The sequence below is a fragment of the Pipistrellus kuhlii genome, unplaced genomic scaffold, assembly GCF_014108245.1.
Source record: "Pipistrellus kuhlii isolate mPipKuh1 unplaced genomic scaffold, mPipKuh1.p scaffold_m20_p_15, whole genome shotgun sequence".
Lineage (NCBI taxonomy): Eukaryota > Metazoa > Chordata > Mammalia > Chiroptera > Vespertilionidae > Pipistrellus > Pipistrellus kuhlii.
In genome coordinates, this window is record NW_023425460.1 from 38,426,617 (window position 1) to 38,498,705 (window position 72,089).

At 41.8% G+C, this 72,089-nt stretch overlaps 2 long non-coding RNA genes across 3 annotated transcripts; one reads left to right on the forward strand and one right to left on the reverse strand.

The window, feature by feature from the left end:
* The first annotated feature begins 20,786 nt into the window (after nucleotides 1-20,786).
* LOC118719474 lies at nucleotides 20,787-33,160 on the forward strand. Its single transcript, XR_004988155.2, has 3 exons — nucleotides 20,787-20,898; nucleotides 23,792-23,890; nucleotides 32,812-33,160. It is a non-coding gene; the product is annotated as an uncharacterized LOC118719474 (long non-coding RNA).
* On the reverse strand, nucleotides 21,253-51,273 carry LOC118719473. 2 transcript variants are annotated; one of them, XR_004988151.2, is made up of 4 exons: nucleotides 51,077-51,273; nucleotides 26,894-27,018; nucleotides 26,383-26,509; nucleotides 21,253-21,360 (listed from the first exon to the last, which is right to left on the reverse strand). It is a non-coding gene; the product is annotated as an uncharacterized LOC118719473 (long non-coding RNA). The 2 variants fall into 2 exon arrangements; XR_006741753.1 differs by lacking the exon at nucleotides 21,253-21,360 and adding an exon at nucleotides 25,753-25,896.
* Between the last annotated feature and the right edge of the window lie 20,816 nt (nucleotides 51,274-72,089).

Below are 72,089 nucleotides of genomic sequence, written 5' to 3' on the forward strand. Positions count from 1 at the left end.
GTCACTTTTTCCCATGTCTCTGTAGTGGGGGCTTTGCTTAACCATGGATAGATGCCATGCTTTATGGATCAATATATTTCCACAACAGTAGCACCAGGCCAAGCCCTTACCTCAGAGATGATGGGTGGCTGCTGCCAAAGTGCATCAATGCCCCAGGCCACAGTCTCTATATACGTGGTCTCCTTTAATCCTTGTAACAATGCTCTCTAGTAGCAATTATTTTTTAAGCGAGTACATTGAGATCAGAGAGGTTGAGTCATCTACTCAAAGCTACACAACTGGTAACAGGGAGAACTAGGACTCTACCAGGATTCAGCCTGAGCCTTTTCTGTTGTATCTGGGTTGGAAAATGTGCTCCCAGCAGAAGGATACTCAAAGCCAAGGCTCAGTGGCCATTGATGGTAGACAAGGAATCCTGCTTCTGAAACTATTTTCATTCTCAGATCTATAAGCTTTAGACTGGCTTTTAAGTGCCAGCAACAGATGGCTTTCCATCTCAGGCCCATTAGGTCATGAGGTATGGAATTCTGGGTCCCCAAAAGTGTACCACAATTCACTGGCTAGGAACAGGACAAGAGTTGTTGTGCTCTGCTGAGTTCTGTCTTGGGACTCAGAGTAGCTGGGGGAGAAACAGGGAAAGGAAGCTGTCAACTAGTTTAAGTTTCTGCCAGCAATAGACTCAATATCTCTTCCCTTGAGTTTAGCATCTTGGAGGGAAAAAAAAAAGTCCTCCTAATTTTAGAAAGAACTCTTTATTTCTAGATATTTACAAGTTCCTTTTTGATCGGAAAGAACATCATGGTATTTGTTTTTAAGTTATTTATTTTTTTAAACACAGAATTGAAAAGAAGAAAATAAAAGTCACTTATATAGAAAGAGGCTAGATATAACAAATGTTACTAGTGGTTATCTTCATTAGAAAGATTATTACATTTTAAAAAACATCTGTTATCAGGCTTTATATATATTTTTTAATCCCGATTTATTCATTTAACATATCACAAGCATTATTCTCACATCCTTACATAGGCCTTGTGAGCATAATTTTCACTGACAGCATCATAAATACTTTATGGGCATACCATAATATGCTACCATTTTTCTAGCATAGGACATTGAAATTCTTTCCAGTGTTATGTTTCACTGCATTCCTAATAGCTGTGGTGGTGATTTTGTTTCCATGATGGCCACTGGGAAGTGACCAACTTTTAATTATCCTAATGGCCATCCTGAATAGCCATTCCAAATTTCCATGTGTTTGGCATGTCATGACACCATGTGGAACTCCCTCTGGAGGTCATTATGGCTGAACAATGGTTCATGAGGACTTTCAACACAGTCTTTGTCACATTTATGCTATCTAGGAAAGGATTGTTCTCCCCCCAACTAAGTTTTCTGAATGAATACAATTCCCTGTGGAAGCCTAGAGGAAGCAAGATCTTATTTAATGAGGAACCAATGGCTCAGTTAATGCTGATTTCCACATCACCCAACAGAGCTTTGGAAATAATATTCTTTTGCTTTTGTGTGCATCCTATGAAATAATGATGTTAACACCTCCAGGAGAGTTGACATCCAAGCCTGAGTGGAGACTGTCATTATTTAAAACATCATGATTATGTGAATTTAATCAAGCTTTTCTCTCTGGCAAAGTTTATTGCCATTCTTTTTAATTGGTCAATGCCTTGTTTTCCTCCCCTCCTCCCCAATAGAGTTGGCTGGTAAAGTTACTGAAGTTCATTTTAAAAAATGAAATTCAGACATGGCAAAGAGGTAAAAAGCAATTTTTTAAAAAAAGGAGACAGCATTGAAATGGACCAGATTCAGTTGAGGTGCCCATCAACCTGGTTCTCTGGCCTCCGTGGAATCATGCCTCTGTCCCCTCATGCTCCTTTGGTTTCTTGGGCTTGCCTTCTGTGGAGCAGTACCTCATTCTCTGGATTTTCTCTATACCTTAAAAATCACAAAGGGATATTATGGAGCACTTTGAGAACCAATGATGAAGCCAAGAGGTGACCTTGGCCCCTCCATCTCCAAAGTTACCCTCAATAACAATAATCCTATTGGTGAGAAAAATTACAAGAGACAAATAGCATTTTCTTAGTCTGATGGAAAGCATCTTTAGAAAATGTTTCCATTCCTATCGATCCGAATCACACGCTGTGGGGAAAATGAATGTGCTCGCTGTGCAAAGGCAGCTTCACAACAACCGTTTGCCAACTAGCGAGCTGCCATCAAGCCCTTCCTGCGGACACATCCTGGATCTGCATAAAGAAATGGCTTTTAATTGACTTTTGGATTATGGGTCTCTTTGAGGCTCTGATGGAAACTGTGGTTGCTCTGCCAAACTCAAGGTGTGTGCAAAATTAGTGCTGAAACTCAGTTCTGCTGCTCCAATCCCAATGTCATTTAAAACATTCCTTGCTTACTGGGCCTTTAAAACAAAGGGCATCTTTTAAAATGTATTAATTTGGATGTATGCAGACCTAGCAACTTTTTAAAAAATATATAATTTCAGAGAGAGGAAGGGAGAGGGAGAGAGATGGAAACATCAATGCTGAGAGAGAATCATCGATCAGCTACCTCCAGCAATCTGGGTATGTGCAATGATTAGGTTTTGAACAGTGACCTCCTGGTTCTTGGGTCAACATTCATCCACCAAATTACACTGCCGAGCACAAAATGCCATCTTTTATAACAATTGTTTTCTTTAGCAACCTCCTGAAAATATCTTCTCTTCTGTTCTTTATATTTTATGGCAAAACATATTCAAAATCCCAAGTCAGAGTAGATTCAATGGGGCAGTATCCTTGGAGAGAAGTCAAAACTACCCCCTGAAAACAAAGGTAAAGTGAGTGTTTCTGGACCTGCTGTGGGGAAAACTGGTGTTGGACACGAACAAAACCCCTGTGCTAATGGGGTCTCAGCAGTGCTCAGAGGACCATTCCATGGCCAGGAACACAGATTGTCCCGTGGGATTCCAAAGCATTGTGTTGTAGTGTTTCATTGCTCTAACCTTTCCAAAATGGCAAGAGAGACATTTCCTGCATCTCAGTATTTCTCAAGGCAAATATCATTCTCTTACCCTCCAAAGAAATCTACTATGGAGACTTTGGGAACAAAGATAAATGCATCCATTCTCTGTTTACTGCAATTCCCTTAATTGCTAAATTATTCCATGCTGTTTGTCTTTCTACAATATTTTTGTGAAGTTGAGGCCTGGAATAGGTAAGGTTCTCTGGGTTGTGTCAACAGGATTATCACAAATCCTCTTTCTAAGAGCTCTGCATGCCCTAGCATACATCAAAGTACCAGTTTCAGCTGCCAGACTCTCCATATTCATGACTTATCTGCATATAAAAACTAGGGCTTTATTTGCATATGGATTAAAATATAAAGTGATGTGAGTTTTCCTCCAGTTTATGTTCCTCAAAGTAGGGGTATAAGTGGGCTACGTTTTCTGTACAATTTTATTTTAACTTATATTTGAAGCATAGTTTACTTTTTCCTAATTATAAAAATAGTATGTGCTTATTGTGAAAATTTGAAATGCAAGATAAGAACAAAGACATCTTCCACAAATTTGCTACTCAGTTGCATCTTGATGTGTTTACATTATTATAAGGCTTTTCCCCCAGAGTTCTCAGGATTCTATATATACAATTTTATTTTTTTTCTTTAAGTTTAATATCATATTTGCATTTTATAATGTTTTAAGATATTGTTTCATTTTTAAGAGCTGCATAATATTCCATCACAAAGGTGCATCATAGTTACATAGGGACTATTTAGAATGTTTCCTTTTATTAATTTTATTATTATTATTATTACTATTATTTTGCCACTGTTGATAATACTGCACTGAAGATTTTTGTGCATTAAGTATTGGATAACTGCCCTTAAATACTTATAAGTAGTATGACTTGTTCAAAGTGTCCTTTTTTTAAAAAAAAAAATTATCTTATTGTTGAAAGTATTACAGATGTCCTCCCTGCCCTATTTATTCCCTCTTCCACACTCCTGCCCCCTTCCCAGGCCTTCACAGCACTACTGTCTGTGTCCATGGGTTACACATATATGTATCTAAGTTCTTTGGTTAGTCTCTTCCCACTCCACCCTCTCGCACACACCTTCCCTCTAAGAATCGTCAGTCTGTTGTATGACTCTGGATCTATTTTGTTTGTTAGTTTATTTTGTTCATTGGAGTCCACATATAATTGAGATAATGTGATATTTGTCTTTCTCTGATAGGCTTATTTTGCTTAATATAATACAATACTTTCTAGGTCCCTTCATTCTGTATTAAAGGGTAAGATCTATTTCTTTTTTATAGCTGCATAGTATTCCATTGTGTAAATGTACCACTGATGGGCACTTGGGCTGTTGCCAGATCTTACCTATTGTAAATTGCACTGCTATGAACATAGGGGTGCATACATTCTTTCTGATTGGTGTTTTGGGTTTAAGATATATTTCTAGAAGTGAATCTCTGAGTCAAATGGTAGTTTCATATTTAATTTTTTGAGGAAACTCCATACTGTTTTACATAATGGCTACACCAGTCTGTATTCTCACCAGCAGTGTACTAGGGTTCCTTTTTCTCCATATCTTTTGCCAGCACTTGTTGCTTGTTGGTTTATTAATGGTAGTCATTCTGGCAGTTGTGAGGTTGGTATAATTTGCATCTTTTTGACAATTAGTGATGTTCATGTGCTGCTTTGCCATTTGTATCTCCTCTTTGGAGAAGTAACTATTTAGGTCCTCTGCCCGCTTTTAATTGGATTGGTTGTCTTCCTTTTGTTGCATTGTATGAGTACTTTATTTGGAAATTAACCCCTTATTAGATGTATCATTGGCAACTATGTTCTGCAATACAGTAGATTCCTTCAAAGGATTCTTTTTAAGTTTTTTTTTTTTAATACAAATTATTGGTTTATAGTCTAAAATAGTCAAACCAATTCACATTCTCACTAGCACACTGTGGGGATATTTATTACACCCCAACTTTGTCAACCCTGATGTTTATATTTTCTCAAATCTTATAGACAAGGGTAGAAATCTGATTGTTACATAAACTTAAACATTTTTTATTACAAGCGAGATCAAACTTTTTCCATATGGTTTTTAACTAGCTATAGTTTTTTTTTTTCAATAAACCTTCAGTCATTTCATGGGTTGTAGTTTAAGACTGGAGCTGGGCACCATGAGATTGCCATTGTAGGAAGCTTGTCTGTAATAGGACATAACAGAGGTACAAAGCCACAGTGCTTTTCTTCATATCAAATGGTCTCTGCCAGTCTTCCTTAGATTTGCATGAGATTTTAAGCTGATACAAATTTTTCTGCTTATGACTGTGGGGAACCAATCTGAAATTAACCCCTACTGGTGGTGGGGTCTCATTTGGAATGACTGAAATAATGTTCTGTCATTCGCCTTGGGGTTGTCCTAAGAGGTTGAGCAATCGCTCAAGTGGAGGTGGTCCTGAGCAGTTCCCTCCCGACATATGCCAGTAATGAGATGTCTACGCCTGAGGGTTCAGTTTAATTGGTGTCTTCCTTCTTTTCTGCTCCCATGGAGAGGCATATCCACTTAGGACATTTAAATGGTGCCTTCTCTGAAGTCTTCTGTCCTGTGTTATCTCTGAGAAATAAAATCTCCATCTCTCAGGGCTTATGTAACTGGAAATATTTGACACTTGACAGTTCCAGATTCATGAAAAGAAATCAAAGAGGGATGAGGATGAGAAGTGCTGATTTTTACCACATCCATTGTCACCTTAGTGGAGCAGCACTCTTCCCAGTAGTGTCTGGTGTGTGTGTGTGTGTGTGTGTGTGTGTGTGTGTGTGTGTGTATGTGTGTGAATGGATTCAATTATTTTGTAAAGAAACCCCTCCTCCCCCCCAAAAAAACCCTACCAAAAGTGAAAAATGACTAAATATTAAAATCAAATCTAGCAAGTTGATGTGATCTTTCATCATCTCATTGCATTGTGACCCATTCTGAGGGAACAACAAATGTCCCCTCTTTGTTGTACTCATGCTGCCAAGACTTGACCCAGCCATTTGCTGTCTGTGTTCCTTAGAAAACTGAGGCCAGAAAGAAGTCATTTTTTGTGGCTCTACACAGAGTTCCTCTAAGTTCCTCTGAAATGCATTTTGAATATTCTTAGACTTCATGACCTGTTCTCAGAAGGAAACATCCTTTGAATTGCTTTGATTGTTGGCTCTCATCTGCTTCTAATTTGTTGCCTGGTCTCCTTATGACCTAGGACATTGCATATCTGAGATGGATGCCTGGGTCAGGGGTATAATCTATGCCTTAGGAGAAGTTTTCCTCTTTATGAACCCAAAAGGCCCCTACAGCTCCCACGAGCCCTTCCCCAGTTTCATATGCTGTTGTGCTATCTTATACACAGCCACCATATATTTTTGACCCCCACCCAGAAGTGTACATTCAGAGGTTCTCTGGAACTTCCCATCTGATTCTAGTTTAGATTGGTGTCCCACATAAAAAGCGGTTGAGTTGTCCATTTGCCATCAGGAAGTCCTGGGAACTGGAACTCCATAAAGAGCTCAGACTAAAGGGCTAAGACAAAACCAAGAAAAGGAAGTCATCTGTACTTATAGCTAGAAGCCACCTTGTGGATGGATGGTTTCTTATGGGAGAGAGGGTACCTTAGATTAAAGCAAACAGCATGACTAAATCCAAAAACCTCCACATCCTTTTAAACATAGAATAAATTTGGAAAACAAAATATTTTAATTCATTCAACAAATGCTTATTGAGTGTCCTCATCTGCCAGCCGACTAGAGAGGCAAGATAGTAGTGAGGGTTCTACTTGGGCTCAGCCCAGAAAACACAGATTTGAGACAGGAACTAAAATAGAAGAAAAGAATAAGCAGATGAAAAGACGCCTGAGTAGTGTGTGGTAGAGAAATAACATTCCTAGATGGAAGGTATGTGTATTAGTTTTCAATTTGTCACTAATTATCACAAACTTAGTGGCTTAAAAAAAAACACAGATTTATTTCCTTACAGTTCTGGAAATCGAAAATCCTAAAATAGATAAGCAGGGCTGCATTCCTTCTGGGTGCTTTGTAGGAGAATCAGTTTCCTTGCCTTCTCTAGCTTTTAGAGGCCATCTGTATTCCTTGGCTCCTGGCCCATCCTCCACCTCCAAAGCCAAAAAGCATAATGTCTTCCAGTCTCTTGTTGTCCCTCTACTTCCCTTGTTGCACTGTTATCTGTTTTGCGAGGCTCCTTGTGTTACATTGAGTCCATCTAGATAATCCAGGATAATCTTTCAAATCCCTTAACTTGATCACCTCTGCAAAATCCTTTTTGCTATACTGTATTCAGAACATATTCACAGGTTCAACATATTCACAGGACTGCTCAACTCTGGACCTATAGGAAAAAGATCAATTTATATATTTTTAAAGGTATTGTGAGATATTTTGGTCATAGCAGCTTTTCTTATATCCGATTAATACAACTTGCTCATTTCTTGCCTGTTCAGTCTTGCTCAACACTCCCTCACCTATCCCCACACCAGATTTAGAATGAGAATATTCACTTACTTATATAAACATGAGATTACATCTATTTTTAACCTCTACAGTTCATTTTCCAGATAGCCAGAGTGATATTTTATCAGATTATGTCATTCTCTCACTTAAAGCTTTCCAAAGGAATCAAACCCAGAATTTATACCATGATCTAGCCCCTTCCCACTCCATCAGTCTCCTCTTATATCTTCCTCGCTTATTTACCAGGTTCGAGTTAGTATGTCGGTCTGCCTTCTGCTCTGGGAACATGCCAACATCACATACTTATTAGGAATGATGGCTGACCCCTTTATCATTTAGTTTTCAGCTCTTGGAAGTCTTCTCTTCTCATCACTTTTTATTTCATTGCTGTTTTATTTCTCTATGGTGCATTATAGACTCTGTCACCACCTGAAAGGATCTTGTTTATTGATTAGGTTCGTTGTTTATAATCTGTCTTTTCCAGATAGATATATAAGATCCATGAAAGTAGGCATTCTTCTATTTTATTTACTTTTGGGTACCGAGGGAATGCTAGTAAACAACCACTGTGGATTTTCTAAATATTTATCAAATAAAAACATATTCATACAACAGAGCCTTGCCTCTGTCCTCAGAGAGCTTTCCATCAATCTGCTGGTGGCATTGAAGCCAGGATGCCAGCAAGATTAGAACAATTTCACATGACACATTCTGGGATACAGTCTTCAGGGACAAATTGAGAATTACAACACCAAAGCAACCCAATGTATTTATATATATAACTTAATTGAATTTAACTTAATTGCCTATAAGACTGTAGTCCTCTTCCTCCTTTTTCATTTGATAATTTCTACTTCATGAGAAGGTGAATTCGAAAAACTATTCAGATTTTCATCAAGAAGTTTGTTAAAAAAACAGAGGAGAGAGGAGGACAATGACTTTTCCAAGCCAGTGTTTAATCTCTGTTGAACTTTTCCAAATGTCCTTCTTGGTGATGCTGAACAGGTCTTCTCGCTTTCATCAGTTAGCAAGGGGAGCTGATCAGCCAGATGTGAAAGTGCTGGCCGCTGTTTCTCAGAAAACCCATTTTACATGCTTTACGTCTAAGACTTCCACTGAAACTCTTCAAGGCCGGCCTTTGAAAAGAGTGAAATGTCTTTAGAAATCTTTGCTTTGTCTCTATTCCACAGTGACTGTCAGTCTCTGGCACTCCAGTCTCAGAGGTGCAGGGAAACCTCCCTGTCTCTTGAATCATTGGTGCCCTTTCCATTAGACTGCAGAGCCCCACAAACTGTGCAAAGTTGTCTCTTGATGTGTCTGCGACTGCTCTCCAGAAAGGGAGAATTTCCCCAGCCCCCTCTCAAGCTGTCATTGGGAAAGATACTGCAGGGGAGGATTTGCCAAATGGCTGTCAGAGTTGACATGGGGGCAGCGTCAGCAGGGAGCCTTTGGTAATGGGATCTTTCCTTCTGTACTTGTCCTTGGGTTCCCTCCTACTGTTCTGCACCAATGACACAGATCTAAGCTCCAGGAAATAGGCTAGTTATTTCCCAGCTGATTCTCCTAGTAAATGGTGAGAATAAGCCAGATCTCTATTTTTATTTATGTATTGATTTTAATGATTATCTGCTAACACAGGCAATCAAACATTTATATAAGCATCCATCTTTTGTGTTCAAAATAGGATGCATTCCTCTCAGAAGTACATACTGACCATTGCCTTAAAGGAATGCCTAACTAATAACCAATGACCTGTTAGAATATTATTTCAGTGTAAAAGCCACCAATGCAATGAATGCCTTTGGTTATGAGAAGGCATTTGATAACCAGATCTCTCTTTTTAGGCCCTGTATGAACCCATTTATGGAAATAGCAGGTGGGTGATAGGGTTTGCTTCAAGGTGGTCTTACTCAGGAGGAGCTTGCCATGAGTGACTCTGGATTTAGATTTCTCTCCTCTATTATAAGACAGCTTCTCAGGAAAGACCTGTTTCTCTCACTGCCAAATTTGCCAAAAAGGCGCTCATGATAAAGAAACATGGAATAGGAGAGCCCGCTAATTAGAAACTTTGAAATAAGTACTCTAATTTGGGTATTCATATTTATGATTCATGTTGCTGTTTGCTGTGGGAAACAGTAATTGAAAATGATAATGCAATAGAGCTTTATAGATATTTCAACATTTCAAAGAAGGATCCACCCTGCCCCCATCATACTAAGTCAAGGATGGCAAGCTCTTGGTACATGGGTGCCACTTCCTCTATGTCTGCCACAGCTGACATTGCTGAATGATCCCAGCTTTCTTCCTTGCTAAGCTGAAATGCAGCTGGAGAATCCTTCTGAACACAGTGTTCTCAGCAGCCACTCTAATTTATCAGGAATGTCATGTAAAATGAAAGCCATTTGCCATTCCTGTTTCAAGTTAATGAGGTCTACTGTATGAGTGTGAGCCCAGGTGCCACCCCGGATGGCCTCAGCTGCAATGTCCTCATGTTTTTAATTTTGATTCCAGACTCACCTTTTTGGGGACACAGTTTCCTGCCCAAAGTGAATCAGCCCTCCTGTTTCCCACTTCACCAATGCTGCTTTCTGGGCTTACTTGAGTGTGGATATAAGGGCAGCTGTTAAGAGCACCTCTTCTCATGGCCTTTAAAAGTCAAGTCTTGATAAATTAGGACTAAGTGCATTCCCAAAAACAAGCACATTGGAGGTGGGGTCTTGCCCCATCTTCCTTAAGGAATCTGTGGTGCAGTCACAAATTTACTTTCTGAAATCTCATATTTTGGAACAGATCTTGTAGAATGAATTTAGGCGGATTCTCAGTAGACTAAGCTACTGGCCTTGAGCCATCATCCATGTTCCCACTGCAGTGTCCTGTGACCGATCTTCTTATTTTAGAGAATTGTACGAGTTTTGCAGTAAATAATCAGGAAGGTCTGGTTTCTGAAATCAGCCGAAGGCCAATTAAGGTTTCTTGGGGCCCTCTCCCTTGGCAGCAATGTCATCCTAACTGACTCTCCAGGGCAGTGCAGGGTTGACATTTTGTAAACCAACACCATATTTGGGAAGTGATTAAAATCTGTATCTGTCACCTGCCTGACCAACTGCCAGTAGCCATGAAACAAAAATATTACAGTCAATTCATGTGCTTTCAGAAAATTGTTTGAATATTATTGGTTTAAGCTCAGTGGGGCTTAATCTGATTTCAGGTAGAAAGAAGAGATGTGCAGTTAAAGGGGAGAGAAAAGGCAGAAAAGAAATTCAAATGAGGATTTTTCCCCCAAGGCCCAAAGCCTTCTTGATTTTTTAATTTCCAAAAGAATTTATTAAGTACTTGGTAAGTTCTCCTATTAGGATAGACCTTGAAAGGGTATAAAGGAAGGGGGAAATACAAGGAGTAGCTGGCTGTCCTTGGAATTTGCCATGTAGTGGGAGAGATGTACCATGTACTGAGGAAGTACCAGAGAATTAGTGGACTCATGTTGACAGTAATTTTGAAAATATCTTCTAGGCGCCTGACTACTGTTAAGAGAAAGAAGGAAAATGAAAAGTGATCATAGCTCTTACTTCACAGTTGTATTAAGTGTCTTGCACATATTAACTCAATATTCACAACAAACCTATGCTATACATACCATCATTATCCCCATTTTGCAGATCAGGAAACTGAAGTCTAAAGAAATTTCCCTGAGGTTTCACAGTCATTAAGTTGAGGGGTTGGAATTTGCACATAGATAGTGTGGCCCTAGAATCTGAGGATTTATCCATAGCTCTGTGTTGCCTCCCATGGTGATGGGTATTCCCAAACCTTGAGGATTTGTATTTTCCCTGGAGGGATCAGGCCTGGGTGTGTGGAACAGTTAAACTAGAGGTAGAGGAGGATGGAACAATGGAGGCAGAGACTAGAGAATGATGACTTCTAAGGGGGAGGGAGTGTAACTGAACTCTGGTCATGGATATGTATTTGCATGGAGAGCCTCTATACAGAGGGGTAGAGAAGGTTCTCGACCCGGAGAAGGGCAGGAGCAAAGCTGACAGAGAGCATGGCTGCAATTAGGGTCTCAAGGGTTTGGAGCTGCCCAAGGAAGATGACTCATTTCACACATGGATAGAGTTACAGGCCTGGGACAGAGCAAGGACTTGGAATCAGACAGACTAGGCTTACAGTTTAATTGTGCAACAGGCTGCTTAAGTCACCATGAGCAAGTTATCTAACCTCTATTCATCCATTTCTCCGCATGCAACTTAAGAAAAATGGCTATAGAAGAATCAGGGGAATCTTCCACTTTGTAAGGAATTAATTTATTCAGTTCTTGGAAAACATCCATTAAGTACCAATTGTTTGACTTGTGCTGTGCTAGATGTTGGAACAGTGAACAAGCAGAACGTGAGTGCTGCCCTCTGAGAGCCTGCATTCTAACTACTGAAGTAAAATTATAAATAAGTGGACAAAATAAGTTCAGATTACAAGAAGGTTTTGATGAAAACCCAGTGGAGTCAATGTCTGTTACAGTGCCAAGGAGAGCGTTTGTTATGTAGGCAGCAGTGAGTACACGTGGGCCTTCACTTTATATAGTATCAGGTACTTTGAATTCAATGTAAGGGAGAAAGCCATGGTACCATATGCTCCTTTCTCCTTTCTTCTTTGCTTATAGACCCCTATTCAATCCAAGATCCCCCCTCCAGCATAGAGAAACATACCAGCCAATGATGGCAATCCTGCTCATGTGGCCAGGGTCTGGTTTAAGATAAATTATATGCTTGGTTCTGGATGAGATGTGAGGGGACTTCTGGGTAAGGTTCATCACTCTAAAAAAAAAAAAAAAAATCCAACCAAACAAAAGGTACATAGAAAAACAAGCCATACTATCTCCTGACACTTGCATGAGACAGGTGAACATGCAGTAGCTTTGTTGGGGCCATGAAGGAGCTGACCTAGCACACAAGCCAGCATGCTAAGTGTGACAGAGAAGAAAGGGGGAACGGATGTGGGTCATGATACTCCTTGGACTCTGAATCAGTCACCTTGGAACCACTCCATCACACATTCCTTCTTAGGTGAGATAATGAATGTGGTACTCACTGTTCAAACGATTAGGGGCTGGATTTTCTGTTATTGGCAGCCAGAGCATCCTGACTGACAAGAGGTAGAATATGGAAAGAATGAGGATCCCGAGAGCAGCATTCTGGTTCTTCCTAAGGGCTGTTGATCATGGGAAAGGAAAGAGTTAGGCTCTGCTATTGACATGCAGCTTGTAAGATCCATCCCCATTTGGCAGAACAATCCCTAAAGTAAAGTAGGGAGGTCCTCCCTTGTCCTTGTTTGTCTGTTTCTCCTGAGAACACTGCTCCTCAAATGTGGGCATACAGACCCTAGGGAACCCCCATGGTCAAGGTATTGAGGGTACAGGGACTCCAGGGTGCATGATGCACTCTCCAAGAAACTACCACTTTCTGCCAAAATGTGGGAAGAAACTCTGGAATGCAGCTTCATGAGGACAAGAGCCTTAGTAATTATGTTTACTGCTCCCCACCCCACCCCCAGGGCCCAGAACAGTTCCCAACACAAAATGGGGGATCACAAATATTTGTAAAATTAATAAGTGCATTGAAACAAATATGGATATGTTTAACAGAATATACAAGCATAGCCTGATTTTTTAAAACCCAAGTAAATGTACTTGGAGAGTGTCTTTATTTTTTCTACCACTACTGATATTTGCTGAAAATGTTTAAGGAGCTGTCTCTTAGGGACATCCAACTTAACTTTAATGTGAACCTTACTGCATATCCTTAAAACCTTTTCTTAATCCTCTTTCCTGGAACACATTCCTACACAGACAGCCCTGTTTTCAGGCCAGCTGCAGCTCTGAAGGAGAGGAAATACCCCTGCATTTGCATCCTGGTTCCTTTTCCATGAGCCAAACCAGCATGGTTAGCCCAGGCTAGCTAGAAGGAAACAGCATCTTAGCACAGTGGGGTGGCCTTTGCTACTGCTATTTTCTCCATCTGCCCTGGTTTCTCCTGCTTAGAGCATTCCTCTCTGTCCTGCAAAGCCTGGTGGGAAGTGCATTCTGCTTTCCTCACTTCCCTAGGTCACAGTGAGCTGGCTCTCCTATTTCATGATCTGCACAGTATATTATCTATCCCAGGCATTAAAACAGAGAATGGCAGCACAGGACAAAACCAGCAGAGCCCAGCAGGATGTACATGCTAGAGCCAGAGGCCATGCCTTCTGCTTCTTCATATCTCCTACCCTAGTCATAGTATTTCTGGGTCAAGCCCTGGTGATGCCACTTAGCAGTGTATTATTATTATTTTTTAAATATATATATATATATATATATATATATATATATATATATATTTTATTGATTTTTTACAGAGAGAAGGAGAGAGGGATAGAGAGCTAGAAACGTCGATGAGAGAAACATCGACCAGCTGCCTCTTGCACACCCCCTACCAGGGATGTGCCCGCAACCAATGTATTGTACATGCCCTTGCCCGGAATCGAACCTGGGACCCTTCAGTCCACAGGCCAACGCTCTACCACTGAACCAAACCGGTTTCGGCAGCAGTGTATTCTTAAAGCTTTTTGAGACTCAGTTTCTCCAGTTATAAGTGTGTGCTGTACTCTTTCATAAAGATACTGTAAATATGAACAAGATAAAAAGTGTAAAGCTACTCCTGAAATATCTTGTACGAGTCTGCATTTAGAGATTGCTCTCTCATTATTAGTCTGTGGTCGGTGCTTGACTCATTTAAGGATTTATTGAATGATCCATCCTCAGAGAGCAGACCTGCCTCTCTCACCTTCTCTAGACAGTAGTGCTCCTGCTATATCAAACTCTGCTCTGCAACTGCTATCGGGGAAAAAGCCAATGGCTTTAGGGAATGGAAACCCAGGGGAGGCTGGGCTAGCCTCTGCTCTCTCAGGGGGGTCACCAGTCCCTGGACTGGCAAGAGCCACAGGTCAAGAAGACCAAGTGAAAAGTTGTCAGAGACTGTTGGGGGTGGCAAGGCCTGTAGCATGTGCCCACGCCCTCTAGGAAAAGGTCATGTGATGAAGAAGTTTGGCTCAGGGTTCAGGTTCTGAAGAAGGCCACATGAGGTTGGCAGACCTTCACATCTGATGCTCCCCTGTAGTATAGTTTTACAGGATGGTAGGCTAGCAAGAGGTTTGAATTACCACCACTAATAATAAGAATATGATAGTTATCAAGTCCTTCTCACAGCTCCAGATGCTGATCCTAAATTCTTTGCATGTATTCACCCATTTAATCCTCCTGGGAATCCTATCAGATCAGTTTATAAATGAGGCATGGGAAGCAATGAATCTAAGATTGCTCACCTTGTAACTCCTGGGATTTGAAGTAGCGTGTCAGACTCCAGAGCCTGTGCTTTTTACCACGATGCCTTACTGACCCAGGTGCTGCAAGTGGCTCCTCAGAACAGGGTTTCTCTGTCATTAAAAAAAAATAAAAATATTTATTACAAATTCTGTCTCCCTGTGCTCAGGGACTAGAGGTGGGATGGGCACAGAAAGGCAGTGACTATGTTCCCCACTTCTCCCCCAGTGCTGTGGCCACCCCCCCCTCCTCAGCCCCACCCCAGGAGATAAGTGCCTGCTAGGGATCACACTCTCAGATGCTCAACCCCCTCCAAAGGCATAGGAGTTCAATGCTGGATTGAGTTTTCATATTCCCTTGGGGTCAAACTTGTAGATTCTCACTTGTGCAGTGAAAAACAGCCATTTGATCTCTCTCAACTCTGTATAAATCTCATGAACTGGTCTCCAGAAACCACGAGAATGACAGGAAAGAAATAAAAGGGAGCCCAGTCCATCTGTCCAGAGAAGGCGATAGAAGGTTGGGATAATTCATCAAAGCCACCCCGCAATCCCTACACACACACACACACACACACACACACACACACACCCCAGTGCTCCACTCTGCCAGAGGAGCATTCGGGCTGCCTCTGCATTATGTGCCTTTGATTAATTTCTAAAGAAAAAGATCAGCTTTGCCAGAGCCCATGTTGTGTTTTCTCTAAATCAGAGCAAATAACATTACTTCTCCAAACATTGCTATTAGGATGAGATTTATATTTACCTAGAGAGGCTGCTCCTGAGAGAGAGGCAGTGAGAAGTTTAGGCTACAGACAGAATAATCTGCCCTGCTGAAATGTGATTTGCTGCAGAGGGCTGTTTGGGGTTTGCATAAATGAGAAAGATAAACACGATGACTGCTGGTGGTTTTCAGTAACATGATTACTGCTTGGGAATAGATCTCTCTCTTTCAGTGTCTCTCATCCTCTCTTGTGAATGGACTCAAACCAGTAATTTTCTAAAGCAGAGGATTAAGCTGGTGAGGTCATGACCCTTGCTCATGTCGACACCCACCTCGTTGCACATGTCACACACATGCACTCACTTGCACACACGTGTGTTATTTTGACTTCAGCTTGGGCAGCCTGGTAGGCAGAGGAACACCCATGGTCCCCTTTCCTCCATCTCCAGGCGGAGCACATAGTGGTCAGCAAACAGCAGCTCATGAGCCACATGCGGCTCTTTGGCCCCTTGAGTGTGGCTCTTTCATGAAATACTACAGCCTGGGTGAGTCTATTTTGAAGAAGTGGCGTTAGAAGAAGTTTAAAAAATGTGGCTCTCAAAAGAAATTTCAATTGTTGTACTGTTGATATTTGGCTCTGTTGACTAATGAGTTTGCTAACCACTGTCCTAGAGGAACTACCAATTTATTACAAATTCTGTCTCCCTGTGCTCAGGGACTAAGTGGGGAGTGGGCACAGAAAGGCAGTGACTATGTTCCCCACATGATGCAGGCCTTGCTACCCTCAACAGAGTGGGGGAAAAGGCATGTTTAGGGGATTTTAAGCAGGCTATTCTAGGACATGGAACACAGGTATGGATGTAGAAGAAAGGGAAGTGAGTGAAAAAAATAAAATATATTTTCCGTGTCCCCTTTCCTCCCTGTCTTTGACCACTTCTGCTTTAGTTCAGTGTGCTCATGCCCATGACTGCTGGTCTGAAGCCATTTTCCCAGGTAGCAATCACTCTTACCATGTAAGGATCCTAAGGATCCCTAAGGGCTCTGAGCCCAGGATGGGGCACCAACGTGGAGGGTTCTGAGGGATGCCCAGAAGAGGAAACATATCTTCTACCATGCTATTGCCCAAGTTACTGCCTTTGTCTGAATTCTTCTTCCTCTCCCATCACCACTTATACTCCAAGATGCAGCTCAAATGCAAGTTTCACAGGAAATACTTTCCTAATGTCCCCAGCCAGAAACCACCCCTCCTTCCAGGACCTCAAAATCCTGAGTGTCCTCTGGGAAATAATGGGTTTCTCCCGCAAACCTTGGAAAATCTCAAAGGATGAGCAGTGTCCAAGCTCCCAATTCATGTGGTTTTTGTGTCTATTTCTGGAAAAAGTTATTATGGATCTGAAGTCAACTGCCAAACTGTGGCTTAAAAAGCATAAAATATATAAAGCAGAGGAGATGTAAAGTTTCAACACAGTAGCTCTGACTGTTGAATCAGCTTGTTGACAGTTTTGCCAACAGGTGAGAGTGTGACAGCATCATCCCAGCTCCAATGATCAGGGGTCTGCAAAGAGACCAGTCAGATCTAAAGCCTCTCATCCTATGGCCCTAGGATCTTAGTTTAATGATTATTTGCTCAAAACAAAAAATTACCTTTTCTCATGTTTCCACTATCGCAGTCAGAATCGATGCCATCTACACAGTCGTGCAATTCAGAAAACTAGAAGTCATCCTTGGCCCCCTCTCTGCCTCCCCCTCCACTCCCAATCTGCCATCAGATCTTGTAATTTTAAGTACATCACTCAAATCCATCCCCTTTCCCCCCAACATCCTAATCAAGCCATTATCATCTGGACCCTGGATAATCCCAGTAGCTCCTATACTCTTTATCTGTACTCTACATGTTTGGCTTCCTTAAGCAGCTAGTTTGATAGCAAATTGACAGCTCATTCTTCTAGTCACTGATCCAGCCAGCCAGAGGCGTCCTGCTGCTCCCAGGTGGGGTGCAGTCACACAGCCCGATTGGCCATGGCAAGGAATTTGAAATTATTTTACCCTTCAGTCAGCATCCTCCCTGACTCTCTTTGTCTCTCTAGACTCCAAATGTCATGACCTTTCCTGACAGCATTTGCAGACTGCCTTTCTCTCTGCCAAGGACGAGCCTCCTCCTGGTTCGAGTTTCAGCTTAGTTCTTTATTTTTAGTTTAATCATCATTTGCTCCCTTTACCCAACAAACTAGACCATGCTCTTCAAATTTTATGGGCTCCGAAGTACCCCATGCTTCTGGCTCAGCACTCTTACCACAGTTTGTAATTAAGACATTAAGCCATGACAGAAATATATCATTCTTCGTGAAAGGTGTTATGTTAGGAGCTAAAGGTGCCATGGCTGACTTCTCATTCTTGTATTCCTGGAAGATGGCACCTGGTATCCTACGTTCCTGGCACCTAATAGAGCCCAATGTACATTTATTATAGGTGAATGAATGGATTGATAAATTTGTAAGTGAGTGAAGCATAGAGCTGTGAGTAAGGACCAGAGGCAGTTAGTCCTTGGAAGAAAACTCTAAAGATGATAGCTGAGCTGGTCTCTGGTTTGTTTTCCTTGTTTAGACTACTCCTGGCCAGTAGAATGTGACCACTGCAAAGAACATGCACATGTTAAGCAGTGGACAAGGGACTGACTTCAATCTGGTGGTGGTCAGCAGGGGGGGAGGGGTGTCTTTGGGCACAAATCTTTTCCCGGATATTGGAACCTGGGCTTCATTGGGCCTTCCTCAGACTAGCCTCTTACCTCAAAATTTCTTCCCTTTTTTTTTTTTTTTTTTTGAGTTAATTCTGAGAGAGTTAGGTTGAGCATTGTTCAATATGATGAGCTGTCTAGATTTTAGAAATGGCCTCCTAACTTGTCTTCCTGGCTTTAGTTACCCCCAAGTATCAATCACCCTGACAGTATTGGCATTTGAATTTCCTAAAGCAGAACCTTCAATCTGTCACTCTCTGGCACAAAATCCTACTTCTGTTTATAGGATGCACTCAAGTGGTGTAACTGAGGACACTTTAATCCTCAGCTCAAATAATCCTTTCCTTTCTAATATACAATTAACTTTAAGGCACACTTTCTAGTCTTGTTGTGCCAGAATTATTACCCAGGATGCAACACTGAGATTTCTCTCTAGCCTTATCCCATAGTCCCAGTCCAATTGTAGCCAACCCTGGTTCCTAACACACACCCACTGCTCTGGGTGGTCTTTTCTCTCTCCTGGCCCCTCAATGTCCCAAGTCATCTCTCCCTGGCAGAGTTGAATTAATAATAAAGCATATAATTATGCTTTTATTGGGGTTTTTGGTTAAAATTGTATAGGGTCTATATATTGTATTGTGTGCTTACCATCCCAAGTCATGTCTCTTTCCATTACCATTTAGCCCCCCTTTATCCTCTCCAGCCTCTCCCTGCATTCCCTCCTTTCCCTCTGTTAATGACCATACCATTGTCTGTCTACGAGATTTTTTTTTTCTTAATCCTTTCACCTTTTTCACCCAACTCCCCTATGCTCTCTTCTCTGACACCTATGAATCTGTTTCTATTTTGTTAGTTTATTTTTATTAGCTTCCACATATAAGTGAAATCATATGATATTTGTCTTTCTCCAACTGGCTTATTTCATTTAGCATAATCCTCTCCCAGTGCCCCCAACCTTTCCTTGTGTGTTCTCTTTGTAAATGACAGCAGGCCTCTGCATTGGTTAGGATAGGCCAAGTTATGCTGCAATAACCAATTCACCTCTAATTGCAATGCCTTGACACATAATAGATGTATTTCATCACCATGAATCTTATCCAGTGCAGTTCAGCACAAAGCTTTCTTCTCAAAGAAATCAGGGACCCAGGCTGACAAAGCCTCTACAACCTGGAATGTTTCTGGGAAACATAGAAACTTCACGTGCTCTTCTATTTGGGCCCAGAAGTGATACATAGCACATCCCCTCACAGTCTATTGTCCCAAATGAGTCACCTGGCTCTGCCTAAGGGCATAGGAGTGAGGACGTGAGGGCAGCATGTGGTAGTGCAGGAGCAGGATATGCCTCTGCCAAAGCGAGTAAAGCGGAAGTGCGTAGGAATTCTCAGTAAAGGTCTGTATAGAGTGGGAGGCAATGCCAATTGATTATCTCTCTATTCTGAACACAATCTTTATGCCTGGAGGGCTTATTAATTGACTGGAGGCCAGACTTTGGCCTTGGCGTAATATTAGCTCTGTATTATGTTTGTCTTGTTTCTCTTATCAGATGATAAATGCCTTTCCAATATTAATAAATAACTTCCACAAGCGGCAGGGATAGAGGAAAGCGCTCTGGGTATGAGTGGAGCTTTATCTCTGGCAAGTCGCATGATGTTGGGCTAATTACTTAATCCCTGAATTCAGAACAGCATTGAATTTCAGAGCAAGGATACAGGACTTCCTTAGTTTAAATACCAATTCTGTCACCCACTATATGCACAACTTAGGGAAATATAAATCTCTCAAAGCCTCAGTTTTCTTATCTGTAAAATTGAGATGATAAAGTATTTACCTTAAATGGTTATTGTAACCATAATGTGTGCAGATTTGTTTTGCCCAGTCTCTGGCACTCAATAAATGCTTGCTTTTCCTGGCTGGTCTCTGAACCCTGGCTTCCAAGGCTTCCAACGATGAATCCTGCCATGAAACAAACATCTAATGCAGGCTGGGGCACAGAGTAGGTGGCTAGTAGATATTGAAATGAATGAAATATAATCATTAAGAACAGGAGGCTTTTCTAATTGCTTGGCACCAGATATATTTCCCGTGAATATGATTGTTTGCATTTCAAGTGAAAAAGCGCTCGGAATAATTTCTGGCACAGACAGGCTGTCCCTCCTGGGGGCTCAAGACAATCTCCATGGCCTAAGAAATGATGCAACTCTGACCCTCTTGTCCCCCATTCATCACACCTCTTGTACCCCTGTCCAGGTGCTAGTTGAACTAGTGGCCCTGCTCTGTGCTTGGTTGTGTTAGTATCGCTGGTGATAAACTGTTGTCTTCAAAAGAGGAAGCAAGCTGCTATTTCTCTGGCCTATCTCATTTTTCTCTTAGAGACAACGCAGAGCGAATCATATTTCTCTCCGAAGTCTTTATTTCCCTGTCAATAAAAACATTGTTAGCTATCTGGGTGGGCAGGGCTTAACATTGGCATATTCATTTGGTCAATCCTGTTTCTATTCCTTTATTAACCCTGGTTTGGTGTTGGACAGTAGAAATGCTGGCTCCTTGAAGATCAGAACTCTCAGGTACAGTCAATAGCCAAGAGCTCTTAATTTGGTTTGGAATCTTGTCCTCTCATTCTTTTGATAAACATTATTATTTGTCTCTGAGTAACAAAGAGTGGCATCAGAGATGGCTGGGGATGGTTTAATGGAGAGGGAAGTGAGTAAGAGTTTGATCTCTGGAGTCAGATTGCCTAGGTATGAAATGTGCCTTCACCAACTTAGGATGTTTCTATATCTATTTATTTTATATTTTTTGAAATAATAAGTCTAAAGTACTTGGCCTGGTGCCTAAAAGGAAGTAAATAGGCAGTAACTTCTAGCATTGATAATGAGTATTCAATGTTCACTGAGGATTTAAAAGCATCACTTACTCATCAGGAGCCTTTTTTGTGAAGGGTTGGAGTTCATCAGGAAACAAAAATCTTGAGCTTACAGGATGATGATGGTACTGCGAATGGTTCCTGTCCTCTGGGATCTTAAAATCTATTGGGGGAAATAAAATACATTTATGTGTTGCCATGGCCTTACCCTGAGGTATTTGCAGCTCAATGAATGTCCCCTACTACATGCAAATGAGATGATTGAGAGTAAAAAAAATAAATAAATAAAAAATAAATCTCTGTTCAGTGTTGGACCTCTACTGCTTGGTTTTCTGAGCATATTAATAAGTTTCTTGTATTAACTTTTCAACTTCATGATAGTGGGTTGTCTCTCATGGGTGAGAAAGATGGCTCATGGAGACTCCATTAAACCAGATAAACATGCTAGGGTGTTGTAGGACAGAGTTCACTCATCTATTCATTCAGAAATATTTTTCTAGCAACTAGGAGGTGGCAGGAAGAGTGCCAAGCACTGTGGGGAGCACAGAGATGAGTGATGAGTCACACTTCACCAGAGCCAAGGCCACGCTTCAGTGGCTATTTCTCTTAGGTTGTGGTGTAGCAACTCATTCTTCCATCCCTTCTCTACCACGGGTCCCTCCCTTAGGGAAGAGGGGGAGGAGCTGCTACTAATGGAAGAGTATTTGGGCATAGAACAATCCACTGGAACACAGATTCAGAAAAATAAGGGAAACTGTACCATCCTCTGCCATCTGACAGTGAATAATACCAATGTCTCGAGAGAGAAAAAATCAATTATGTGAACACCTGACCTGTAATTCAGTGAGAAAGGTTCCACCCTTGAGTCAATACCTTCTACAGTTGATGTTTTGAGGATTTGTCATGAATGACAAGAGAATGTTAGTACTGCAGTGATTTGAGGGTTAGCTGGTTACTCTTAGGTGCTGTATTTGTGTCACAACCAACTCCTGGTGTCACCTTGTCAAGATCTTGTGCTCAAAGACAGGAGGAGGTCTCTGGGATGGAGAAGATCTCCTGGGTGATGAGTCTGTGAGGGGGGAGGAGAGTGCCGTCCATTCTGCAAGCAGTTAGTTGCATGTGTTCCTACAAACAGCCTAGTAGAGGTGACAGGAAAGAGGTGTGTGTCTTAGGTTCCTCAGTGGTAAAATGGGGCAAGAGACTTTCTCAAGGTCTCAACACTAGCAAGGGTCAGAGAGGCATCTAAAACTCAGGTCTCTAGGCTCCAAAGTTAGTGCCATTTCCATCATTCCAATCTGCCCACTACTTGTGACATGGACTTGGCTAAGAAACTTCTGGAAGAGTAGATGATTTCTCAAAAGCACTAGCTACTCAAAAATGAGAATGAGGAAAGCTAAAACAGACTTCTTTACTGCAGGACATCTCAGTGCCTTTACAGGCTCACCCAAGTGATTCCTTGAAGCTATTCAAAACAGGGAGAAAGGATCCGGTGACCTCTTCAACTATGTAATTCCTTCTTCATGGATTACATTGTAAAAGGCACTGTTCTAAGAAATGTGCTTGCAGAAACTATGCTTTATTTTGCAATTTTCTTCTTTAGTTTCCTCTAAAACTGCAGAGACATTGCTATGAGCCAAGGAAGATTTTGGAGGGATGGTAGACCAAAGATTTGTCATATCCATCCCTCTGTTCTTACACAGGTCTGTATCTCTAAGGTCCAATATCCCCACAGAGAAGGGCTTACCTAGAGGTCAGGAGACTCTGTCACCTCCCTGCAGTGTGACCTTAGGCAGGTCCATGTCCCACATGCATCCTCAGGTTCCTCTCCTATAAAGAATGCACGAGAGTCATTGGGGTACTTCATTAAGATACAGAATCTTGAGCCTCACCTAGAGATTGCAATTCGATAGATTTGTGGTGAGGCCCTGGGGTCTATGATTGTCATGACAGGTGATTGTGGTCTTGTGAAAGCCTGTCTACACAGGACCCAGGAGAGATTTATTTAGACCTGTGAGAACCACAGGGATGAGTGATCACATCCAGCAAATGGCCTGACTCTGAGCAGGTGACCTTCTCTCAGCCCCCATCTTCTTCTTACCCATCTTGATTATTCTTTTCTGATTCACCGCTAGATGGTAATTATTCACTAAAAGCCCTCTTGGGAGAGAGAAGACTCCATTTGTTTATCTACAATTCATTGCCCATTACAAGGCACTAAAAATAACCATAAATCGTGTCACACTTTCAAGGGTGTATTCTGGAAATACCAGCATGATAGGATTATAATTTGCTTAAAAGCTGCTTTGATACCATGGGTTCTAGAAGAGAAGTTGGCCCTTTTAGGAAAGTTGTTCTGCTAAACTCAGAGTTACATAATTCTAAAGCTCTGTTTGGAGGCAAGCTGCCAACTGTTTGGGTTGCTGAAGAAACAATCATTTTCCAATTTCACTTCAAACCAGGCGTGGTTAATAAACTTTAAAATTAGAGAGATTTCCTAGTGAACATATATTACTTTGGTAATCAAACATAAGTTATTAAAAAAAAAAAGTTCAGAGAACTGGGAAAATGAGAGTATTGAAATCTTTTCCCCAGAGGGCCAAACTGGCAGAGAAAATTCTGAGGATGAAAAGTTCTTAGAGGCCCATTCCTGCAACCAAGGTGACCTCCTCCGACATTTTTTCTACTGGCAGAGGGTAAGAACAAGCAAAGGCTACAACACAGCTGTGCTGCTTAGCTTCTTGTGCTCATATTTTATACATGCTCTTCACCTTTCCTTTTCATGTAACGTCTTAACACAAAGTGCTTCCCCAAGTAGCTACAAAGCCTTGCAACTTGATATACATTGACTGCCTTGTTCTCCATCCCACAAAACACTATAATTCATTTCACCATTGCCCTCTTGTTGGGCATTTTGGGTGTTTCTATTTTTCCCCCTCTTGTAGAAAAATATACTGTGATGAACTCTCAGTGCATAGTTTTCTGTATGTAAAATTATTCTCTTAGGGGAGATTCTAATACAGATGGGAGTTCCAACCACAGCAGTGTAGATTGTCCTCTTTAGTTTCTCAATATCTGGGGGAGTTTTTTAAGACAAGCTGGTCTGAAGTCACATCCTGGGAAGGATCTGACTTTAAAGATTTATGAAAAAAAAAAAAAAGCTAAGTAACTCCAGGTATAAAATCAAGATGCAACTATTAGGTCTAGTAATAATTAATGTCGTTTTCTAATACTTTTTTTTAAATCGAATTTATTTAAACAATACAACAAAATTTAATCAACAATAACTACTAATTGAGTTCTGTATGTTTAATTACTTAAATCTTTTGCATCTGTATCATCTTGTCACTCGTTTATCACAAAACAGCTAAGATATTGTAAAAGGGTCAACCCTGTTTAAGCCAGAAAGTCTAGTTCATGCTAGTAACAGTAATATCTTTTATTATATTCAACTTACACATTAGACAGGAAAATACTCTGACACAAGTAATTTCTCACGTGGCCATTACTTCCCACCAGAAGAGTTGTTTAGTCTGAAAAATGGCCAGATAATAACTAAAGAACCCAGCACACCTTGAAGGAGGGGGTAGCTAAGTCCACAGGGCCAAGCAGAGGCCATACCCATGTCTGGGGCTGCATTTCTTCATTCCCAGACCTGTGGTTAATGGGAATGCTTAATCCCACTACCACAAATCAGTCTTCACACTTTTATCTATCTCTGCATGCAATAGAGGGCACAGAGATTGAATCTAGGGGGTAGGGTGGGGGGGCAATATCTAGAAGCTACCACTTCTGAGTGGGAGACTTATAAGTGTCAATGGATTACCTACAATTTGATTATGTATAACTCCAAAACAGCAGTTAAATACTGAGGACCCTAAGGAGGGACCTAGCTAACAAGCAGGAAAGGCAAGGACATCCGAGATTATCCTTTAAGAAAAAAATAGGTTTACAAGCCAAGGAATAGGTATGTGTATTGGGAAAGGACATTCAACCCGGAGAGCACAGAAGTGGCATAAATTGAGAAGTGGTAAAGGGCATGAAAACTTCTGGGGATGGTAATATAAATCCAAAACCATCGGCTCCTAAGGCTTGGAGGATGGAAGAAGGGGAGACAAGGTGATAGGTGCTGGACACTAGTGGCTTGTAGGTCATTCTAAGAAGTTCGGACTCACAGCACTGGGTGAAGGGAGTAAAAAATGTTTTGAAAGTTATGTGGAAGGAGAGTGTGTGTGTGAGACAGCTAAGGTCATTTGCATAAAATATCTCCCTGTGTGAATGAGGGTGAAGAATATACTGGAGGATTGACATTTGTGGCTGGGAGACATTTATGCGCTCAGTGCAAGGAGGCAGGTGAAAGATGAGGATAGTCTAAGGCAGGGATGGACAGCCAGGTTGAAGAGGCCATATTTAAGGCACTAATGGAAGTGAGTGTCTCTCTTCAAAGAATTGGCAACTGAGGATAACATTAAGATTTTGTTAGGGAGAGTGAGAGGAAAACGAGAGCTGGAGAAGCAGTTTGAGAGAAGGGGGATAAGAACATGAGTTACCTTTGTGATGTTTAAAGGGAATCCAAGTGGTGGTGTGGCAGCTGGAGATGTGAGCCCAGTCACAGTCTGTACAGTTGAACACGTTTCATCATCCAGAGAGGACAGGCAGAAGGAAATAAGAGGAAGGAACATGCTCTCCATTAAAAAAGGACCTGAGGGGGAAGAGAATTTGTGATTTCTCTGCCTAAAAATTTCCTGCTGGAAATAGTGTGGCTGGATAACTCTTCTGTCCAGCAAATGCTAAGCTGGGCAGGACATAGGGCCCGCAGCAGCAGAGTGAGGTAGGCAGTGGTGCTCTGGGGAAAGTGACTTAGGGGAGCTCCTACAGAACTCTGCCTTCTTCATTTCCAAAATATAATAGGTTAGGGTGGGGGTAGGTTTTGAGGAAAAGATGGAAGGAAAGAAAATAACCACAAATGGTCACTGGCTCTCTGATTGGCACACCACTAGCTGATCTCATTTGATTATTTCACCAATGACAAAGAGGCGGGGTGGCAGTATCTGATTGAGAGACCTCTTCCTCTGTCCTCATATTTTCAGGTTTCCATCACAGACCCTCCCAGACTCAATGTCATACTCCTATCCTCAGAAGAACCTGTTCCATTTTATGATTGGTAGAGTACCAAGGGTCTGCGTACCCACTGGCTCACTGTTCTTTTCCCAGGTGATTTGAGGTCATCGAGTCCCCTCTTCTGCTTCTTGTTTTTGAAGTGATATCATGTTCTGTCTAATCTCCATGATCTCTTCTTTGTTGCCAAGAGTGACCTTTGGGGAAGACAGATGGTTATGACTTTCTAGCTATTTTGTCTGAATTTGGTTCAGTTTTTGGAAAGGGTAAAATATTAGATATATTAGGAATTAATGACTCTTGATTCCCAAATCAAGATGCACCAGTTATTAAGCTGATGTTGCCTCCCCCAACCCCACCCCAATTTGTCTCATGTCCATTTTAATTGAAGGAGGAGAAAAGCATTTAGTATTGACCTGTTCAAATCTCATCCATTTTACCTATGACAAAACTGAATCCACTCAGTTTATAAATGACAGAGCAGGGATTAAACCAAACTGTTTTTGCATGCTCTAGTTCTGTTCAGGTTGAACAAAGGGGGGGGGTGAAATCTTATAGGCAAATGATGTGATTCCAGTTACCATGAGTCATGAATTCACTTAAGCCAGCTTTTGATGTCCTGCTTGCTCCCAGGCTATCAGTTCAGGAAGGCTCTCTGCTCTATTCCCACGAGGTATATTCTGAGATGGTCTTCTCATGGGCCCTGCTGGGAAAGAATGAAACACTAACATGGCAAACCCCCTTCCTTTTCCCAAAGATTCCACTTCTTTTGATGACAGCAACTTTCCTAATGGGGAACAGGAAAAGGGTCAAATTTTTCTGCAGGATCATTCAAGCCCTTTCCCAGGACAGGATGATCCTTGGGAAAGTTATGGGACTGTCCCTGCAGGTTCTACCAAGCTCTAGGCTACAGAGAATTCTTGACTGTTTTCTCCTCATCCTAACCATCATCCTCTTCCTGTCCCCTCTCTAAGCACAGGCACCCATGGGAGGATGCATTGCATTTAGGCCCAAAGTAAGACTTTATTGCTTCATTTGCTCTTCACAAAAGCTCTGCTGGTCCATGTTCCCAAATAAGAAAACTGTGTCCCAGAGAGGTAATGAGCAGTGTCCCAAGCTTATCAGATGTAGATGGTGACTAAGGGATTGCTAAACATAGGGTCTGGATCTTCTGACTTCTGGTCCTCCTGACATGGTAAAGAGTGGGTATATTTTAAATATTGCATTCCAGCATACAAAACAGAAGAGGAGTCCATTGGGTTTCCTTGTCATTGCCTTTTTTGGTATTCAGAAATACTCAATATCTTTGAGGTAGCACTGAGGCTCAAAACTGAAGTGAGATGGGAAAATCTGATTACTCCAAAATGACTAAGTATAGACATTTAAAAATATCCAAATCCACCCTGTGAGTTGTCTGTGAAATATATGTGCTTTCAGAACTGTGAGACATGTTAAGTTGGGGACCAATATGACACATGGCTGGTAGTTTATGGGAAAATGCTGAGCTGGGCTTGGCTGCTGCCGAGACCTAATCAGTGGGTTTCAAGGCCTCCTGGGCACAGGCGCTACCTTCCTACTAAGACCAGAGTAAGGACTCTAGAGGTTGGCTGGGGTGAGATGCTTAAGAGATACAGTCAGGGGAGCTCCTACTCATTCTGTGCACTTTAATTAGCCTTTGAAAAGAAACAAAAACCAATGCTTCTGGCAATATGTTGTATATCTTGAAAAGACAATACACATAGACCAAATACTAATGAATATCTCTGCACAGTCTATGTACTACTTTGAGTATAGATAGATTAGTGTCACATCAAAAATAAATCCTTAAACTAATAAAAACAAAACACATCATAGGTGAAGCCCCAGTTCCTCCAATAAGGCTAGAACAAGAGAGAAAGATACTGACCTGAAATTTTATCTGGGATAATCAATATAATTTTTAATGACTCTTTCTTTCCCCTCCCCACCAGATTTCCAATTTAGAAATGCATGAAACACAGAACATCTGACATGGAGGTAAGGATTTAGTTTGGTAGATTGCTTGGCACTGACACTTGTTTAGACAAAAATGTATCAGTAGAACATGTTGGTTTTCAAAATAAACTTTCGAAGGAACAGAGATCCAAAATATAATTTATCTTTTGAAGAAAAATGGCTTAAAAATTTTGCAAATTAATAAAATAAATTTGTTTCCTAACTATCATAGAGTTCCTCATTAGGATTATTAAAAAAATATAAAATAAAAAAGAAAATGAAATCTCTATCTACTGACATAGACAGGCATCTAAGTTTGGGCTCTCTGGACCTACTTTGATAACTTACTACTCAAAGCATAATATGATAACCAGCCCCAAAGAATCACCCAGGAGTTGGCTAGAAATGCTGAATCTTAGGCTCTACTCCAGACCTTCTGAATCAAAACGTACATTTAACAAAATACCTATGCAATTCTTATGCACATTAGTTTCCAGAGCTTTGGTACTTTGAGTTCTCAGAGCTGAAATTTGGGAAAAAATCCTAAACTAGATGCCAGACTAGACTTTGGAGTCACACATAGGAAGAAAGACTGCTGCTGTTTGAATGACAGTTTAGTTCCCAAACATACATATTTCTGTGAGTAACCAGCTGTCCTTTGGTATAAGTGGGTACCTCTGCCCCTGGGCCGTGGGTGAGTCACAGCATGTGATTTATCTGACAAAGGACATATATTTAGAAATAAGTGATTGCCAAAAGAAAGGGTTTGAAGAAATATCACTCATATCTGGTTTTCATTATAAAATAATATTGCTGTTTTGCATGCTTTCTAGACTCCTTAGGGTATTCTATTGCCACTCTGAGGTTTTTTTTTTCTTTCTTTTTACATATTTAGAAGCTATTTAATAGAAACGTTGCGGCATGGAAACAAAAATATTTTTCTCACAAAATGTTCCCATTCAATAAGTTGCCACATATTTTTGTTCCATATGGCGCTTCATAAACTAACAGTATCTGTAGGCAATGCAATTGAGCAGAGGAGTACATTTATATGCTTAGAGTGGCAATATGAACCCGTGTTCAAGGTTTGTTTGTTTTTTTTGTTTGTTTTTGGCAAAAGATAATAGATGTTTAATTTAAAAAATATAATATCAAAGAGTAGTAAGCTAAATTCCTTAAAAGAGACTGTAGAGAAAGTAAATTCATTTATGTATGTCATTCATTCATCAAACACTTACTGATCTTTTCCTGGAATTACAAAGATGAATAAAACACTGTCCAAGACACTGAAGAACTCATCTCTAGTGCAGTGGTCGGCAAACTCATTAGTCAATAGAGCCAAATATCAACAGTACAACTATAGAAATTTCTTTTGAGAGCCAAAATTTTTAAACTTAAACTTCTTCTAATGCCACTTCTTCAAAATAGACTTGCCCAGGCCATATGGTATTTTGTGGAAGAGCCTCATGTGGCTCTCAAGCCATGGTTTGCTGACCACTGCTTTAGTAGAAGAGAAAGAAGACACCACAGAGTGATTTAGAGAGTAAGTGTGGGTATTCTGGGTGCACACAGGAATTCTCAGTGAACATGAGGGACGGGACAGGAGCTGAGAAAAGTCTTTCTGGAAAAGCAATTCTTTACAAAGCAAGCCATAAAGCTACCCGCTCAGGTCCCTGATCTGTATCAGTGAAGTCCTCTCTGACCATCTGATTTAAGCGCAATGGTAACCCCAAACCCATGCCCTCCTTATCATTTTATTGTGCTTTGTTTTCTCCGTGCAGCTTAATACCATTCATAATAGCCAGCCTCCCAGACAGACCTGAAAATCCCTGGATCTTGGTATCCATGCCCTTACATGATCCTCCTCCACATTTTATCAGGGTTAGGAATAACATAATATGACAGGCACCATGATATGTCACATCTCGATCTCTCTCTTTTCTTAGCAGCTGGCTTTCCCCAGAGTGAGCCATCTCAGCTGTGAGCAGCTCTTGTATAGGTCCACATGTTGAAGAAAAAAACCTCATGATAATGCCACATAAATGAACTTGGCAGCAGATCTCCCAAAGTCAGACATATCTCTAGATGAGACTGCAATCTTCATGACAACTGGATGTAACCTCGTGAAAGAGCAAAAGCCAGAACCACACAACTACTCTGCTCCCAGGCTCCGACTCTCATTTGTGAGATAATAAACCTTTGTTGTTTTTAAGGTCTAAATTTAACATAATTAGTTCCACAATAATACATAACTAATATATCTGGTACATTATACATTTACTTATTTTCCCTCTTCCCAAGTAAGATGTAACCTCTATGAGGACAATAACTTGCTTTATTCGTTGCTGTACTCCCATTTCCTATAGCACTTCCTAGATCATGGTAAATGCTGAATAAACATTTAAACCAGTGACTGAAGTCTCCTGACACTCAATCTAATAATTTGAGTGAGGATTTATAGTGTTTCCGTATACATAGGTCTTCATGATAAGGACTAGCTTTATTTCTCTTCTGATTTAACTGGTTGGGCATTTTGTACATGATGAATCCCACAACTACGTCATAAAAAGAACTCAACTAGACTTTCCAAAGAAAAAAAGCAGAGGCATAAAAGCTCATGTTTTTTGTTTGTTTGTTTGTTTTTTCAATCACACATCACAGGATAACAGATTTTCCTTCATAGGTTCTCACCACTGCCAATGGCAACAGACCACTATTGCGACTGGCCATCAACACACAGTGGTGCTAGACCACCAGAACTAGCTGCTTCTAGTAAAATATGGTCCCTGAAATTATGAGCCAAACAAACTCCATGGACATCATAGTCCAATATCTGTCTTCTAAGTGCATAGCCTTGGGTCCTATAGGATTATAGTCTTTAATGCTGGAAGAATCCTTAGACCAAATCTAAGCTATAACTGTGGGAACCCAAATGTCCAGAGTCCATTGAATTCAAAGGTAATCTAGAAGACCAAAGAAGCAAGCTGATGATCATGGGCAGGCCGAACTGACTGGGGACAACAAAAGCAAACCAGAAATGCCCCAAGGAGAGTCCGAAATCATAGCTTTCAGTAGTTAACCCAGCCTGTCCAACAGAATCACCTGGGGTTACAGTGCTGGTTATTAATTCACGTTTTTGTGTTTTGTTTTCCTTCCATGTACTACTTTGAAATGCTAGTGTTGGAATGGTGCCAACAGCATTTCTCCTTTACCAACTCTGACAATAGGTAGCAACAGAGAAAACGGAAAAGATGGAATATAAAGAAGGGCTTTTTCTTCACTCTGCTCCACTTCTCTATTAGTGTCACCAGGCTCTACCAGTTAGTTCCAGTAGGAAGTTGGTTTTAGTTTCCAGTTTTGCCACAATCCCAGAACTATTTGCATCTGAGGTACAAGTAAGTTCTAGCAAGCCTGTTCCTCTGAAATCTGGAAGTCTAAGAGGTCCTTCCGCTGAGGTCAGACACCAGCAAAAGCTGGCAGCACACTCCCCAGAGGCCAGGGTCTCAGCTCTACCGGGCCCCTAGCCCTGATTTCATTCCTTTGTTTACCCTCCCTTCCTTAGAGGTAGTAGCTGCTTCCTGCATTCTCATTAACTGGTTAACTGTTAAAATTATTTGAATTAATTTTTTAGGTCCTGGTTTATGAGTCCTGATTGGACTCCTGACTGTAGGCATATAAAAATATACAGATGTCTGGAGTTTTCCATAACCTAATGTTGATTTAATTGGTCTGTTGTGATTAGACAGAGTATTAGTGACTTTAATGTATAGCCAATTAAATGCATATTAATGTATAGAGAACCTAGCATTCTTCTTACTTCTATAGAATGGTCCAGCTGACTTAAAATGGAGGGGGAGAGGTACTCAAAGCAGGACTCTGAACTGTCTTCATTTTAAATGAGTCCTTCAGCTGCCTATACTTGTGTTTAGCAGAAACCACCTTTTTTAATTTGACGGCATCCTTCTCCCATTGATGAGTAAAGATTCATTTGGCTATTCACACCTCCAACTCCTTGGAACACATGGTACCAACCATTTGAGCTGGTTCCACCTATCTGTTTCCATATTCAGACTGTCCCTATGCTGTAGGTCAGTGGTCAGTAAACTCATTAGTCATAGTCAACAGTACTAAATATCAACAGTACAACGATTGAAATTTCTTTTGAGAGGCAAATTTTGTAAACTTAAACTTCTTTTAACACCACTTCTTCAAAATAGACTCTCCCAGGCCATGATATTCTGTGGAAGAGCCACACTCAAGGGACCAAAGAGCCTCATGTGGCTCTCGAGCCAGTTTGCCGACATGGCAGTAGGCAGTTACATAGACCTGAGCAGAGCAAGGATGATGGGCCAGGTACAGATGGTCAGCAGTCTGGAAAGCACAGGTGTCTAGCAACGGACAATCAAAGGGTGGGACCTTGCCCCCAGGGTGACTTTTCCTCCCCTAGCATATCACTAGTCATGAGGTTTGGAACCCTTGACCTTTCCTCTCTCGAAATAACATTTAGGCCTTTGTTGTATTTTAGCTCCAGCGCCAGAAAACCAACAAAACCAGCCATTGCTGACATCAGGACCCGCTACATTGAACAGTGACCCCACTGCCTTGGTACCAGCCAATCAATCAGTGGAGACCACAACCCTGAATAGACACTCCTGGAAAGCTACTGAATATTCTATTAAGATCTTTCCCCTGAGGCCTCCCCTAAAATCTCCTTAAAACCCTTAGGATAGAGGACCCAGTGCGCTCTCCTTCCAGGGAGCACACCTGTGCCTGTCAATCACCCACCCCTCAGGTATGTTACCATTAGCTTACTCCCAACTCCAAGGACCCTTCCTTTATCTCCATAACTTGTGTCCTAAGCCCATTTCTTCTAGGAATTATTATTATTATTATTATTATTATTATTATTATTATTTTACCTCTGTAATTTACCAAATAAACGTTCTCCTACATTTTGGGTCTTACTCTGAATTCTTTCCTAGCCATAACCCAAGTACAGATGTTGCTGAACCCAGATTTGGTCTGACCCTATCAGTCAGCCAACTGGTGCCATTCCCAAAGCCTACAACACCTGAATATCCCATTCTGGGTGACTTCAACTGAGTCACAGAATTATGAAATGGATGTTTCCCTGTCAGTAAAGGCAAACCAAAGGCTAGATATTGGGTATTTGCCAAGAAAAAACAACTTGCATTTACATTCAGAGAATGTTAGGCCCCCAGAGCAAGGACAATAGGTCAGGTACAGAAACTCACCAGGGCAGGAAGCCCTAAATGCCACATAAGGGGCAAAACTGGAAAAACAAGAACCTGACCTTCAAGGTAACCTATCTTCCTCTAGCACCGTAGTCAGCAAACTCATTAGTCAACAGAGCCAAACATCAACAGTACAATGATTGAAATTTCTTTTGAGAGCCGAAAACAGACTTCTGTGCATGGGCCACGAAGTTTCAATTGCACTGTATGTACACATCCGCATGTGGTATTTTGTGAAAGAGCCACACTCAAGGGGCCAAAGAGCCACATGTGGCTCTTGAGCCGCAGTTTGCCGACCACTGTCCTAGCACATCATTGGTCAGGCAGCTTAAATTCCCTGACCTTTTCCTTCCTAAAGATAACATTAAGGCCTCACTTGTATTTCAACTCCAGGCCCAGGAAAGCAGCAAAACTAGACAAGTGGCACCTGCCTGCCTTAGGACCAGCTACATTGACTAATGACCCCACCCTGGTATTTGACCAATCAATGGAGACCACAATCTTTAAAGAACACACCTGGAAAGCTGATCAGTATCCTAATAAGACCTCCCCTAAGATTTCCTCTAGCCTAGCAAGAGAGACAAATATGCTCAGAACAATAGACTCAGTGCAGGCTCTCCCTCCAAGGAGCATGCCCCAGCCATTCCTCCACAGGCACATAGTCCCAACTTCTAAGGGACCTCATGAGACTTGCAACCGGGGGAGCAATGAGCAGTGGCAGCTCATCCTGGGCGAACCCCTTTATCCGTGTAGCCCCTCCCTTTGGATATGCCCATCTCCCATCCCCAATTTCTTCAATCAGTGGATGAGATGTCTATACACTACTGATTTTAACCTTTCAGAGAATACCTATAGTACATGGGTCCTTTGTGTGCAAATCCAACTCCCTAGCTCCTGGTTTTCATTAAATATTTCATGTGTGTGGAAAAGTTGTCAACATTACTAATGGTGTTTCTGTTTAATTTCTTGATAATTTACCATCAAATAAACTCCCAGAAAGGAGTTCTGACCAACTGGATGGGACCTCCAAGAAAAGGACCAGTTGTTTCTGCAAAGGCAATGCTTTTCAATTTTGAAAAAGCTTAGGAATGTAAGGACCTAGTGATTTGCCAGGAAACATTATGGAAGGCAGCTAAATGGATCTTTCCAGCACAAAGGCTTTCTGTTTCAGGTTTCTGCATAACGTCTCTTTGAATCAAATAGGGAGAGGCACTTCCTAAAAAATCACCACCTTCCCCCTAAATGGACTTTTCTCTGCGGGGCTGTCTTGTACTAACCAGACCATGGCATTCTGCTGACCTCAGATGGCATACATCTCAACAGACAGCATGTGTGGATCCCAGCCACCACCCTCTCAAACCACATAACAGTTCAGAATAAAAGGCAATAAAAGGGCATAAGCAGCCTCACAGGAAATTGGTAAAATGACAAAAGATGTGCACACACACAGACTCTAAATCAAGCCACACACACATTTATTTGCCCTGCTCTGTTCTCATCTCTCAGAGAGAAGCCGAGACCCGGCACCTCTTCTACCTGTTATTTCTTTAAGGAAATGAGATTTGAGACATGATAGACTTGAGAAGAAATGTGTTTAAGCAAAGCTGCTTACAACCTTTCAAGTGTTTCTAGTTTCTGCTAGGGAGAAAAACACGGGGAAAATATTAACAAGTAAAGGGGATAAAAAGCTTGAAATGGATTAGAAATAAGACATATTCCTTTGATCTTCCATATACTCTGATTTGTTTAGGGTTTTGGGAGAAGCAGCCTTAGGGGGTGAGTTGCAGATGTCTAGAGATAGGAAGACGTGGTGGGACAAAACATTATTTGAACTAATTGCTTTAGTGCCAGAAATATCAAATTAGTCAGGAATGCTTCCACCATGACGTTGTGCTATCTAGAAACTTTCCATGTCTTTCCAATGCCCACTGAAAAAATCCTTAAAGTTGGATTCCATCACAGTTTTGTACCAACTTCCTTTTCTTTGTTTTGCCACCTGGAACTGTGCCATGCAAACGCTCCCTTTTAGCCTTCAGGATTCATGTCTCGCACCAGTAGCCCAGAGCACTCAGTTGCATATCTCAGCTCCCCATGTATTAGCAACTATGCGACCTGAGACGAATTCCTCTGCCTCCTGAACTTCCTTGCCCTCATCTGTAAACTGAGAATGATAGTCATAATGAAAGTCATAAGGCATGCATGTCCAGTAACCAACAGTCCCAGTTTGTCCAGGACTGAGGGGCCTCCTGGTCTGCAGGGTTTTCAGTGCTCACCCAAGTAATCCCACCCAGACTAGGATGAGTGGGTCTTTATGACACATTGCAAATAAAACATTCAGCAATGTGCTTAGTGTAGAATAAATATGATGATAATCACATACATATTTCTCTTTCCTAAACCTGCCTTGCATTTCCTCCCTCCAAGCTTCTGTCCCCTGCCACCTCAATGCCCACCACTGGAACCTCTTATCCCTGTGGTCAGCAAACTGCAGCTCATGAGCCACATGCGGCTCTTTGGCCCCTTGAATGTGGCTCTTCCACAAAATACCACAGCCTGGGCAAGTCTATGTTGAAGAAGTGGCATTAAAAAAAGTTTAAGTTTAAAAATGTGGCTCTCAAAAGAAATTTCAATCATTGTACTGTTGATATTTGGGCTCTGTTGACTAATGAGTTTGCTGACCACTGTCTTATCCTTTCTTCTTTGCTTGTAAAAATCCTATTCATCGTATTTCCCTGACCAGACTGGACCCCAGTGAGAGTGGGTCCTGTTTATTTAGACGTGTGTTTTCTACAGCTCTTGGCAAAGTTACTGTCACACGGTCAGGGGTGCCCCATGTATGTTTGTAAGTATATTAACTAAAAACCATTTTTCACTGTAGAAAAAAAAAATCACATCACTAACTATACCAAATGGGCAGAAAATACATATGCCCTGCAAGTATTTGCTGCGTAAGTGGCAAACATGCATGCCACAGCAGCCAGATTTAATGCCAAAGTATCAAGTAATAAACTTTGCTGTGTATTCACTTGCACAATTGTTATTGAGTTGTTTCCGTATTTCATCAATTATCACACCTAAAAGGAACAGGTATATCATTCAGAGGAATCAGGGAATTGTTAGCATCACTGGAAGAAATTATGACATTTCAGGGTCATGCTTTTGCGCTGCTTAGTGGAATGTTTTAGAATGTTCTTTTTGGAAGGGATTGTATTTCACCATTTCCTTTGTGTAAATATAACACTTAATTACCAACACAAAGAAACCATTCTCTGAGAACTAAATTGCTTATTAACAAAAGATTTGAAATGGACTGGAGTTTCAAAAGGCAGAAGAAATTGAAGACATGTATCTTTAAACAATAATTACACAGCTGAAAATTATATACTGAACGTAATTTTACAGATTCAATTTTCTTGTTACTGGCGGAAAGATGGAAGATTAATTCTATAAATTTAAAAGTGTCTGGATTTGTTTTTTCAAAACTTGACTTAAAATGGTGATACTTCAAATTTGGAGGTAGTGTTCCTTATTCCACAGTTCAATGGACAATCGTTTGAAGAGATAAATCCACTTTTATGGTGACAGTCTCAGAAGAGTTTATGAGCAAAACCAGCCTTTTATTTGCTTATGTCTTTCCATCCATTACAATTGGAGCCACATGGAATGCTGATTATTAAATTTTCAGAATCAAGCTTATTATGTTTTCCATCTCATCCCAGAGTTCATCGAATCTGAGACCCAACCATAATATGTGGATGCAAGTGCTATGGTTTTCTTTTGTTAATACAAGCATATGTTATTTTCCTCGGTTCCAATTCTTAAAATAAAAATTGCATCATAGGTTCTTTAAATCCAGAATGACTGGCAAGTTCTGAATTCAATTTAGAGGAATGGCAATTCACTCTAGCAGGACTAGAGGAAGAAAAGCTTAAGGTTAAGAGTGGTATCTGACCCACTTAGCCAAGACAACAGGAGAAAAGGGGTTGTGAAGATTCTTTAATACCAAAACCTTCCTCAAAAGATATACTTAGCCACGGCCTCCCTAAGTCTTAGAATCTTTAATAAAGCATCTGCAATAGCCCTGACTGGTGGTGCTCAGTGGTTACGACATCAGTCCATGCACCAAAAGATCACCCTGCTCAAGGGCACATAACTGGGTTGCAGGTCTGATCCCTCGCCCTGGTCTGGGCGCCTGCAGGAGAAAACCAATTGATGTCTCAATGTCTCTTTCTCCCTCTTCCTCTCCCTCCCTTCCATCTACTCTTTCTAAAAACCAATGGAAAAATATCTTCAGGTGAGGATTAATAAAACAAAACAAAAAAGAGTCTGCAATAATTATCAGCCATAGAAGGTCTAAATAACTAGGACCTTGTGTGACTGACCCCTACCCCAGCCACACACACACATGCATCCATGCTATTTAATGATAAAAAGGTAAAGCAGAAGTAAAGAAGACACAAACAAACGAAAAAACCCCTCAGATATTAAAAAATATTTGTTATATATCCTTGATTCAATAAATATTTAGTATAACTGGCAAGTTTTTATCATAATATATGGCAGAACTACTATTTTGTGACTGATAGCTGTTCACCCCCAGGAAGAAATACCTCCCAAGAAAGGCTCCTATTGGCTAACTGGGCTCAATTATAAAAACAGAGCCTAGCAGGTGTTTCTAAGCAGCAGCCTCTCATGCAAACTGAGCTTCAGGGAGAAGCATGCATTAACCTGCCTGCCACTTGCACTAAGCTGCCTGCCTTCCACACTGAACTGCCTGCCTGCACTGTATTCCTGACATCTGAGCCAACCCTCATATAGGAGTTCCTGGAATTCTACCACGGAGACTTTCCCCATCCAATGGAAATGCACAACTCTATCTCCATCTGCATCGTCATTGACCTATCAGATCAGCTCCATTTCGACCAAGCAGGACTTTGCCTTTTAGACCAATCAAACTGCAAGGATTTGGAATCCTTATTGGCATGAGGACTGACCAAACAGGGGCCAGAGGTGGGGACTTCTCTATTTGTCAGCTCCCCTCTGGTGTGGGAAGCACATTTTCCCTTCACACTGAAGTTTCCCTGCTATGGTGAGCTGTCTAGCTGGAGAGGCTGCCTTACTCGATGCCATCTCATCCTAGAGCTGCCTCACAGCTATTCTGTATCACAGCTGGGCTGTTTGCACTGAGTCAAGAGCCTTCTTCACCACGCCACAAATTGGGGATTCCTGTTGGCATTGAATCAGAACTGAGGACCATCAATTGACACAGCAAAAAGATGTTACAAAATAGTGGTAAAAATATGGGCTTGGCAGTCTGGTGATTCCTCAAGAAAATTAGAATAGAACTACATACAACTCAGCCATCCCTCTCCTGGGCATATATCGATACCTGAAAAACTCTAAATCATGTATTTGCAAAGATATGTGCAGCTCTATATTCACTGGAGCATTATTCAAGGTGGCTAAGACATGGAAACAACCAAAGTGTCCTGCCATAGGGGACTTGATAAAGATGTGGTATATATACACAATGGAATACTACTCAGCCATAAGAAAGGATGAAATAATGCCAGTTGCAACAACATGGATGGACCTTGAGAACATTATGCTAATAAGTCAGAAAAAGCCTAGAACCATATGATTTCATTCATATGTTGGATATCAAACGGAAACTCATGAACACAAACAACAGTGCGAGAGAGAAATGGGTGGGGGGAGAAGGGAGTCCTAATATAAGGCAACAGAAGAAGATTTGACTTTGGGTAGTGGGCACATGGTGCAACATACAGACCTTGTAACATAGAAGCCCACACCTAAAACCAATGTCACCCCAATAAATTTAATTTAAAAGGGGGGTGGGGGGAGAATATGGGCATTACTGTTGGGCAAATCTGGTTTTAAACCAGGTCCTGCCACTAATTAGCTTAGTGGTCTCAGGCAAGACTCTTTAACACTCTGACTGACTAATCCCAGTTTCCTTAGCTCTGATGTGGGGATACTGGTCCTTTCCCACAGGTGGGTTGAAGCTGAGATGAGCTGCTTGGTGCTGAGTTCCCATGACCCAGACTCCATGATGCTCATATAACTGTGGGGCCTCAGATTCAAATCTTGAACTCATTTAATGGCCACAACCATTAAGGGTGGTGGTGAAGACAGGAATTCCTGTTCTACAGGTAAGATTCAGATAAATATGATAGGTAACTCATAGCAAAGGTTTATCATATGTCAGGCGCTGTCCTACATGTTTTACATAGATTCTTTCACCAAACCCCGGATCAAGGGGGCTACCATGATTATTCCAATTTTTCTACAGATAAGAAAACTGAGGTTTAGAACTTAAGGAACTTGTCCAAGTAGCAGATCAGGTGGGTAGGAGTACTGCCTCTTCCTGTTTGGGCTGCTGAACTAGAAAGCTTTTACTTAACCTCAAGCTCCATTTCCCACAGGTTCGAGTTGAGCATCCTTGTGTTGCTCAGAGGCTGAGAAGCACAAAGCACAAGGGACCTCAGAAAGAACCTTTTAACTGAGCTGGGCTGAATGGCAAATGGTGACCTGCAACAGGTCTCCCCAATGCCCTGACTTGGAACCAGGTGGCAGCAGTGACATCTAGGATGTCACAAAGAAAAGCATATCATCTCAAACCAGGACCACTGCGTTCTCTGGGCTCCTCCCCTGGGAGATCCTGTGTGGCCAGCAGGACTGAGGTTAGAATTCCCTGATAGGAAAGAGTGGCTTTCCCTGAGAGAAGCCCCTGTCTTTCTTCCCAGGAGTTGGTCAAACAAGAGGTAATGCTCTCTAGGAACTAAGCACACAGTGTTGACTCCTGGGAGTCAGCCGTGAGTTGAGGGCAGAGCAGAGGGAAGGCCAACAGGACACGTGGCCTTAGAAAGGACAACTCCACACACATATAATAGAAAGGGCAATGGAGCACTGTCCAACCTCATCCTGCCCAGTCAGGGAACCGGGGCTGAGCTTGGGCTCTTGCCTGGACTTGGCCGTGAACTATAGGAACCTTGTTGTAATGCCCCCACCAGCAGGATACTTCTGTGACTTATGCACTAGGTCTGTCCCACATGGGACTGCCCTGTCTAGTTCTCGTCCTGCTACTCTCTGTGTGACCCTGACGGAGTCTCCAAACCTTCTGAGCTTTAGTTGCTTCATGGAGAAGACCAGTAGCTTTTCCTGGATGACATCTGAGAGTTCCTCATCCTAAAATAGGATGGCTCCACCCCTTTCCCCACCCCCTTTAGAAGTCTCTCTCTGAAGAGTTTCAACCTTGCCCTTCCCAATAAGAATTTGGAAAATTTAAATGAGTCTAGAAGCTGGATGTGCACTTACTAATTGAGCTTCGGGAGGAACTAAGTTGTAGACTCTACATTCAAAGATTTAAATTGATTGGGCATTTTGGCCATTGGTTTCTTATAAATCATTATTTAAAAAATATTTTTTAGCTTCTCAAAATGGTTTTCAATAACAGTGATGAACTACCTTTAATCCAACTGATTCTGCACAACTATTATTTCATCTTTATCTCCTCTTCCAGGTTGCATCCATCGTCCAGTTATACTGATAGATCTGTAACCACTATGTCCATACATTTGATAATTTTTCTCTCACTTGATACTCTTTGAAAAATATATTTTGTATTGATTTCAGAGAGGAAGGGAGAGGAAGAGATAGAAATATCCATGATGAGAGAGAATGATTAATTGGTTGCCTTCTGTACACCCCACATTGGGAATGGAGCCCAGAACCCAGGCATGTGCCCTTACCAGGAATCTAACTGTGACCTCCTGGTTTATAGGTCAATGCTCAACCACTGAGCCAGCTGGCTGGCTCTCACTTGATACTTTAGCTTAAACATTTTCCATCCATCCAAGTCTTTCTAATTATTATTTCAATGAATGCATTCTCTTTCATCATAGTTCATGCACCATCATGTACTTAACAGCTTCCAGAATACTTACTCTCTCCCAATATCTTGTAGGTATTGGTAATGTTGCTAATTAACATCTTCACACAAACACAGCCTCTCCTGCCCCCTATGAGTTATTAACTATTACGGAGGGAAGAAAGCCTTCTTGTGTACTTTGAAAGTAACTGCTAGAATATGGTTGTGTATAAGCTGCAGAATTCCCTCGTTGCCAGCAAGAGAGGAGGTTTGGGACACAGATTTTAGGAGCTGTCCCTTTGAACGGGATCTGTGAACACTGTTCAGTGGCATTTGGGCAAGTCCCTTTATTTTATTGCCCCTCATTTTCTCTTTTCTTTTTTTGAAAATATATTTTATTGATTTTGTTTTACAGGGAGGAAGGGAGAGGGATAGAGAGTTAGAAACATCGATGAGAGAGAAACATCGATCAGCTGCCTTCTAAACACCTCCTTCCGGGGATGTGCCCACAACCAAGGTACAAGCCCTTGACAGGAATGGAACCTGCGATCCTTCAGTCTGAAGGCCAACACTATCCTAGGGCCACTTTTTCTTCTCAAGATAAGATTATAGGAGCTTGAGGCCAACATGCTTACTTTTATAGATAACTAGAGGCCCAAATGCACAAAACTTGTACACGGGTAGGGTTCCTAGGCCTGGCAAGTGATCAGAGCCAATCTGGGCCCTCCTTCTTTCTATGCCGCCCCTAGTGGTCAGACCATGTCATAGCAAGTAATTGAACTCTGGGTCTCCAGGTCAAACTCCCAAGGGGACACTTTGCATATTAGCTATAATATATATATATATATATATATATATATATATATATATATATATATATATATATATACATATATATACATATATATACATATATATACATATATATATATATATATATATATATATATATATATATATATATATATATATATTTGGCCATCATAATGGGAAATCCAGAAGGCAAGACAGAGTGACCCTTCTCCCATCTCACATTAGTCGCTTACAAACCAGTGTTTACACATATATCAGTGCTGTTTAAGTAACTAACCATTCAATTTAAAATTCAATCCCAATGCACAGAGAGAGCCATTTCTGCCTAAATGCAGTCATCAGACACAGCCAATAGGACACTCCAGATCAGAAAGGGCTATGAACAATTTCAACCACACTTAGAGACACCATTTTTAACACTGTAGCAAATGTTGCCAATTTTAGGCATAGGAACAGACCTTCTGGTGCCCACATTCCTCAAGTCTATCTTGTTTTAAATAAAAACCAAACAAACAAAAAAAGAATCGAGTCATTTTCATTTTATGGAAAACCAGTTAACCATCAAATGCAAAAACAAATTAAAAAAAAAAAAAAAACTACACGAAAGCCACACCTGCAGTAATGCTTTCAAAGGGGAATCTTGAAGTCTGTTGCTATTTTCTCAAAGGCATCAACAGAGTTGGGCAGCAAAGAAACTGCAGCCTGAAAATGTCTCATGAAGCAAAACTTAGGTCATTTTTATTTGTGTTATGCAGAGTCATAAACCTCAGAAAAACACACTAATAAAACATCACGCTCAGTTTAAAGGTCTCCCATCATTCGGCGCCATAATGATACATGGAACACCATTAGCATAAGGCAAGTCCATTGCTCCTGGACTGTGGATCTGCTATAAGATTCCAGGGCAGGAGGAATAGGGAAACAGACAGGAAAGTTAAAACAGGGCCACACAGTGTGGGCAATTTGCAGCCAGCTTGTAACTAACAAACCATTGTCTTCCCCAGCCAGGACACTGAGAGCAAATGATTAGCAAAACCTCCCTAATGAGAAAATGCAGAAAGGGAGGGGAAAAGAGGAAAGGAAAAAAGGGGCAGTTTTACTCCGTAAACAGAAAAGCCGGCAGTCTCAAGGCTTCGTCAGATAAAGTTGCCAGGTGTTTCTCATGATTTCTGGAAGGCCACAAACAAAACAAAACAAAACAAAACAAAACAAAACAAAAAGACATTGAAAATTAATCTGTACCAAAATATCCAGCAGAGGAATTTTGAGACCTATAAACAGGAGGGTATATAACATATAACACCTTGGACCCACACCCAACTTGCTCTTCACAAGACAGATGTATAGGTTTGCTTGCTTTGCTTTTTCAAGAAAGGTGCATGCTTTAATTGCTTTAATGAATTGGCATTTTACAACTGCAGTCAAGGTCTCTAGTATAAATTCATTTATACTAGATGCCTGGTGCACAAATTCGTGCATGGGTGGGATCCCTTGGCCTGGCTGGCAATCATGGCCAATTGGGGCCTGCTGGCTAGGGGAGAGAGACCAGGAGGTTGGCTGTGCATTGACCAATAGGGGGCAACTCCTGTGCTGAGCATCTGCTCCCTGGTGGTCAATGCACATCATAATGGTAGACCAGTTGTAACAGACTCTTAGGCTTTTATATATACAGATCAGAAGACAAGGATGGAGGTTGGGGCAGCCCTCTGCACTGACTCAGGGCGTTGTTCGGTCTGGTAACACATCTATGATGTCATGAGAAAGGCCTTAACTAGTGCTCTAAGACAGATTTTATATACAGAGCACTAAGTTAGGTATGCAATTTTACCTATATGTTCTCAAAAATTCTAGTTTAGCACTTCTTAGTTGGGATTCAGGAATCTGTGTTTTAACAACTCCACCAGGTGATTCTCATCATGAGAGAAGGTTGGGAAACACTGCTCTAAGGATCTCCTTATTCAGCCTTTATACAAACATCTTTGTGTTATCCCGACCCGGAGCCAGGTGCTCTGAGTGGGTCCTTGGGGATATAGTAGAAATAAGACAGACAAGATCCTGCCTTCATGGAGTTTACGTTGGTGAGGGGACATTATGATCAACCACTAAAAAAAATGATATTTTATTAATACTTTTCACTACCTGGAATTATTTAATAGGGTAATGGGTTGGTAGGGTTATTAGTTTGAGATAATATGATTTTTTGTGTGTGTGTGTGTGTGTGGCCCATATGCACATGGGATATACTTATACTACAAATTTCATTATTTATCTGAAATTCAAGTTGAAGAGATTCCTATATTTTATCTGACAACCCATGGAAAGGGTAGCAGGGGTCCTCAAACTTTTTAAAGTGGGGGCCAGATCACGGTCCCTCAGAGAGCTGGAGGGCCGGACTATATGAACTACTAATTCCTACTGTAACACCTCGGCTGCGCTCACTGCCCAAAAAACCTGGAGGGCCGGATCAGACTCCTCTGCGGGCCGCATGTGGCCCACGGGCCGTAGTTTGAAGACGCCTGGGTGAGAGCAACCTAAAACAGGAGGGTCGGAGACTTTTCCATGTTAGGGAGCAACCTGCCTTTTAAATGTCTTCTCGCCTCTCCATGCATACTTCCTGTTCCCACTGCTGACATCTGTGGCTTATTTAACAACCTAATAGCACCTTTCATTTACAGTCCCTTTTATATGCATTTTTTGCTGGAACATCCTCTAAGCCCCATGGATTAAATTTTATCATGTTCCTCATTTCACAGGTGGAGAATGGAGGTTTGGGGAAGTGAAGCCACACAGGTGATTGTGATCCCACAATAACCAGCAACAGAGGCAGGACTTTGGGTTCTGTGAGAACCTCCACCTGGCATCTAGCCCGCGTCTAGCAGGTGCTCAGTAAATAATGTTGAATTGAACTAAATGCAGCAGTGTTTGAAGTGTATACGCCTGCCTGACAATTAGCTTCTGTATCACACGTGAGTTTTGACGTTAAGCACTTGATTGCCCGGCGTCCACTTCAAAGAGGGGCCATGGTGAATAAACACTTGGCCAGCTACAGATGACAGAGCCAGGCTGCCCCTCCCTGAAGGTCCCCTTTTACAAAACCCTGGTTGAGGTAGATGACGGACCATTTGACTGACAAGCTTTTCTTTTCAGCACCTTAATTTCTGCTCTTATGTTTTAAATTTACCAATAAAGCGAACAGGCAAAACCAAAGGCACCCCACTATCGACCCTAACAAAGGCAGAACCCTATGTTCCTTCTCCCTCTCTCTCTTATCCGTCCTCCCCCCTCTACCCCCTCCCTGAGACTTCACAGTGTAGCCCTAGACATGCTGTGGACCCTCTAGTCTAGACCTTGTGAGGAATATATTTTGTCTTTTCAAAGTTCCCTGATGGTTGAGGCTGAGAGTGTCTTGCAACCATAAGAACCACAGGGGCAGAGCCAGCCACACATGGGCCCTGTCTGGGGAAATGTCTGTGGTGGCGCCTCACAAATATTGAATAGATCATAGGCTTTCGAGGAGCAAGGATGAGCATTTCAGTTTGAATTGAGGCTCAGAGGCATTCCAGCTGCATCACTCACGAAAGTCAGCTGACCTCTCAGTGGGTTTATCCTCATTTTACAGATAATTGTTATGCAGATTCATTCCCTCAACAAACATATTGAGTGTCTACTACCTGCCAGGATCTGCTCCAAGAAGTGGAATACCGAGAGAAAGACCAGACAGATACAGAGAAGATGATCAGCCATTTTAAGGGATATAACACTTAAAATGTGGGCAGGATCGAGAATGGCTGCGTGGAGCCTGGGCTATGTTAGGTCAGGGAAGGCTACTCTGAGATGTCGACATCCCAGAGGCTCCCATTCTGGCCTATATCTGTGGACCAGGTTCCTAGGCAGAGTCAACAGGTAGGGGGAGAGGAGACAAGAGCAGAGCACTGAGCCTGAGATTGGAGCCAGGGGTTTGAATTTAATTCTAAGTGTAATGGAAACGAGGGCCATAACCTGAGCCGATTTGTGTTTTTAAAAAGATCTATCAAGTCACTGTGTGGAGAACAGATCATGAGCAGGGAGCCAGACTCGAAGGTGCCTACATGATGACCTGGATGGATGAGCTGAGAAGATGGAAAGAAATAGTCTGATGGGTGAGGGTGGAGGGGTCACATCCCTAAAACATGCTGAAGGCAGAGAAATCAAGGATGGAATCTGGGTTTTTAGCTTTAACAAAGCAAATGATAGTGTCAAGTTTTCGAAGAGGAAACAAACATAGGAAAAGCAGTCCTGCGAGTGTGTAACATAGTAAATTCCTTAGTCAATATCCCTGAGTGTGCCTCTGAGGGGCAGGAAGGAGACAGACACACTTGGGAGGAAAAAGGCTGCCCAGGGACCATGAGAATCCCTGTTGTGTTACCTCCTCAGCCTGGTTCAGTTGTGCCCACTTATCACTGCCGCCAGAGCACCAGACCCTTATGCACAGGCCATTGGGCAAAACCCTATGGAGAACCGGGAAATGCTGCGATGAATGAGAAGCAGGAGCTATGGGTCCAATGAGAAACAGCCATGTACAAAAGTAACACCAGGCACCTGTTCACTGCAGCATTGTTCACGGTGGCCAAGACATGGAAACAACTAAAGTGTCCTGTGACAGAGGACTGTATAAGGAAGATGTGGGACATACACACAATGGAATACTACTCAGCCATAAGAAAGGATGAAATAATGCCATTTGCAGCAACAGGGATGGACTTTGAGAACATTATGCTAAGTGGAATAAGTCAGACTGAAAAGTCTAAAAACCATACGATTTCATTCATTTGTGGGATATAAAACTGAAACTTATGTTTTATATAAACACAAAACATAAAACCCAGGGAAGAGGGTGTAGAGAGAATGGGGTCCTAATATGAAGTGACAGGAGAAGATTTGACATTTGAGTGGTGGGCACACAATATACAGATCTTGTAACATAGAAAGCCACACATGAAACCTGTATGTTCATGTTAACCTATATCAACCCAATCAATTGAATAAATAAAATTTAAAAAACAACAAACAGAAACCCAAATCAGAAACACAACAAAACCTCAGGCAGAGATATTCCCGGAACCAGACAGACAATTCCTGAATATATACTACTCTATGGCCAACTCCATCTCCTTGAAGTGGCTATAGAAAAACTCTTGAGCTCCAAATGGGGACAAAACAGTCACATGATGACCTTGGCTCAGAGTTCCAGGTCCTCCTCTCAAAGCTTCACAGCATACAGCCAGTAGAGGCAGATTGGAATCAGAGGGCTGGACTCATAGGGAGAAACTGACTTTCCAGTCCGGGCTTGGCTCTGTGCTGGGCAAAGGACTAGATGTTTGCATCTTTTTTTCTCATCCAGTCTTCACTGCAACACTGTGAGATGAATGCTAGCATCACCATTGTATTGAAAAGTAGCCTCAGAGAGGTCAATTCATTTGCCCAAGGTCACACAGCTTGAGTGCAGTTTCACCCTCACGGAGCTTCCAGCGAATCACCCAGCCTTATTCCTTATTGAATCCCCACTGTCCTGCTCACAGCAGGGGCTCAGGAAACATTTGTTGCATGGATAACAAATAACCCCACAGCTTGTGTTTAATCATGAAGGCAGGCCATTCCCTTTGACGTAAAGATTGAAGAAGCTGCCTTCGCCCCAGGTTTCTGGCCAGTGGTGGGCAAACTCATTAGTCAACAGAGCCAAATACGGTATCAACAGAACAATGATTGAAATTTCTTTTGAGAGCCAAATTTTTTAAATTTAAATTTATTCTAACACCACTTCTTCCAAATAGATGCGTCCAGGACAGTGACATTTTGTGGAAGAGCCACACTCAAGGGGCCATAGAGCCACATGTGGCTTGTGAGCTGCAGTTTGCTGACCACAGCTCTAGGGGATAAACCTTACCTACAGTGCCAAACCATTTTGCTCCATAGTAGTCTAAGTCCCCAGGCTTAGAAATCTTTGGGAAGACAGGCTGCCTTGGGGTTCAGTCTCACTGGTCCCAACCGGTTTCTGCCTCAAGGGTGATGAGGTCTTATGAGAAAAGCGGGTAAGGGCTCACTAGCTCTCTGGACTCACCAGGGGACTGGCACCTGCAGCCCTGGTGTTTATATTCAGATTACCTTTGATGGCATGCCAAATTGGTGACTAATTACAGCATGTCCAAATAAGGCACTTTAATTATAGCTCCCTTAATTCCAAGGAGAACTCTGCGTGGAAAACAGAGGAGAGAGTGCATACATAGCTGCTCGCTCTGATCTCAGAGCCCGGCTTGGTAAATGAATTACCAGGAGAGTCAGTGGCTTATTCCATTAGGCCCTGATAGGACATTGCTTTGTAACTGCTGGGAAGGCTTCCCAAGGGAGGGGCTGCTTGCCATCTTTGCAGCCAACCCTGGGGAAACGTGGGCGTGCAGGGAGGCTGACCCTGGCTTGGGCTCAGGCTCCTGCTCCTTCCCTGCCTGGGACAGCCGCCCCGCTGTAATGGGATTTCTGGGGGGCCTTGCTCTTTCCGCCTGAAACGGCAGACTCACCCAGTGTGCTGTCTCCTGTTGGGAATCACTCACTGATCTCGGCCGCCTCTCGAGCTGCACAAATTCAATTCAGAGCTTTTGAACTGGAGCCCTCCCGGATTTCACGGGTCCTTAGACAGGTGTTCTGTCTATATATAATGGGACTCCTCCTTCCCCTGCTGCTAGGCTACAAATGTTAAAGAAACAGCAGCCGTTCGGCGGTAAAGTTTAATGTTGGTAAATATCTTATTTCAATCACGTTTAATACTTTCTGCAAGACGAACTTTGGAAGACCATCAAGTTTATCCCCTCCCTCTCCCCATAGGGCCTTAAGACCTAGAATCAGTTACTTTGTGATTTCCATGGAAGACAAAACATCTTTCCGTAGTTTGGGCTCCTTCTTATCCTCTGGCTCTTTACATGCAACATTTCCTCCAAAACAGAACTGTTCTGGAGTTCTCTTGCGGCTTTCCTACCTGTCACTGTGATTGTAATACCAATAATGAGAAAACCTTACCTACAGTGCCAAACCATTTTGTGTAAGTGATCTCACTTACTCCTTAGAGCCAGTCCTGAAAGGTAGACAAAGCAGCTCTAGCTATGGCTCCTCTCACATTATAGTCTAGCTCAGAGAGGTGAAATCATGGCCATGCCATCAGGTAAGACAAACGTCTGCATTATCTGACGCCATCCCAGAATCTTTACTATGTTGCCTGTCAACAGGCTTTGTTTTGACCACAGCACTTTGTTTCTCGGCTGCCCAATCTTCCAGAGAAGGCCTTCAGCTGATTCTTGGAGTTTCCTTTTCAAATATGCATACTGGATTAGAATCAAGACCAATTCAAATGGATAAATATCTCTCAATGCCTGTGTATGCATGGCTCTATGGTGGCATTCAGGGCATTTGGAGATGGCTCAGAGGGCGAAAAGCATACTGCCTATGCATTTTGATTCCAGGCAGATCTAATTCAAATCACAACCCCTCCTGGGACCTTGAACAAGCTACAATCAAAAGCTCAAGATTAAATGAGATAATGTAAAGTGGCCAGCAATCTTGATAGCGCTAAATTAAATAGTCATGATGCTTCGTGTACATTATCTCTTTAATCCTTACAACAGCCCTTAGGAGGTAGGGACTATTCTTGGCCCCATCTTATAGATTGGTAAACCGAGGTGATTGGCCAATGGTTAGGCAATGCAATTTACATCCAGATCTGCCTGGCTCCAAACACAGCTGCTGCTCTTAATCAATGTCAGGAGCGGTTTCTCATGAGGAAGACAGGACTGCTTGCTGTAAACTTATGATTATGGCATGAGCTTTGGATCAGGGATAGTGGTCACTGTCATTTAGACTCAGCCCTCCTACCCACTGGCAGGAAAAAAACAAACAACACTTGCCACATTCACTTCCTCCTATTTACCAAGTGTGGTATGATTAAAATACAAATCCTCTAGGAAGTAGGCCTCACTTCAGATTCCTTATGCCATTACGGGTTTTTGTAAGGCATAGAGTCTGAAATCTCAATTACCTCTTAAGGGGATGGTTGAAAAATTTGACCCAAAAAACCAGGCCAAGAGTTGACCAAGCTCTCCAGGCAGCTGTTACTTATTAGAAGAATCGCCAGTGCCCTTGAGAATCCAATAACATGCAATTATTCTCTCCATACACAAAAAAAGGCTACATGAACACCCACACACAACTGTATGCACAATTTCAGGGGGTTGACTGACATTCCTCCCCAACCCCACTGTCCATTTGTTACAGAAACTGGAGAAGAACCAAGCAATTCTTAGGGGGATGGAGTTACATTTATTACGCGCGGGTCCAGAGGAAAATGTCTCTCAAATTCTGGGCCCCAACATGGAGGAACTTTCCCTATTTATATGTTTTTACCTTCTTGACCTCCCACATATGGGGTGTTTCCAGCCCCTTTTGCAAGTTCTTAAAGAGAGCCCCATTGTGCTGGGGCCTTGAGACCTCAACCAAAGGCCTGGCCTAGTACCACCACTGATAATTTTATCCGAGGAAGGTTTAATGGCCCCTCTGAAGTGGGAGTAGTCTTATTTTCCTTATTATTTAAGCAAGCAAGCATTTACAGAAGCCAAACAGCAGGGTTAAAATTTCAAACAGCATTTCTTTTTTTTTTTTTTAAATAAGATAGATGCTTCACATTTGCAGACTGGCTATCTGGAGTCCACAGCCCTGGGATAGAATCTGAGGTTTAGCATCCTCATCTGTCTATCTGGGTAGGAGTGAGGATAAGATGAGATGACCCCAAGGAAGAGCCCCATGCCACTTACCTGTCCAGTGTGCACCAGCCCAGCACTGGGACAGCTCGCGACAAGAAAACAACCACATAACTGAGCAAAAAGGTCACCACCAAGAGGAGAGAGACTCTCCTCAAATGAGCGACCACTCCACAGGTAAGAGCAATTTCACTGCCCATCTTGCGGGCTTTTTCATTAGCCTCAATAAGGAGCACTTTGTGGTGCCCTGGAGTGAGTGTGGGGAGGGCTATTGGAGCCACTTGTAAATGTTAATGGCTCTCAGACCAGCTTCCCTCTGGCTAATTGCTGGTGGAATTGATGAGCCAGCAGGCTCTCCGCCCACCTCTCCCTCTCAGAGCTGAAGCTGCTACCCTGTGTTTCCAAGCCCTCCTTAGTCCCGCCCATTTCCACCCAGGCAGGGAGGCTGCCCACCATGCCGCACAGACTACACTTTGATTTAGAGCTTAGTGAGGGGCTTTCCCTGGGGAAGAGACCTCCATCCGGTGACTCTGAGGGCTTTAATACCTTGCTGTTCACACCATGGTCCATGAAACCAGCAGCATAGTCCATGAAGGCATGTTAGAAATGCAGAATATCAGGTCTTACTCTCAACTGAGAATCTGTGTTTTAATAAGGCTCCCCAGGGTGATTCTGATATGTGTGCAAGCTTGGAAAACCTTTGGTGGGGGCGAGCATTGTTCTAATAATGGAATTCCCCTACACGCTTGCAGAGCCCTGGGAAACTTCAATGCTCCTTGGGGAGATCTGACTCTAAAAATAATGCAGTAGGAATAATGAGTACCAACAAGTTTCTCCCATTGTTAATGCTTCACAAATTCCACCAAGTGCCCAGGTGGCTGCAGGGCTGACTCTTTGTTAACTGTTTTTATTACAGCTCCATCCTCCTTGCTAAAATCCATTCCTCCTCTATTTTTCTGGATAACACTTGTTTTAAGAAGAAAACAATTGTGAGTTTGAGTCTTGGCTCTGCCATTCATTTGATTCCAATAAGCTTAGGTAAGCTCCTTAGCCCTTTACGTTTTTAAATTATTTTTGTACTAGAGGCCCAATGCATGAAGATTCATGCAAGAATGGGCCCTCCTTCCCCTGGCTGCTGGCACCACCTTTGCTCTGGCAGGAGTAGCCTTTCTGCCTTACCACACTGCCCAGAGGCCTGGAGCTGCTGGGATGGTGCGGAACACCTGCCTCCAGCAGCTCAGTGCCTGTATATGCAAATTAACCCACCAGCTTTGTTGGGTTAATTTGCATATTCACTCCTGATTGGCTGGTGGGCATCACAAAGGCATGGTCAATTAGCATGTTACTCTTTTATTAGATAGATAGTTTACTGATTTCAGAGAGGAAAGGACGAGGAGAGAAAGATAGAAACATCAACAATGAGAGAGAATCATTGGTTGACTACCTCCTGCACACTCTTCACGGGGATGGAGCCTACAATCTAGGCATGTGCCCTTGACCAAAATCGAACCTGGGTCCCTTCAGTCTGCAGGCTGACACTCTCTGCACTGAGCCAAATGGGCTGAGTCTTCTTACCCTTTTAAATCTCCAAATTCTCATCTGTAAAATGGGAATGAGGATAATTACCTTCATCACAGAACTTGTTAGGGTGAAATGGAATGAATATTAGCTCAATCCCGGGTTTCTGGTGGTGAATCCTCAATAAATGGCAGCTCCATGGTTTTTTCAGATAGGACAAGGGCTTCCATGTCTTGGCAGTTCTAAATGTCATTTCTTGCTAAATATTAAAATGTAGCACAGTATTTTGTAGATGCAGTTATAAACAGGAGCTCAACCAGATGAAAGTAGCCAACTGCAAAGAAGAAATCAGCATGTAATTAGCCAAACAGTGTATAGAATCAGTGGCTAAGCCCCGTTTTGGGGAGGCAGAGCTTTGGATGTGAATCCCCCATCTCCTTTACTTGCTGTGAGTAAATAAAACTGCCTTGGACAGCCTTGTCTAATTTTTGACTAGAGCACCCCAAGTGGTGAACTGCTTGAATTTGGGAACTGTTGTATTTCTTTCATTGCTGCTCTTAGTGTAAGTCCCTAGAAGACCCTGCTCTGCAAGGACAAAAGCTGAAAATATATTTTAAAAAAAGAAAAAAGCCGAAGCTGTCTTCTGACTGCCCAGCACATGGTAGACTTCTTAAAAATTTGTGGAATGAATGCTTGATCTTCACAACAGCCAGCAAACTGAGCCAGGCAACATTTTCCCTATGATAGAACTTAATAATTGCAAGAACCCTGGAAGGTAGGTTTCATTTCTTCCAGTTTATAGATAACAGCCCTAAGGTTCTGGATTGGGAAGGATATTGGCCCAGGGTCACACAGCTGGTTACTTCTCTCCCTTCTGATCCCAGACCCTCTTTGTTTCACTCCACTTCCTCCTGGTTCATTTTGATAGTGGGGAAGGACATGTAATAAGAATAGAGCCATGGTGGTTGTTTTTTTTGTTTGTTTGTTTGTTTTGTTTTTTAATAATTATTCACCTTACTAAGTATAGACAAAAGGTTTTCTTACAGACCTTGGAAACTTGAGGATGAAACAAGCTTGTAAAAAGATGCCTCAGTGGGTCCATTGCTCAGAAAGAAATACATTTTGAGAACAGGCCAAGGACAGGACATGCTTTGATTTGGTTGCTGTGCCCGGACTCTGACCCACTTTGGGAGTTTTTCTCAGGAACCCTGACCATTCTCCAGTCCCAGGAATGAGCTGAGCTGTTTATAATATCATAGGAGAGTAGCCACCTTGTTGTCAGCAGACCCTCCCCTTCCCTTTTCATGTTATACTTGCAGCTCTCAAATGCACGTAGCTATCTTCACCTCTTGTGTATATAATCAGCCAACTGGCGAGGGCATCAGAACAGAGTTTCCAGGGTGACCGACTGCTCTCCCATACTGCTGACATTATTGGAATAAATGCTCATATATGATTGGACCCTGTCTCTGCTTAATTTGGCTCAAATAGTGACAGGCAGCCTTGTATCCATTGTGTCAGGTTTCAGTTTCATCTTAAATTTGTAGCTTCCCTTTAACATGTGTCATGGGTGGGAAAGAGGAAATTGTTATTGTTGTCTTTGTTCACCAACCACTGAGTAGTAGCTAATGAGAGAGAAAAACAAAACAAAACATTTTTTAGCATCTACTCGAATTCCAGCCTGCTATCCTGCAAACCCAACTGTCCAAAATATTATTTCCCAAATTCTAATCTTTGATTGACCACCTGCACCATTTTGAGCACCCAGGCTATTTATTTTCTATTCACCATATCAGCTCACTTGTTTTACTTAAATATGTTTGTAAAATGAGACAATCATACTGCCACCAATGCAAATCTAATATACTTTCCAATAATAGAAAGTATTATAAAAATAAATATAATGCAAACAAAATTATCTTTATTTCTAGGCAGACACTGTTGCCTGCAGAAGGCTCTAGGTCTAAGGTCTTCTTTCTTTTCCTCCAAAGTGAGAGTAACAAGTGATGGTTAGTGCTTATTTGTCCTTGACAACCAAGCTTTAAAAAAAAACAAAACAAACAAACAAACAAACAAACAAACACCTAATCAGGAGGATTGGGAAACAGGAAAAAGCAATGAAAAGAGAATGCACTTATCACCATGTGATTCAGTGCTATTTAATGCTCTTCAGAGTCAGTGAAATCATTTCATAAGCTCCAAAGAGTTCCATTCCCTGGGAAACAACACTCTGGTACATGCTATGCCATTTGATGCTTTTTTAAAAATATTTTTTTATTGATTTTATACAGAGAGGAAAGGAGAGAGATAGAGAGTTAGAAACATCGATGAGAGAGAGTCATCGATCAGCTGCCTCCTGCACACCCCCTACTGGGGATATGCCCGCAACCAAGGTACATGCCCTTGACCGGAATCGAACCCGGGACCCTTCAGTCCCCAAGCCGACGCTCTATCCATTGAGCCAAACCGGTCCCGGCACCATTTGATGCTTTTGTTATTCAGTAGCATCAAATGGCTTCAAGACAGGTAGGCCTTGAATCCTCAACCAGTGTGTCCATTGTCTAGTAGACAGATAATGGACCATGGACTCTGGAAAAACTGCCCAGACACTTAATATTTGTTGACCCCAGAGAAGTTACTTTACTCATTTTGCCTGAGTTTTCTCATCTGTAGAAAGAGGATAAAAATAGTAACCATCTCAAATAGTCATTGTGAGGATTAAATGCCTAGTGAAATACTTAAACAGTGCCTGGCCCATAGTAAGTGCATTTCAAATAAATACTACCTCTGCCACTGCTGCGTCTGCTGTTACTGAGGTTTTGATGTGCTCAGGGCAGAATATTACAACTAAGTCCTTGCCTATGATCCATGTAGTAACTCTTCACCTGTTTGAGGACTACTATCTAGATCTCTTACTCTTCTGAGTCTTCAGACTAAGCAATTTCTGATGTGGAGGTCTCCTCAAAAGGAAGAACAGCTGTCCTGCCCAACTCATGGTTGAATATCGACCTATGATCCAGGAAGTCATAGTTCAATTCCGAGTCAGGGTACCTGCCCAGGGGGTTGTGGGCTTGATCCCCAGTATGGAGCATGCAGGAGTCAGCTTATCAATTGAAAGAAGGCTGTAATCAAGACTCTCTCAGTGTCCCCACAACCATTCTCTCTCATCATTGATGTTTTTTTCTCTCTCTCTTCCTCTCCCTTCCCCTCTGAAATCAATAAAAGAACCACAGGAATGCCAAGAGCTACACTAACTGCTCAACCCTTCCTGGAGCTTTAGAATGCTGCCAAATCCCAGTCCAGTTGTGAGAGCCACAGGAATGCCCAGAGCTACACTCTCAGCATCCCCACAATGATTCTCTCTTGTCATTGATGTTTCTCTCTCTCTCTTCCTCTCCCTTCCTCTCTGAAATCAATAAAAGTATTGATTTTTTATTGATCACCGGCCCTGATCAGCCCCGTTTGCTCGCCAGGGCAAGGAACCCCTCCGGTGCAAGAATTGTAAGACTTCCTGAGCTTTTTGAGTGAAAGCTTGTCTTACCTGAAAGATGAATAATTTTGAAGGTGCTTACTTTGTAGAAGGACCATATCACTTATCATCTTAATGAGGATACCTTTAAGAATGAAAGGGGGTACTAATACTGGAATAATAAGTATAAAATGGGACTATTTGGGGAAAATGAGGATGTATGGTCGCCTGGCTTCTATGATTCTATGGCTACCAACAAATGCTACAAATTAAATTCATAGGCAGGACTGGATTCCATCTTTGGTAATTAACCCTGACTTTTGGTCTATCCTCTTCCCAAAACTCTTGACAGCTATTTTTCTTTTGATAGTCTCCAGTTCTCTAACAAATTAATTCTCTTGTGAGAATTTTTGTTCAGAGTCATTTTAGAGGGAAAGCATGTACACATGGCTATAATTTCAAGCAAATTTTCCCCATAGGTGCTTCATATCCCTAACAGCTATCTTAATCAGATGCATATTTAACGATTTCTGATGTAGACACAGATGAGAACTGCTCGACCCTTCCTGAATCTTTAGAATGCTGCCAAATCCCAGGCCAGTTGTGAGAGCCACTGGAATGCCCAGAGCTATACTCTCTCAGCATCCCCATAAGACCTAAACTTTCATGAAAGTTACTCACGAGGTAATAGAAGGAGAGGCAGAGCATATTAAATTTTCTTCTACAGGCTGCTTGATTCTAATTCTGCTCAGGGCATAAGCTCATTTGCATAGTTGATTTATAGCTTTAATTTAAATATTACAGTGACTTCAGATAAGCCACTACCTTGGTCCCTCTTTGAAATTTTCTTTTAGCAATCCACTCAATCCCACATGGAATCCAGTGAGGAGGCCAGGAGCCTCTAATATGAGAAGATTTACATATCACTTCCCACTGGGACGAAGGAGTATGAAAGGGGGAGAATGAAAATTAACAAACTGCTCTGTTTTAGAAATGCTTGATTCTTACTCCAGGGCAGTTTGTCAGGTTCAAGACTCATTGATAATTATGTTTTGTTTTTATATGACGGCTCGTCCAACAGGCACTTTCTCTTAAACTTGCCTCTTCTTTTCTTCTTCTTCTCCCCCCCCCCCCAGAAGATAGTTGAATTTTACTGAATGCATGCTATATGCTAAGCACTAAGCTAATTAACTGATTACAGTCTTGTAAAGGGCAAGTTTGTCCAGGCCCTCAGGGAGATTATAGTCTTGCCACAAGAGACAAATATCAAGAAAGAGCTACACATGCCATTAATTAATTATGTATTGCAAGCATCTGCTTTTCCCATTTCTTTAGAGGTCAGTCGGTTGCATGCTTATGTGGTAATAAATATCATGTGGTAATAAAATAAAATTCATTGAGATGTATATTACTTAGGTATACATATTTGGGCATGTATATTATAGTTCCAATAAAATGTGTCCTTTTAAGAAAGGGCAAGGAGAACACAGGAAAGAAAAGCTATGTGCTGAATACAACTTTTCCAAAACTTAATGGAAAAGTAGCTTTCAAGGCATCCCTTTCCTGACAGGCTCCCGCCCTGCCCTCATTTCTCTACCCACCATGTGTACTCTTCCCCAACTTCTGCCTGTGTGGACCTCCACCCCTCTTTGTGTGAGGTGAATAAAGACTCAGCTGACTAAAGAATGAAAATAATATGGAATATGACTTTTATACCTACTGCACACACACACACACCCTTCTATATACATATCCACTCAATTTTCACTACTCTCTGGCAGCAATCTGAATGCAGATAGGTGGTGCATAGACTCCAAACCTCTCAGTATCCCTGTAGAATGGAAATGATGCCTTGGAAACCACAAAATGGTCAGCGATGTGGACATTGAGGTAGAAATCAGACAGGTTAAGCAACTTGCCAAGGTCATTTAGCTACTAAATGGTGCTTCTGAAACCAGGATAAATGGAATAGCATCAATAGAGTAAGACCCTGTTGTCCTACGTTTATCTCCCCTCACATCTGCTGCACACTTCCTAGAAGGTGGCCCTGTGGAGAGGCAAGAACAGAGCTTTGGACAGGCTTGGGTTCTAAGTGACCATCTATTTCCAAACATGTGTTCTTGGGCAAGTTAAGTTCTCAGCTCTCAACTTCCTCATCTGTAAAATAGAATTAATTATGCCCAATTTATAAGATTGATGAGATATTTAAATTTGTACATGCAAAAGTAGCAAGTAGAGCCTGAGCACATGGTAGGGGTTTAATAAATATTCATTTCTGTCCTAGGAAGATGCTGTTATGATGAAGAGCAGTACCTCCTCAGTCTCCCAGGGCAGCAAGCAGTTCATCAACAGAGGCCTCCCTGTCCCCACTGAGAAGCTGAGACCTCACTGTGTATCAGCTTCTAGGTTTCCATTTGGTAGGCGGTGGAACCAATAGGAATTAATTTCCTCAGTCCTGGCATTCCTGTTAATTATTATGAAAACATAATCACATTCTGTCAACAAGCTTGCTTTCAAAATTGTGGCCATTTTTCATCTTTAATAAAATTTCCTTCCTGTCTCCTCCCTCCTATTTCACAATTGAAAACATCTTAATCCTAGTGAATTTAAAGAATGTGGAAGAATAGCAAGTGTAGAACTTTCTTCACACTCCCCAATAAGTGCTCCCTAAAAGAGAAAGTGACCCCCCCCCCCTTTATCTTTTCTTTGCCTTGCTCAGTCTTCACACCAAGGCACCACTTAGGTTGCTGCTCCCTCTTCCGACATGGAGAAAATGATGCTGAGAGAGGTTACCTCCTTTGGCCAAGACCACACAATCAATAGACGATAGAGTCAATATTTGAGCCCAATATGTCTGATTTAGAAATGCAAGCATGTGTTAGATAAGTGTCATTTCTGCCTAAATCACACCACACTCACTTCTCCTCCTTCTTTCCCACCCCCTCCTCCTCCTCTTCTTTTGCTTCTTCCTCTTCCTCCTATTTCTGGTCTACTATAGAGAAAAAAAGCACCCTTCTTCTCTATCAGCTTCTGACTTTCATGCTTAAAGCCAATGTCTCCCACAGATCCCGATAAATGCCCAGGAAAAAGCAACTGCGATTTTTTAAGCTTATTTCTTCATATACAAGAAAGATATTATGTTAAGTACAACAACCTAAAGTGTTCTCCTCAGATCAGTGGACTAGCTCAAAAATAGAAATGCTTTTATTTTAGGATAATTAGAAGAATCACAAGCTCTCTGTAGGTGGGGACATGTCTTTTACTTTTTCTGGATCCACACAGAGCCGAGCCCTTACAAATTAATGAGATAAAAGACAATAAAATCAGGAGCATCATGGTGCTGAAAGAAGTACTGGGGTGGTCTTGGGAACTCATCTCAGCACTGACACTTATTTGCTCTGTGACTTAGGAAAGACACTTGCCTTCACTGAGCCCATTTTATCATTTCTAGAATGAGAGTTTGAGCAGGACAATTCTTCAGGACTTAGTCTCTGTGTCTCAGGCATTTACCCATGCCTTTATGACTATGCTGTTAAGCTACATTTTCATATTTGGGGACATGCTATTGCATTAGTCTGTCATTTCTCTTATCTGTCATACCCACTGAAGAACAAAAACACCCTTTCTTATTCCATTTTCTGAGAGTACAAATTTTAAGGGGGGGGGAATTCTCTTTCCTATTTGCAAACAAATAGGTTCTTCTATGCAAAGAAGAGGAAGTCCATTTATTTTGAAACATTTCCCCCATAGATAACCATATATATTAATTTTCCTAAATATTTCAGAATCCCATTTTTCCTGCCAAGTGAACCTTTCTTCAAATAACTCTGATAGGCAAGATTGAGTCCATGCTATTTCAATTAGAGTGAAGTTGATCTAGAGAAAAAAGATGTGAAGGGGCAATGCTCAGTTTTCCTTGCGAGTTTAGTTTTGAAGATAAAGCAAGGTGTTGCCAGTATCTTAAGGCCATCATGGCACTTGAGAATCATCTCCCCGACCAGATAAATGAGTTTTAATTACTAGGAAAGTATGTAAATGTCTCTTAAATGCATCTTACTGTTTAAAGTGCCTTTGGGTCAGACTTGGAGCCAAAATTGAAAAACAATTCAATATATCAAAATACTTCCTCTTTGCAAAGGTGAGAATAAGTGATGATTCCCAATATACATTGTGAAGGTTGTTCTCTGAATGGTAATGCATCATCTCTAGGTAAATGTTGGCTGGAAGCATTGGGAAAGAAAATGTTTCTATGCAGCCCAAATTAAGGACAGGAATGACTTCCAGGAAGAGCAGCTAAAAGTAGGGTCATCCAATGCACCCAGAGGATAAACTTGTTGACAAAGAAATTCCAGATTTGTTTAGATATTGTAAGCCTCAGACTGAGCAGAGTCTGAGAATATCATGCAACATCCCTGAACAAGGACACAGAAAAAAGATGCTCTGTTTAAGCTCCTGCGTTATTGTTCCTAGTCCAATCTTTTGTCAATGCACCATCAAGAAACCGGTCTGACATTCCCATCAATCAATACAGGGGCTAAACAAAGGAGACACACTGTGAAAAGCAGGCACATGTCTAGGGGTACCTCTCGGCCCTGCTCCTTGATCCAATGCCCTTATGAGTACACAACCTAAACAACCACGCATGGCAGCCTTGGACCCTCACAATGCCTCAGAGGTGCCATGTTTTCTCTTGAGTTTGGAATGTTCAAATACCAACCTGGACCACTCTCTACTTCTCCTCCAGCCCTTTTCTGGTCTGCTGCTCACTCATTTCTTAGGTGTCAGCTTAGACATCACTTTTTTTGAGTTGCAGTTTGGATTAAATGCCTAGTTAGGTGTCCCCACCTTACCACTTGGAATTGAATTGCAGTTGCCTCTTTTTTGGATCTTCCCTGTGCCCTGAGAGCTCCTAGAGGCCACTGAAGGTGCTGCTCTTTCTTCAGTGCTCTCCAAAGGGTGGGGCACAGAATGGACACCTGGTACATGTTTGTTGCAAAATGGAGGTGGGGGTTGGGAGGGAGAAAGAAAAGAAGAAAATGGAAAGGTAGATAAGAAGAGACAGAGAAAAGGACGATAGAAAGAGAAAAGGAAAGAGAATGTAAGAGAGAAAGAGCTTCACAAAAAGAGAGAATGAAGGAAAAAGAAAGAAAGAGGTGAGAGAAAGAAAAAGAATAGAAAAGAACTGGGCTACCCAGGAGCTGAAGTGGGGTTTCCCTGAAGGCCTTGCCTGTCCCAGTGGCTTTCTCCTCCTTCCTCACTTCTCACCGTCATCATAACATCCCATCTCATCAAATTCTGTGTCTCCAGCAGAACCAGCTTATGCAAAACCTTCCCCATTATGAGGAATTAAGCAAGCCAGGAGATATGTTCCGGGATTTTCATCAAAATGTCAAGGCCCACATCTGGGCATTGGGCTCAAGCTAGCTATGACCTCTGGTTATGGTGGTCTTCTGATTGGAGTTTAGTAATATCCTTCTAATTCATGGAGAATTGGGGTACTGCTGCAGGCTATGCAGGCTGCAGAGTGAATTGTTTTCTAAGCCTATTGAAAGCAGTTCCTTGGGGAAATATCCCCTGCCTGCCAGAGTTGTGACCTTTTTCTGGGGCTTCCTGTTTAGTGATATGTTCTGGGAAAGGATTTGGGGTCTGAGATTTCCTACCAGGCTGATGTGAGAGAAATTCACTTGGTTTCGGGAGGGTGGGGGGGGGGGGGGTTAAGAACTGCATTGAAGTTTTCATTTAAACTTGTGATTTTAAACTTGCAACATCATTACCCATGGGGCTTGTTTAAAATGAGCAGCCTGAGATCCCAACCCCATAGATAATGATTCAGTAGGTTTGAAGAGGGCTCTGGGATTTTTTCTTTTTTGCAGCAATCCATCCTCCTTCTGTTTGATTCTTTTTTGTTAATTAAAAATTTTTCAATTACAGTTGACATTCAATATTATATTAGTTTCAGGTGTACAACACAGTGGTCAGACATTTATATAACTTATGAAGTTATTCTCCCATAAGTCTAATACCCATCTGGCGACATACATGGTTATAATACTAGAGGCCAGATGCACGAAATTCTTGCAAGGGGCTTGGCTCCCACCACTGTGGCGATTGCCTCTGCCTCAGCCCTCACAGCTCCTGCTATGTTCAGAAGGTCATCTGGAAGGATGCTGGTCTAATTAAAATATTACAATTTTATTATATAGGATTATTGACTATATTTCCTATGCTGTACTTTAAATCCCTGTATTTTATAACTACCAATGTATACACCTTAGTCCCTTCACCTTTTTTTCACCTGATTCCCTAACCCCCCTCTCCCTTCTGACAATCATCAGTTTGTTCTCTGTATCTATGAGTCTGTTTCTGTTTTGTTTGTTTGTTTGTTTATTTATTTATTTATTTATTTATTTATTTTTAAGGTTCTAAATATAAATGAAATCATATGGTATTTGTCTTTCTCTGTCTGACTTATTTCACTTAGCATAATACTGTCTAGATCCATCCATGTTGTCACAAATGGTAAGATGTCATTCTTTTTCATGGCTGAGTAATATTCCATTTGTATATGGGGCCACATCTTCTGTATTCAATTGTCTATTGATGGACGCTTAGGGTATTGTTGTATCTTGACTATTATAAATAATGTTACAATGAACAAAGAGGTACATATGTCTTTTCAAGTTAATGTTTTGGATTTCTTTGAATCAATACCCAGAATTCTGGTGCAGGTTCTCAGAACATTTAGGGAGGGGCCTGGCAATGGAGACTGTGGGCTGGCAGCTCTCAGTGCAGTGACAACTCCGTTGCTGACTTGGCTCCTACATGAGCAGGAAAGAGGCTGGTAGAATTTTCAGCCATGTGGCTCTCGGGGAGGGAACACTGTCCATTTTTGCTTGTTTGTCAGCCTTTGGTGAGTTTGGAGCTGTGTATCTGGGCCTTAGTTTTCTCTTCTCCAGAACCATTCCTTCTTGCCTTAGGCACCATCACTAAGAATTAGGCCATACCATATTCTCCTTACTATTTAAGCTGGCTCCACAAGGGGATGAATACTGCAACACTGCACTGAACTGGCTCATTCCAGAGAAGCTACAACCTAGGGAGTAAGTTATACACTGTGTTGGAGAGGTGGAAGTGGGAGGAAAGATACTGATGGTCCCTCTGACAGATCATCAATGTGCACTGACAAGGTCAGACTGAGCAGGGAGAAGGAGTGGCGAGGAAGGTGGATGAGGGGAAGAGGACTGAGTGACCCAGGAACTGGAACTCCTGCATCCTTATCCTCGCTCAGCTACTAATTAGCTTTGGGGCAGCCAACCAGCCTTTGGCTCTCAGGGCTTTTGTTTGCTCTTCCAAAATGCAGAACCCTCACTGGTGAACTCAGCGTTTTCTTTTCCCCTGCACTTGAGTTCTCTGAAGCAATGCTTTTGTTGTTGGTTTCCTCCCATTCCACATTCTCCTCTTCTCCAGCTTTATTTCTCATTTCCTAGAGACTGCTACTGAATAGTGTGTTCTTTTAAAAAAATAACTGTTTAAAATTTGTGGGCTCCTCCATAGATGATCTCTTCAGTTAGTTATTTATTGCTTCACCTGTTTACAAAAACCAAGTGAACTTTCTGATCAAACTGAAAGGCCTTGTCTCTAGGACAGGGAGCAATGCATTACTCTGAAGCATGATCAGAGGTTTAGGTGACTTGGCCAAGGTGTTACAACTGTATTCCAGCACACAAAATCAGGTTGAAGGGCTGCAGAGCCTAAACGCTTAACTACCTCACTCTCCTGCCTTTTGGGCATGACAGTGTAGTAAAAGGGTTAGGGAATATCTGGGAAAGTATCAATAGAGGGCAGAATGGTACTGTCCATCATGCTGAGGAATCTGGACATGGATCTAGTTGGGTGTCTTTGGGCCATTTCACCAAGATCTAGCTCTCTGCCTCCCCGAAAGGTCAGCAGGTAGTAGGGACCAGCCTTAAGGCTTGCCTCTCCTTGCAAGATTAACAAATACTCCTGTTTAACATTTCCACCCACTCCAGCTCAGTGTATTTCCCTTTCGCATTAAGCTAAAACTCAGACACATTTTTATCTTCATTTCACCTTGAGTTTCTATTAGCAGTAGCTCCTACTGCCTTAGATCTCAGTTTTTCCCTTCATTCCCTCATATCACCCCAACTCCCATAAGACTCAAACAGGGAGTTAATGCATCGAAACAGATATCCAAGGCACCCATGAGAGTTCACAACATTAAAAGATATTTTTTAAAATTTAGAATAAAATGAAGAAGCAAAACAACACTTCTTGATTTTATCCTATTTGTAAGTTTGGATTTTCTGAAATCAGGACTCCTCCTTTCTAAATCAAATTGTGTTTGTGTTATGAGAAAAATATGATTGGGGGGGGCGGGAAAGTCCTATAAATAGAGTGAAACGGTATTCAAGACTCAGAATGCAGGAATCCTAGCTTCTCTCCTGACTTTAACTTTTAAACCTGCAGTGTTCAATTCCTTAAATTACTTCCAAATTATATATTGAAAATGGAGCCCAGACAAACTCCATTATATTCCTTTCCAAATTTGGATTCATCTAGTCTCCATTTTGGACTAAGACAAAATTGGGTTTCTTAGCTCTGCCTCCCTTGGGCACACAGCAATCACACCATTTCTCTGGTGGGCTTCCCAGATGTGGCCAGAGGGCCCTGGGTATGGATGGCTGCCTAAATTCCAACAATTATCTCAATGTGGTTTACCCTGTGCCCTGTCATTGATGGAATGTGGAACATAAGCGAATAAAAAACAGATTGGATTGGCCTCATCCTGCCTCTCTCCCCAATGGCACAGAGGGCTTACAAAGATGATTTTTATATCACGTGACAAGAGAATTGCCAGAAAGAGACCTTCAGCAGAGCCTCTGAGGGACTTAACACCGTGATCAGCAGGAAAGCAATAAAAATGGAAGAAGAAAATAAGAAGAGGCCAGACAGTACAAGCAGAGAGTCTCAAGATAGTGCTAGATGAAGATTTAAGACATTGGAGATGGGTGGTCACATTAAAGAATAGATGAAACTGAATATATGGACCATGAACTATACTACAAAGAGAAGATAATTCTTCGAATATCTAAATGCTTATACTACTAGGTGTCTGTTTGACAGGTATGGTATTTTGTAATAAAGTTTCTCACACCCTCTTCTCTCTCTGTAAGCCACTTTCCCATACATACATGAAACAAAAAGAGAAAAAGATTTGACCTTGCCTACTAATATTTGTCCCTTCTCTTTGCTGTCTCTAGAGTTTCCACTTTAGTCAGCTGATTCTCCGATACTCAGCAATGTACAATCAGGGGTTAGAGGATACTTTTACTACTACTACTACTACTACTACTACTACTACTACTACTACTACTAACTATAGCAGCTAAAATTATCGAGTGCTTACCTGCATCCTTATCCAGAACCAGGCACTGTTCTAAGCATTTTTTAAGTATGAACTCATTAATCCTCATAGTAACTTCCTCACAGGACTAACTGCCTACCTTCTATAAAAGAAAGTGGGAGTATAAACAGTCTCTATTACATGCCCATGGTTATGCAGCTCATAAGTGAAAACATTCTAGAGAAGTTGGAGGAAAGATCAGAAAAACTGAGGCAACTAAGCTCAGTCAGTTCACATAATATAGGCATGGGAATGGTGATGGAAGAAGAAGAGAAAAAGTTCAATGGACTTGGAATTGAGAAAGACTTTGGGGTTCCCAGAGCAACAGCATGTGAGAAAGACTTAAGGAGAGAAAAGATGCTTGTCAGAAATATTGCTGTAGATTATGAATTGGATAAGATTTAACACTCTTCAAAGGGCACAAGTACACATTGAGCTCCCTTTTCCAGTACTCTGTGAGTTTGCCTGGGTCCTCATATCACAGATCCATACAGACTAGGACATAATGAGGCCCTGTTTTTATGGGTTACACATCTAAAGTGCTTTATGATTTCACATATTTGCTCTTACCATTTAAGCACAATAATCTAATGAAGATAAAATGTGATGATGTGGATTTTCAGGGGAGAGTGAGAGGCCTCCAAATAACTTAGAAACGAAATGGCTCCTCTGATAACTATGAAATCAACAAACATTGGGTTCATTCACTTAAGAAATATTTGTGGAGCACATACTATGTTGCAAAAACTCCTACACAATGAGATGTAGCAGTGAACACAATAAACATCTGGGTATGGCTTATATTTTAGTAAGGAGAAAAAGAAAATAAGCAAGTAAATATTTACCATAATATCAGTTCATAGCTGACCCAGGGGTTCTGAGCAAAGATTTGCAAAGTCATCCTAAGAAAATTGGATATCTACCAGCCCAGCAAGCTTCCATTTTCACCTACAGGACTGAATGCATCACCCACTAGGAAGGGAGGAATTGAGGAGCTATAGAGAAAAGAATGGAAAGGGGAAATTTGCAAGAGCCCAATATCAGTGAACCCACAAAACCCTACCTTGTCTTTACCATATGACTTTGAGCTAATAATTCTCTATGTATCTCAGTTTTCTCAACTACAGTAATACTGCCTACCGATTACATTTTGGGTATGCATTAAATAAGGCAATATCTATAAATTGTTTATGATAGTGACTCCAATAAATGTTGCTTCTATCAATTTTATCGCAGTGTCTCTACTGATGAAGCTGCTGGGCCAAGGAGAATCAGTGACACTCATTAAGTTGACTGTGGCTAACATTGATGATAAGAATTCGGCTTGGTGATAGTGGCCCTTCCTGTTGATCACAAGCCCAAAATACTTAGACTGAGGGCTACTGTGGAGTTCAACTCAGAGAGAAAATGCCTTTCAGAGAAAGCAGAATCAGGCTGTCTGTACATTCAAAAGTCTCCTTGTTTATTTTCTTATTAACAAAAAGAAGCATCAGTAATTATTATCAAGCACTAACAGGCTACCAGCACTAAACCAATATTTTGAAAAATGTGAGGTAAACAATAGCAAAAGGCCAAACTTACTCCCTCAGGAGCTCAATACCTAGCTGGAAGCGAGAGCTGCATAAACTCCTGCATCAAAAATCCCAGAGCAGAGCTAGATAAAAGCAAACCATGGGGTGCTCCCTAAGTACTATGGAGGATAAGACAAATTTTTCCTTGAGAGAAGGCTGAGTCATTAGAGAAAGAAGAGAACACACTTTTGTGGAGCGTCTAGATGCCAGCCACTAAATCACACATTCTCATTTCCTTCCCCCATTGGCTTCCTTGGGATAGATTCTCAAGCCCATGTTATGGATGAGAAAACTAAGCTTCAGAGGTGAACGACTTGTTCAGAGTACATTATCCAGCTATGTAGAGACTGCCCCAGGATACAAATTCATGTTTGACCTCAGACTCTGTTATTTTCCTTATTTAAAAGAGACAACATAGGGTCTCAGTCAGGAGTATGATGAGATCTGAGCACAGAGTAGGGATTGAATTTATCTATGATTTGGGTAAGTTATTTTATCTTTTTGTGCCTGTTTTATGACAATATCTGTCTCACAACATTGTCAAAAATTAAATGACATAATCTTTGTTGAACTCAATAAGCACTGACGGTGACATCAAATAAGATGATGCCACTATTTTCTCCTAAGACAACTCTAAAGATCTGAAGACTAGAATCCTTAGATAGAAGAGGAACCTTGAGAAGGGAGGGAAAATAGTCATTGTGGGAAAGACTGAGGCAAGTGCCTGGGCAAAAGCTTTCCAGGTCCAGCTGATCCCACCTACCACTTATCTAGTTTCCTTTGGTAGCTGTGTTGCTCAGGATGAGTTCCTGAGGAACCTAAAGGTCTTTAAACCACAGGCTGTCATTGCTCCACTCGTGTGAGATCTGCACTCACCATCTTTTAACACTGTTGTGCTCTGCCTAAGGGCTCACTTTGGCTGCAGGAGCAGGCTGGGCTCCTACAAAGAGAAGGCCTGCCATAGATGTTTGCACCCCCCAGCTTCCTTCCTTCCTAGAGCAGGACGTGTCTGAAGCATGTTTTCCATCATGTGTTAGAGGTCCCCTGTAGAATTGAACACCAGGTGCCCACACAGTAAACTGCTCATTAACACATCCTCTATTGGTTTCCTTCTCTTTCCTTTCTCACTTCTCTACTTGTATTTTCTGAGATCACACAAATCCTAGTTTCAGGGTCTGCTTCAGGGGTAGCCTGGCTCACTAAACCAATGTTCTGGAGAATGCAAGGTAAACATGTCCAACTTGCAGCACACAATTCCAGGTTAGTTTCCTCCATTGTCCCTCTCTTAGTTCCTCTTCACACAAGGACTCATAACTATATTATTTGAGCTTTTGAATAGAGCTTATTACCAATATCCAGTCTTCTTGTAACAGGGACTGAAAGTAAATCAATGTCACCAGCCAGTTTTTCACAAATGCCTTATTCTCACTGCCCTCAGCTCTACCACCACCCTGACCACCTGCTCTGTATGATGTTTTCATACCCTAGGTTACCTTAATGCTCTTCTCAGGGTAATCTCTCTAAACTAAGGAGTGCTTAAGTTGAGCCGTTAGGGAAAAAAATAGATTTCCTGAATCATCAAAAATTTATGCTAAACCATCCTTTAATGAAATGACTCACTGAGAAAGGAGAGCTTTACTGTAGCAGTTTAAGAGATTTCTTGGGGGAAGAGAAAAGAGTCATATTCTGTCTCATTAGCTGATTCAAGGAAGTCTCTCGTGTTGCCAACTGAAATATGAGCAAAGTATAAAATAGGTCTTTGTGAAGGCCTATCAGATATCATTGGTCCATTTAAAAATACTTATAGAGTGCCTATTATGTGCTTTGATAGGCACTTATCTAGGTAATATAGATGGAGTAGTGAAAATACTAGTAAACAAAGAACAACAAAAATACCCACAAAGTCTCTGCCCTCATGAACTTTACATTCTGTAGTGGTTATCTATTGCTCCATAACAAATGGCCCAAAATTTAATAGCTTAAAGCAATAACCGTTTGCTCTGAATTCAGTAGGTTAGCAATTAGTCTGAGCTCAGCTGGGCTGTTCTTCTGCTTGTCTCACCTGGGGTCACTCATGCAACTGCAGTCATTTGGTGCATCAACTGGGGCAGCATGGTCTATGATGGCCTGGCTCCTCCCATCTGGCAGGTGATGCTGCCGATCAGCTGGTTGGTCTAAGAGGTCGCCATTGGGACAGCTATGCCTGCTTCGGTAGGCTTGCCTCAGAACTTCTACAATGTCATGTCTACAACAGTCTATTGGTCAAAACCAGTCACAGACCTTATGTAAGGTGTACTCCATCTCATTATAGGGGATGCTTCAAAGATACATAGCAAATGGCAAAGATACAGTTTGGGGAAGAATTTGTGACCATTAAAAAAAAAAAATCTACTGGCTTGGCCAGCTTGGCTCAGTGGTTGAGCGTCAACTTATGAACCAGGAGGATACAGTTCTATTCTTGGTCAGGGCACATACCTACGTGGTAGGCTTGATCCTCAGTGAGGGACATGCAGGAGGCAGCTGATTAATGCTTCTCTCTTATCATTGATGTTTCTCTTTCCTTTTCCCTTCTTCTATGAAATCGGTAAAAATATATTTTTTAAAAATTGATTGTATATTTGAATAGTTGAGACAAACAGGAAATCTATAACAAGGCTTAGGTAAAAGTTCTCAGCCCTGTTTCCATATAAGAATTATGTAGAGAGCTTTTAAAAATATACCAGATCCTATGCCAAAGACCAATTAAATTGGGGATTGGAACTTGGGACTCCATATAATCGATCAAAGGGGTTCTAATGTGCGGTTAACTTCGAGAGTCATCAGTGAAAGTGTATTGAAGGAAACATTGAGGGATCAGAAAGCCTAGAGTAGTGAGAGTTGGGTAGGTTGTGGGAGTCAGGGAAAGACTCTGAAGAAACACTTGAGCTAAAACCTAAAGGAAACAATGGAGCCCAAGAGCCTTGGGAACATGGGAAGAGGGGAGGAAGGAGCAAGTGAGAAAAAATACCCTGAGGCCAGAGGTGGGGAAGGTGCTGGGGCAGGAGGAGCAGACCCCATGGAAGAAAGATCCAGACCTCAGAGATGGTGCTTGGGAGGAAATGTTCTGCTCCCTTGCCTAGAGTCAGGGCTTTACATTTTTTAAAAAATATATATGTATTTTACTGATTTCTTTACAGAGAGGAAAGGAGAGGGATAGAGAGCTAGAAACATCGATGAGAACCGAAGCCAGTTTGGCTCAGAGGTAGAGCGTCGGTCTGCGGACTGGGCGGTCCAAGGTTGGATTCTGGTCAGGGGCGTGTACATTGGTTGCGGGCACATCCCCGGTAGGGTAGGGGATGTGCAAGAGGCAGCTTGTCAATGTTTCTCTCCCATCGATGTTTCTAGCTTTCTATCTCTCTCCCTTCCTCTCTGTAGAAAATCAATAAAATATATATTTTTTTAAAAAGAAGAAAAGAAACATCAATGAGAGAGAGACATCAACCAGCTGCCTCTTGCACAACCCCCACCGGGGATGTGCCTGCAGCCAATGTACATGCCCTTGACTGGAATTGAACCCGGGACCTTTCAGTCTGCACGCCCAAGCTCTATCCACTGAGCCAAACCGGTTTCGGCAGGGCTTTACATTTTGATAGTCACTTCACCTGGTTTTTGTAAAAAGGCCAAACTGAATAAAGAGCTGACTGAATAGATGATCTGTGGAGAAGCCTACAACTTTTTAAAAATTGTGGGTTTTTGTTTGTTTGTTTGTTGTTGTTTTTTACAAAAAAAAGAACTCACTATTTAAAAGCAGTTTCTAGGAAAAGAAAAACAAAGCTAGGGAAGAGGAGAATGTGGAATGGGAGGAAACAAGAAAAGCATTGCTTCAGAGAAGTCAAGTGCAGGGGGAAAGAAAACGCTGAGTTCACCACTGAGGGTTCTGCGTTTTGGAAGAATAAACAGAAGCCCTGAGAGCCAAAGGCTTGGTTCCCTGCCCCACAGCTAATTAGTAGCTGAGAGAGGATAAGGATGCAGGAGTTCCAGCTCCTGGGTCACTCAGTCCTCTTCCCTTCTCCCTGCTCAGTCTGTCCTTTCAGTGCACACTGATGAACTACCAGAAAGATCATCATCATTTCCCAAATAAGGAAACTTTTGCCAAGGGTGGCTCAGTGGGTGAGCATCGATCTGTGAACCAGGAAGTCATGGTTCGATTCCCAATCAGCACAAATGCCTGGGTTGTTTCTGGCTTGATTCCTGGTTGGGGGCATGCAGGAGGCAGCCAACAGATGATTCTCTCTCATCATTGATTTATCTCTCTCTCTCTCCCCCTCTTCCTTCTTCTCTGCAATCAATAATAATATACAGATAAAAAATAAGAAAGCTTACAGAAGAAGAAAACATAAAAGAAGTAAATCTTCAAAATGTGTGAAAGAAACACAAAACAGTGTCATGATAGAACTTCAGGCTGCAAACTTTTTAAAGGCCAGGCCCATGTTCTCATAACATACATAAGTAACTGGCAGCAAGAATGAGGGGAAACAATGTTCATCAGAAATGTGAGTTAGGAGTTGAAGGAAATGTGCACAGAGTATCTAGTCCCATCTTGATAACCATACAGCCAGTGCTGGGTCCAGTCTTGTCTCCTCCTCTGCTTTCCAGCTCTGCCACTGAATGAGTTACTTTATCTCCTTCCGTCTCAGTGTCTTCATCTGTGAAATCCCACCCACGAAAGCAATTTACATAGCCAGGTGCTAAAGTTTAAAGAAGAAACGAAGTTTCCAGGTATCTGTTGGTAGGAAGCTGTGGGAATCAGAAAATCTGATGAAGGAAAACATATTCCTTGCTGACATGTCAGCATAGACTATCAGGCCAAATCAGGAGCAGGTTTGCATATTTCATCAACTGATTTCTCACTCTTTTACTGTTTAAAAAGGTCACATTTCTCCAGGTCAAGGAGAGCAAAGTGCCCAATTGGGGAGCTTCAGACTACCTCATGCTCTGGGTACCACACTGGGATTTCTGGCACCGGCAGTGGTAGCAGACTGCAGGCTTCAGGCCGCTCAAAGGCAACCGGAGCCAGCCATGCAGCCAGGCAATAAGGAAGGGATT